General features: G+C 41.7%; 1 protein-coding gene across 1 annotated transcript; it reads right to left on the bottom strand.

Moving 5' to 3' along the window:
- Positions 1–27,063: 27,063 nt before the first annotated feature.
- Positions 27,064–69,466, bottom strand: MSN (moesin). The gene is given in 14 exon segments (XM_037823758.1): positions 27,064–28,898; positions 29,423–29,687; positions 30,255–30,444; positions 30,446–30,474; positions 30,825–30,917; positions 38,647–38,807; positions 39,036–39,166; positions 42,743–42,906; positions 44,576–44,672; positions 45,670–45,816; positions 46,543–46,626; positions 48,584–48,858; positions 50,542–50,637; positions 69,371–69,466. Coding segments are annotated over 13 exon segments (1,728 nt in total). The 3' UTR covers positions 27,064–28,898; positions 29,423–29,522.
- Positions 69,467–72,089: the final 2,623 nt, after the last annotated feature.

Below are 72,089 nucleotides of genomic sequence, written 5' to 3'. Positions count from 1 at the left end.
ACTGTAAATTTGTAACCTCATAAACCCCCTTTAAAAAAGCCAATCAATTTCTGGTGTTTTGCATAATGGCAGCATTAGCAAACCAGAACACCACATTATTACTGTCAAGTGGGGGCTAGAAGTCCAGATTTCCTACTCAGCATCCACTGACATCCAAGATGGAGAGTGACCTGACATGGTGGGGATCCAGGGAAGTGGGTGAGTAGGGGTTGTCATGTTCCTGATGACTTGTTACTGGTAAAAGTCCTGACTCTCCACTAGGCCTCCTCTGACATCACCCCAGCAGGCTGTGGGTGGAAGTCCAGGCTCCCCATGTAGTCTCCACTAACATTGTGAAGAAGGGATTCATTATCACTCAACATGGATGAAAGTCCTTCTCAGACATATTCAGGCAGGTAGGAAAGGAAGGGGTTTAGGCACTTTGTTCCAGCCAAATTTCCCTAATTGGTCTTTGCTGCAATGGGTGTGGGTAGGGCTGCAGTTTGTGTGTGTGTGTGTGTGTGTGTGTGTGTGTGTGTGTGTGTGGTAGTGTCTGGCTGGATTTCTATCTTGCTAGGCTTACCCTTTCCTAGATTTTTGGCTAGAGAGCAGGATTTGGCAGGGGGGCAGTTTTTTGGCCTGCATTCATTACCATTTCCAGGTTGCTGGCTTCTTCAGTTCCAAATCCAGAATATATAGGATAGATAGGGCAAAAAGAAAACCCAGGAGACTCATTGTCACATTGTTCTTCAAGTCACCACATTCCCTAGCCATTCTGCCTTCTTTCCACCTCTCAGGGTTATTCACTGTACTTAGCAGGAGGAATAAGCAAAAGTACCTCTACTGAGGGAGGGCAAGATGGTGAAGTGGTGAGTTGTGGAATCTAGTTACTCCACTAACGCAGCTGATAAATTGCCAGAAACTCTATGGAAAATCACTTCAGGGACTTCTGTGATGAGTCACAGATCATACACCAATGTGGAATGGGTGGAATGGCTGAGATCACAGCAAAAACTAAGTTTCCTCAGCCAGAGCATGCTGCCCCTACCTCCTGCCATGGCAGACTGCCTTGGAGCTGGTTCCCCTAGGGGAAAAAAGAAACAATCTGTACTGGGAGCAAGCAGAGGGGCTCAACCCAGCACCAACTGCAGAATTAATTAACAAATTCAGACTGTGAATAAAACTCCAAGCACACATAAACCGGCAGTGGGCACAAGCCAGGAAGAATCCATTCAGCAGAGAGGAGGCAAGGCTGACATCATCAAAAACAACAAGAAAATGGAGACTTTTGGAGTTGGGGTGTCCAGAATACTGGAAAAGGGCTGTGCTCCAAGAAAAATGGGCACACAGAGACAGTTACCAACTCAGGCTCTAGCTTCCAAACCCCGGGAGCTGGGGTTCTGCTCGGAAAAGGTTTTTTCCTTTCTTTCTCGCCAACTATTTATCTTGTTACTTTCAACTAGCCCACCAGAGCTCCCTCCTCAGCACTGCTGCAGGCAAGTGCAGAATTAAGAATTAAAAGGTCTGAGAATAACTACTCAGGTGAAAAAGATAAGAGCATAAAGGGCTTATCTTCTTTTATTTTAAAATCAATTTCATTCACATTGTTCACATACCATACAAGCATCCAAAGAGAACAATCAACTGCCCATGGTACCATCATACACATGTGCATCCATTATTCCAGAAAAGAAGTAAAAACAAAAAATAAAACTCAAATCCTCCCATACCCCTAACCACTCCCCTCCATTATTGACTCATAATATTGGTATAATACATTTGTTACTGTTCATGAAAGAATGTTAAAATACTAACATATGTTAATATGCTATATCATTTTCTACACCTTTACTTCAATCTATCTGTGTCTCTATATTTATAGTGGGTTTCTTGTAGACACTGTATGATTGACTCTTGCTTTCTCACCTGATCTGAAAATCTTAGCTTTTCAGTTAGTGAATTTAAACAATTTATATTTAGCATAATTATTAATGTGGTGGGTTTAAATCTATTATCTTGATATGTGTTTTCTATTTGGCCCATCTATTCTTAGTTCCCTTTTCCCTTCTTTTCCTGCCTGTTTTTATGATTACTTTTTATGATTCCATTTTTCTTTTTTATTGGCTTATCAACTATACCTCTTTAGTCATGTGTGGTGGTGTTTTAGTGGTTGCACTAGTGTTTATAGTATGTCTCTTTGACTTATCACACTCTCCCTTCAAACTGAATTATATTACATAAGAACTTCACCACAGCTTACTTCCATATCTCCCCATGCTGGACTTTGTGTTATTTTGTCATACAATTTACTTTTACATATAAGCCCCAGAATACATTGTTATTATTTTTGCTTTAAGCAGTTAATCATCTTGAAGAGATTTTTTAAACAACAAAACCTCTTCTATTTACCACAAAAAAATACTACTAACATAATGGTACACAATTGCAATAGGTATATTGTTCCCTATATACCCCTCTATCATTAACTTCTACTTATAGTGTCATACATTTGTTCTAGTTCATGAAAGGGATTTCTAATATTTGTACAGCTAATCACAGAGATTGTTCACTTAAGATTCACTGTTTTATACATTCCCATATTTTAACCTCCAATTTTCCTTCTGGTGATGTATGCGACACTAACCTTCCCCTTTCCACCACATTCACACACCATTCAGCACTGTTACTTATTCTCACAATAACATGCTACCATCACCTCTGACCATTTCCAAACACTTAAGTCCAACCTAGTTAAACACTCTGTTCATAGTAAGCAACCACTCCCCATTCTTTAGCCTCATTCTATATTCTGGTAACTTATATTTCATGTCTATGAGTTTACATATTATAATTACTTCATATCAGCGAGACCATAAAATATTTGTCCTTTTGTGTCTGACTTATTTCACTCAATATAGTGCCCTCAAGGTTTCTTCATCAACCAGTCTTTTGGTTTGGTTTGGTTTTTTTAAGATGATTTTGTTCACCCACCATACATTCCATCCTAAGTAAATAATCGATGGTTCCCTGTATGATCACATACTTATGCATTCACCACCATCACCACTATCTATATAAGGACATCTCCATTTCTTCTACAAAGAAGGAGGAAGAGTCAAAGAAGATAGAGAGACAAAAGAAAAAGATAAAAGAAAAAAATACAGCTAAAAAGCAAGAAAAGGAAAAACAGAATTAAACTCAAGTAAATAAAAGTCAGAAAACATCAACAATGCCAAGAATCCCATATCCCTCCCTTATACTCCCCTCTTATAGGCATTTAGCTTTGGTATATTGCCTTTGTTACATGAAAGGAAGCATAATACAATGTTTCTGTTAACTAAAGTCTCTAGTTTGCATTGTTTGTATTTTTCCCCAATACCACCCCATTTTTAACACCTTGCAAGGGTGACATTCATTTTTTCTCCCGCATGTAAAAACATATTTGTACATTTCATCACAATTGTTGAGCACCCTAGGTTTCACTGTGTTATACAGTCTCCGTATTTATCTTTCTTCTTTCCTTCTGGTGTCCCACATGCTCCTAACCTTCCTCTTTCAACCATCTTCACAGTCCTCTTTGTTCAGTGTACTTACATTGCTGTGCTACCATCAACCAAAACTGTGTTCCAAACCTCTCACTGCTGTCTTTGCCTATCTGTCTGTAGTCCTCCCTTTAGTATTTCCTCTAGAGCCGGTATCTTGTTCACAAACTCTCTCATTGTCTGTTCATCTGAGAATATTTTAAACCCTCCCTCATATTTGAAGGACAGTTTTGCCAGATACAAGATTATTGGTTGGTGGTTTTTCTCTTTCAGTTTAAATATACTACACCACTTCCTTCTTGCCTCCATGGTTTCTACTGAGAAATATGCACATAGACTTATTAAGCTTCATTTTTATGTGATGGATCACTTTTGTCTTGCTGCTTTCCTGATTCTCTGTCTTTGATGTCTGATAATCTGATTATTAAGTGTCTTGGCACAGGTCTATTCAGATCTATTCTGTTTTGGATATGCTGCACTTCTTGGATCTGTAATTTTATGTCTTTCATAAGAGATGGGAAATTTTCCTTATTTCCTTTATTATTGCTTCTGCCCCTCTTCCCTTCTCTTCTCTTTCTGAGACACCCATGACATGTACATTCATGTGCTTCATGTCATCATTCAGTTCCCTGGGATGTTGTTCATATGTTTCCATTCTTTTTCCTATCTGTTCTTTGTGTATAGGATTTCATGTGTCTTGTTCTCCAGTTCCTGAGTGTTTTCTTCTGCCTCTTGAACACTGTTGTTGTATGTCTCCATTGTGTTTTTCATCTCTTGTGTATGCCTTTCATTTCCATAGATTCTACCAGTAGTTTTTTCAAACTTTTCTCATCTACTTTATGTTCACCCAGTGTTTGCTTTATGTCCTTCATCTCTTTTGCCATAACTTCCCTGAACTCATTGACTTGGTTTTTTATATGATTTAGCATATTTCTCTGAAAATGTTTAATTGATTATTCCATTAAAGTGAAACAATATATCAACTGTATCTTAATTGAGGTGTGTAATAGTTAGGGTTCTCCTTGGAAACAGAATCAATGAGAGATGTCTCTGATTATCAAATTGTAAAAGTGACTCACGCAACTGCGGGAGCGCATGAGTCCAAATTCTGCAGAGCCGTCAACAAGCTGTCAACTCCAAGGAAGACATCCGACGAACTCCTCAGGAAACGAACCGACAACTTTGATGAACTCCTCAGGAAACGAACTGGCAACTTTGACGAGCTCCCCAGGAAATGCTTCACTGAGCAGCTGAAGAAGAAGTGAAGGTTCTCTAACCATCCAGCTTATAAGCCTCCAACTGATCACCTGGACCAAATCCAGCCAATTGCATTCTCTCACTGTGGAAGCACGCCCCTTGATGAGTCATCAGTCAGCTGCAATCAATTGACTGATGATCTGACAAACCAGCCCATTGGTTTATTAACCAGCCTCAAATATCCTCACAGCAATCGTCAGGCCAGTACCCGCTTGACCAGACAGCTAGGCCACCTAGCCAAGTTGACACATGAACCTAACCATCACAGTCCACCCCTTGTCAACTTGGCAGTTGTACACATCACCTAAAACCATACCTTCAAAATGAATGTTACAGCTTATGCCTCATGATAAGGGGAAAAGACAGAGAAGAAAGCAAAAATATTTTCTTTACAGACAAATACAAACATAATCATAACAAAATGGGGAGGAAATATTCATGTCATCATAGTCCTCGTTTCTGTAACTGGTCATGTGGCCATAGTTCATATTTATCATGACCTTCTTCCACTGCCCATTCCATGTTCCCTTTACCCTCAGCAAGCATTTCAGCTGGTCGTGGTTCTTTGCCTGGTGGGGTGACCCAAACCTTCATTCCTGAAGTTTCTTGGCCATTGGTAGTCCAGCCTGGATTGGGTTGTTGCAGTTTCCCATTGACTTTAATCACAGGGCATGGTAGTACTAAGAGACACCCTAGGGAATCTCCTGTATTCCAGGAAAACTCTTCTTTACTTCCATTGTGTAGTTGCAGTGCTATTTCCCCTTGATAGTCAGGATCAATCACCCCAGCCAGTACAGTAATCCCCTTACTTGCCTGTTGATTCAGAGGCATAGAAAGCCCAAAGTGGCCAGGTGGCAGCCTTAACTTCCAGTTCAATGGGATTATTGTTGTGTTTCCTGGTGGAAGCACTCCTCCTTTTGGAACCAAGACTTGTAGACCAGCAGAGCTTAAACTTGCAGGGACAGGAAGCAAAAATTTCCCTAGTGGATCACTAGGAGTGATAGTGAGTGGTGCTACTCCTGTTTCCACCCCTTGATTCCTGGACCCACGAATCCTGGCTATGGGAGAAACAGCACCATAGAATGGATGCTGATTCAGAGCATACACAGCCTCCTGGAGAACACTGTCCCAACCCTGCAAGGTATTGCCACCTAGTTGGCACTGTAATTGAATCTTCAATAGGCCATTCCACCGTTCAATCAACCCAGCTGCTTCTGGATGATGGGGAACATGGTAAGACCACAGAATTCCATGAGCATGTGCCGATCCCCTCATTTCATTTGCTGTGAAGTGGGTTCCTTGGTCCAAAGCAATGCTGTGTGGAATACCATGATGGTGGATGAGGCATTCTGTAAGTCCACGTATTGTAGTTTTGGCAGAAGCATGTCATGCAGTGTCCTAGTTTGCTAATGCTGCAGAATGCAAAACACCAGAGATGGATTGGCTTTTATAAAACGGGGATTTATTTCGCTACACAGTTACAGTCTTAAGGCCACAAAGCGTCCAAGGCAACACATCAGCAATCGGGTACCCTCACCAGAGGATGGCCAATGGCCTCCGGAAAACCTCTGTTAGCTAGGAAGGCAGCTGGCATCTGCTCCAAAGCTCCGGTCTCAAAACGGCTTTCTCCCAGGACGTTCCTCTCTAGCAAGCTTGCTCCTCTTCAAAACATCACTCCCAGCTGCACTCTCTTTTTCCCCCCGAGTCAGCTCATTTATGTAGCTCCACCGATCAAGGCCCACCCCGAATGGGTGGGGCCACGCCTCCATGAGAACATCTCATCAGAATCATTGCCCACAGCTGGGTGGGGCACACTCCAAGCAAATCTAACCAGCACCAAAACTTCTGCCCCACACAAGACTACAAAGATAATGGCATTTGGGGGACACAATACACTCAAACCGGCATATGCAGGGAAGGCAAACCCATATCCGGAGTGTGTCTATTCCAGTAAGAACAAATTGCTGCCCTTTCCATGATGGAAGTGGTCCAATGTAATCAACCTGCCACCAGGTAGCAGGCTGATCACCCCGAGGAATGGTGCCATATCGGGGACTGAGTGTGGGTCTCTGCTGCTGGCAAAGTGGACACTCAGCAGTGGCTGTGGCCAGGTCAGCCTTGGTGAGTGGAAGTCCATGTTGCTGAGTTCATGCATAACCTCCATCCCTACCACCATGACCACTTTGTTCATGAGCCCATTGGGCAATGACAGGAGTTGCTGGGGAAAGAGGCTGATTGGTATCCACCAAATGGGTCATTTTATCCACTTGGTTATTAAAACCTTCTGCTGAAGTCACCCTCTGCTGAGCATTCACATGGGACACAAATATCTTCATGTTGTTTGCCCACTCAGAAAGGTCTATCCACATACCCCTTCCCCAGACTTCTTTGTCACCAATCTTCCAATCATGTTCCTTCCAAGTCCCTGACCATCCAGCCAAACCATTAGCAGCAGCCCAGGAATCAGTATACAAACGCACCTCTGGCCAGTTCTCCTTCCAAGCAAAGTGAACAACCAGATGCACTGCTCGAAGTTCTGCCCACTGGTAGGATTTCCCCTCACCACTGTCCTTCAGGGATATCCCAGAAAGGGGCTGCAGTGCTGCAGCTGTCCACTTTCAGGTGGTGCCTGCATATTATGCAGAACTATCTGTAAACCAGGCCCGAGTCTTCTCTTCCTCAGTCACCTGACTGTAAGGAACTCCCCAAGATGCCATAGCTGTGGGCTGGGAAAGAGAAGGTAAGGTGGAAGGAGTGGGGGGGCCATGGGTATTTGGGCCACTTCCTCATGTAACTTACTTGTACCTTCAGGACCTGCTTGAGCTCTATCTTGTATATACCATTTCCATTTTATGATGGAGTGCTGCTGTGCACGCCCAACTTTATGGCTTGGTGGGTCAGACAACACCCAGCTCATGATAGGTAACTCAGGTCTCATGGTAACTTGGTGGCCCATGGTTAAGCATTCTGTCTCTACTAAGGCCCAGTAGCAGGCCAGTAGTTGTTTCTCAAATGGAGAGTAGTTATCTGCAGAGGATGGTAAAGCTTTGCTCCAAAATCCTAAGGGCCTGCATTGTGATTCTCCTATAGGAGCCTGCCAAAGACTCCAAATAGCATCTCTATTTGCCACTGACACTTCCAGCACCATTGGGTCAGCTGGATCATATGGTCCAAGCGGCAGAGCAGCTTGCACAGCAGCCTGGACCTGTTGCAGAGCCTCATCTTGCTCCGGTCCCCACTCAAAACTAGAAGCTTTTCTAGTCACTCGGTAAATGGGCTGGAGTAGCACACCTAAATGAGGAATATGTTGTCTCCAAAACCCAAAGAGGCCAACTAATCATTGTGCCTCTTTTTTGGTTGTAGGAGGGGCCAGATGCAGCAGCTTATCCTTCACCTTAGAAGGAATATCTCGACAGGCCCCACACCACTGGACACCTAGAAATTTTACTGAGGAGGAAGGCCCCTGTATTTTTGTTGGATTTATCTCCCATCCTCTGCCATGCAAATACCTTACCAACAAATCTAGAGTAGTTGCTAATTCTTGCTCACTAGGTCCAATCAACATGATATCATCAATATAATGGACCAGTGTGATGTCTTGTGGGAAGAAGAAATGATCAAGATCCCCGCGGACAATATTATGACATAGGGCTGGAGAGTTGATATAACCCTGAGAAAGCACAGTGAATGTAAACTGCTGGCCCTGCCAGCTGAATGCAAACTGTTTCTGGTGGTCCTTGCTGACAGCAATTGAGAAAAAAGCATTTGCCAGATCAATAGCTGCATACCAGGTACCAGGGGATGTGTTGATTTGCTCAAGCAATGATACCACATCTGGGACAGCAGCTGCAATTGGAGTCACCACCTGGTTAAGCTTATGATAATCCACAGTCATCCTCCAAGACCCATCTGTTTTCTACACAGGCCAAATAGAAGAGTTGAATGGGGATGTGGTGGGAATCACCACCCCTGCATCCTTCAAGTCCTTAAGAGTGGCATTAATCTCTGCAATCCCTCCAGGAATCCGGTATTGCTTCTGGTTCACTATTTTGCTAAGCAGGGGCAGTTCTAGTGGCTTCCACTTGGCCTTTCCCACCATAATAGCCCTTACTCCAGGAGTCAGGGAACCAATGTGAGGATTCTGCCAGTTGCTGAGTATGTCTATTCCAATTATGCATTCTGGCACTGGGGAAATAACCACAGAATGGGTCTGGGGACCCACTGGACCCACTGTGAGAGGGACCTGGGCTAAAACTCCATCAATCATCTGACCTCCATAAGCCCCAACTCTGACTAGTGGACCAGAGTGACGTTTCGGGTCTCTGGGAATTAATGTCACTTCTGACCCAGTGTCTAATAATCCATGAAATATCTGATCAATTCCTTTTCCCCAATGCACAGTCACCCTGGTAAAAGGCCGTAGGTCCCCCCTGGGGAAGGCTGGGAGGAAGATTAACAGTATAAATTTTTGGCAGTGTGACAGGGTCCTTCTCCAAGGGTACCCTGCCTTCCCTTCATTCAAGGGGCTCTGGATCTGTAAACTGTCTCAAGTCTGGGAATTGATTAAGGGGCCGTGACTCTCTGTTTTTGTAATTCAAGGGAGATTTTTGTTCATGTGGCCTAGAATTCTTCTGCTTATATAGTTCAAACAAGAATTTAGTCAATTGCCCATCTATTTTACTACTTGGTACTCCATGATCCACTAGCCAAAGCCATAAGTCTCTGCGAGTCATATTATTTTGATTGCTGCTTTGAGCCTGTTTTCCATTATGGCAGCCATGCCCACCTTGTCTGTGGCGCTTAACTGCAGCCACTTGGCTTCTGCTGACTCAGGACCCGATTATCCCCATTGTGTTTAAGGATTCCAGTTCAGTGACAGCAGTTCCTACAGTAATATGTGACCTACAGAGAAGGGTGACTACAGAGCTCTTCGGGGATGATGGAGCTAGTTTCACAAATTTATTCCTTACAGTCCTGGTAAAAGGTGTGTCCTCTGGACATTCCAGGGCTGTGTGAGCAGGTCTTCCATGATAAATCCACTCTAACATTCCAATCTCTCTAAACCTTTGAATCCCCTCCTCCACATTATACCAGGGCAGTTCTGGCATTTCAACCTCTGGTAATGCCGGCCACCTTTTGATCCATGTTTCAGCCAGCCACCCAAACAAACTGTTAACACCCTTTCTAACCCCTCGAGCTACAACATTGAATGCAGAATCTCTGCTTAGTGGGCCCATATCAGTAAATTCAGCCTGATCTAACCTTATATTACTTCCACCATTGTCCCACACTCTCAATATCCATTCCCACATATATTCCCCTGGTTTCTGTCTGTATAAATTGGAAAACTCATACAGTTCTTTTGGAGTATAGCGTACTTCCTCATGGGTCACACTTTGTACCTCACCCCTTGGGGCTTGTTGGGTCTTGAGCCTAGTTATACGTCTTGAAGCAAAAACTGGTGGTAGGGGTGGGTCATGAAAAGAGTTAGAATTATCTCTCAAGCCATTCACCTCAGGACACTCTGTTGCATTTTCATCTCTTAAGACAGGATTAATCTCTCCAGACAAAAGAGTGAGGGCTGCTTCCTCAGGGCAGGTGATTACAAGATTAGCAGGCATTGAAGGGTTAATCTCCTTAGGTGGGGGTTGGGTGGCAGGCTCCTTAGGGCAGACTGGAGACAGAGAAGCTGTTTCCCCAGGACAGCCCTCTACAGGTAAATCTAACAATGACCCAGCAGAATCCAGGGTTCCAATGTCCTCATTGTCATTATTATCAATCCATATGTCCCCATCCCAAGTTTCCGGATCCCATTCTTTTCCAATCAATGCCTTTACTTTAACAGCAGACACCCTGAGAGGTTGAGATTTTAGTTTACACTGTAAATTTGCTACTCGCACAATATGAGACTGTGTCTGATTTTCAGAAACCTCCAGTCTGTGGGCACAGGAAATAAGATTTTCTTTCAGGGCACAGATGGAACCCTTTACATCTGTCATATGGTGTTCAAGTTTTGAATTTAAGCCTTTAGCTCATCCCTTTCTCTTACAACTGTATCCAAAGTATCTAAGAGCAGCCAGCCAACATCATTATACCTCTTAATACTGCAAAACTCCATGAAAGTGTCGAAAACACTGTCACCCAGAGCCTCGCTTCATACTAGAGCACAATTAGGAGAATCAAATGGTGCTATTTTGCGTATTTCCTTTGCCAACTCCTGCCATGAACTGTTAGTACCCTCTTGATTATTGGAAATAGAGTCATTAGTGCCTCTGAATCTAATCAGAGTAGAAAACAAATTGTAAAAGCCCATTTTAAGATTCTGTTTCTCAAGAACCCCACTTCCGGTACCAAGTTGTATTAGTTAGGGTTCTCCTTGGAAACAGAATCAATGAGAGATGTCTCTGATTATCAAATTGTAAAAGTGACTCACGCAACTGCGGGAGCGCACAAGTCCAAATTCTGCAGAGCCGTCAACAAGCTGTCAACTCCAAGGAAGACGTCCGACGAAGTCCTCGGGAAACAAACCGACAACTTTGACGAACTCCTCAGGAAACTAACCGGCAACTTTGATGAGCTCCTCAGGAAATGAACGGACAACTTTGATGAGCTCCCCAGGAAATGCTTCACTGAGCAGCTGAAGAAGAAGTGAAGTTTCTCTAACTGTCCGACTTATAAGCCTCCAACTGATCACCCAGACCAAATCCAGCCAATTACATTCTCTCACTGTGGAAGCATGCCCCTTGATGAGTCATCAGTCAGCTGCAGTCAATTGACTGATGATCCAACAAACCAGCCCATTGGTTTATTAACCAGCCTCAAATATCCTCACAGCAATCATCAGGCCAGTGCCCGCTTGACCAGACAGCTAGGCCACCTAGCCAAGTTGACACATGAACCCAACCATCACAAGGTATAAGTTTGTTCCTTTGACTGGGCTATATCTTCATTTTTAATAATGTAATTTGTAGTTTTCTGTTGTCTAGGCATCTGGTTTCCTGGGTTACCACAATCAGATTTTCCCAGAGCAGACCAGGTTCAAGTCTCAGAGTGGGGCTATATTCAGAGTCAATTTTCCCTGAGGGTGTGTCTTAGAAGATTGACTGACTTTTCTGTGAGGCCTCCAGCTGCTGTGCTTTTCCTAGCCTGCCCAGCAGGTGGCACCTGTCACCCTGTCACTCCCCACTGGTGTAAGGAGGTGTGGCCCCTTTAGTTCTTAGCTAAGTTTGTTTCTGTTTTGACTGTTTTCCCCCAGGCCCTGGGGTCTGAGTTCTGAAGGGCAGGCCAACCTTAGAGCTTAGCACCACCTCCTTCCTCTTAAGCAAGGTACACCCCCTAGAGAGTTATCTTCTGCATTTGAATAGCTCCTTTTTCTCTCAGATTCTGTAACTCCACCCCTGCCTGGGTCAGAGAACTGTGAACTGAAAATGGCTGAGGCTATCTCCACTGAGCCACTGAGGTTGAGAGAGAGAAAAAGGGAAAGCAAGCCCTTTTCAGAGCCAATCCATGCCCCCCCCCCCCCATTTTCACTCATTGGTCAGATAGAGCACCCAGGCTTCTGGGGTAAGGTGTTTTCTGGCTCTCTAAGGTCAGTCTCTAAAAGCCTCTGTATTTTTACTCCTTTTTCCTTTTTTAATTAATTTTAATTTCCATCAGCCCCACCTCCTCTCCACTGGGCATGACCTCAGGGTACTTTGCTGCTTGTTAGAGGTTTGTCTGTGTTTGTAGCTTGAATTCAGCAGTCCACATTTGTCAATTAAAACCCCAGTTGGAGCTGGGCTGAGCTGTATTTCCTTGCTCCAAGAATGCTGCTCTCTCCCCCAGTGAGGTCCTGCAGCTCAGCCTGCTGTGGAGGGGAAGGGGCTCCTGGCATGGGTCCAGAGTTTTTACTTTCAGATTTAATGCTATGATCTCAGCCTTTCCACCCAATCCAGGTTGGCATACATGTGTGGACAGCCATGGCTGTCCCCCAGGAGTTGTTCCAGATTATTTACTAATTGTTCCTCATTGTTTATTAGCTGCTCCAGGAGACTAACTAAACTCCACACCTCTCTATGCTGCCATCTTGCCCATCCTGGGAGGGCTTATCTTTAAGTTGCTCCAATGGGGACTAAGAAAATTTTGGGACTAGGAAAAGGCTTTGAAAGGGTTTTCTTTCCTTTTTTTCTTTATTTCTTTCATTTTTTGGAAACAACTATTTTAAGATGCTCATTAGAGAAAGCCTCAGATATTTGCTAATGGGCCTCTGGATCCAGGCAAGGGCACAGCTAAGGTAAGTCTGAGAGACAAAGAAGACAAGGGATGCAGGTCCCAGCTCAAGTGAGGGCACTCCCTCAGAGAACTCAGACCACAGGGGCTGGAAAACAGAAACAAGCTTGAATCAGACATGCCCCTGGCATGGACAGGGTCTGTGGAGAATTAAATCCACCTGTGGCACATCTCTACCATAGTGGGGAGCTGCAGGTTGACAAGCATTACCTGCTGGACAGGATAGGAAAAGCACAGAGTCTAGAGGCTTCACAGGAGGGTCTGATAACATGTAAGATGTCATTGTCAGGGAAATCTCATAACCACTTCCTGAGACCTGTGCCTCTCTGGACTGGGAAAATCTGATTGGGGTTGATCATATCTGGGGACACCCTCTAACAAAAAGGTTACATACAGGCAGGGCAAGAAACAGAAAACCAGAGGTGAAAAATTCAGATCAACAAAAGAGAAACTAGGTTAGAAGTCTAGAATAAGTTGAACTGCACAACAAAGAACAGATAGAGACAAAAGCCAACCAGCAAGAAAACCATATGTAAAAGAGGGAAAATTAACTCCAGAATAAACAAATCAAGAAAATCAGATGCCTAGACGGCTAAAAATAATGAGCCATACTAGGAAACATGAAAATATGGACCAGCATAGGAACAGACTAATACTTCAACTGAGATACAGCAATTGAAACAACCAATTAAAAATGTTCAAACAAACATGCTAAATCAATTCAGAAATCAACCCAATGAGCTGCAGGAAAACATGACAAAAGAGACAAAGTATATAAAGAAGAAATTGGGTGAACACAAAGACGGACTCGAAAGTTTGAAACAACAAATAACAGAACTTATGGGAATGAAAGGTACCATGGAAGAGCTGAAAAACACAATGGAGACTTACAAAATCAGATTTGAAGAGGCAGAAGACAGAATAAGTGAACTAGAAGACAGGACATCTAAAATTCTACATGCAGAAGAACAGGGAAAAGAACGGAAAAATATGAACTGTATTTTAAGGAACTGAATGGCAACATGAAGCACATGAATATACAAGTTATGGGGGTCCCAGAAGGAGAAGAGAAGGGAAAATGGGCAGAAAGAATAATAGAAGAAATAACTGAAAATTTCCCATCTCTTATGAAAGACATAAATTTACAGATTCAAGAAGTGCAACATACCCCAAACAGAATAGATCCTGATAGATCTACTCCAAGACACTTACTGATCAGATTGTCCAATGTCAAAGATAAAAAGAGACTTCTGAAAGCAGCAAGAGAAAAGTGAGCCATCACATGCAAGGGAAGCTTTTTACATATTACAACTACATACATATTTCTCTGCAGAGACTATGGAGGTGAAAAGGCAGTGGTATGATATATTTAAGACACTGAAAGAGAAAAACTGCCAACCAAGATTTCTATATCTGGCAAAACTATCTTTCAAAAATGAGGGAGAGATTAAAATATTTTCAGGAAAACAGACAATGAGAGAGTTTGTGAATAAGAGACCTGCAGTCTAAGAAATACTAAAGGGAGTGCTACAGGCTGATAGGAAAAGACAGGAGAGGGGAGTTTGGAGAAGAGTGTAGAAATGAAGACTATCAGGAAGGGTAAATGGAGAGAGAGAGAAAAAAAAATAAGATATGACATATAAAAACCAAAAGACAATATGGTAGAAGAAAGTATTGCCTGTACAGTAATAACACTAAATGTTAATGGACTAAACTCCCCAATAAAAAGACATTAACTGGCAAAAAGGATTAAAAAAACAAGATCCATCTATATGCTGTCTACAAGAAAGAAACTAACTTTAGACAGGAGGACAAAAATAGGCTGAAAGTGAAAGGTTGAAAGAAGATATTTCATGCAAACAGCAACCAGAAAAAGCAGGAGTGGGCTCTATTAATATTGGACAAATTAGAATTCAAGTGTAAAAGAATTAACAGAGACAAAGAAGTACAGTATATATTAATAAAAGGGACAATTCATCAATAAAACATAACAATCAGAAATATTTATGCACCAAGCCAGAGTGCCCCAAAATATATGAGGCAAACACTGATAACACTGAAAGGAGAAGGAAATACCTCTACAATAATATTTTGAGACTTCAATACAACTCTCTCATCAATGGATAAAACATTTAGAAAGAGGATCATAAGGAAACAGAGATGTTGAATTGTATAATAAATGAGTTAGACTTGACAGACTTTTATAGAACACTATATCCCACAACAGCAGGATACATATTCTTCTCAAGTGCTCATGGATCATTCTAGAGGATAGACAACATGTTGGATCACAAAGCAAGTCTAAACAATTTTTTAAATGGTATTACACAAAACACCTTCACAGATGATAATTGAATGAAGTTGGAAGTGAATAACAGACAGAAGGCTGGAAAATTCACAAATATATGGAGGGTAAATAACACAGTCTTAGACAACCAGTGGGTAAAGGAAGAAATTACAAGAGAAATTAGTAAATATCTCAAGGCAAATGAAAATGAAAACACAAGATATCAAACTTTATAGGATGTAGCAAAAGTGGTGCTGATAGGGAAATTTCTTGCCCTAAATGCCTATATTAAAAGAGAAGAGAGAGAAAAATTTGAGGAATTATCTGCTTACCTAGAGGAACTAGAGAAAAAACAGCAAACTAAACCCAAAGCAAACAGAAGGAAAGAAATAACAAAGATTAGAGCAGAAATAAATGAAATTGAGAACAGGAAAATAGAATCAACAAAACCAGAAGTTGATTCTTTGAGAAAATCAATAAAATCAATGGACCCTTAGCTAGTATCACAAAGAGAGAGAAAGAGAGAGATAGAGATGGTAGAAATAGAGATAGAGATAGAGATACAGATACAGATAGAGGTAGAGGTAGAGATAGATTGAGAGAGAGAGAGAGAGAGAGAGAGTGAGCACAGATGCAAATAAACACAAACTAAAAATGGGAAAGGGGACATAACTACTGACTCCACAGAAATGAAGGAGATAATGAGAGGAGTTAATGAGCAATTATTGGCTAATAAACTAGACAACTTAAAAGAAATAGACAACTTCCTAGAAAAGTATGAACAACCAACCGGTACTGGAAAGAAACAGACGACCTCAACAAATCAACCACAAGTAAAGAGATTAAGTCAGTCATCAAACGCTCCCCAAAAAAAGCCCAGGAGCAGATGGCTTAATATGTGAATTCTACCAAGCATTCAGGTAAGAATTAATACCAATCCTGCTCAAGCTGTTCAAAAAAAAATTGAAGAGGAAGGAAAGATACCTAACTCATTCTATGAAGCCAAAATCACCCTACTACCAAAGTCAGACAAAGATACTACAAAAAAAGAAAATTATAGACCAATTTCTTTAATGAATATAGACGCAAAAATCCTCAACAAAATACTTGCAAATCGAATCCAGCAGCACTTTAAAAGAATTATACACCACGACCAGGTGGGATTTATTCCAGGTATGCAAGGCTGGTTCAACACAAGAAAATCAAATAATATAATACACCACATCAATAAATCAAAGCAGAAGAACCACATGATCACCTCGATTGATTCAGAAAAGGCATTTGACAAAATTCAACATCCTTTCCTGATGAAAACACTTCAAAGGATAGGAATAGAAGGGAACTTTTTCAATATGATAAAGGTAATATATGAAAAACCCACAGCTAACATCACACTCAATGGGGAGAGACTGAAAGCTTTTCCTCTAAGATCAGGAACAAGACAGGGATGTCCACTGTCACCATTGTTATTCCACATTGTGCTGGAAGTTCTAGCTAGAGCAATTAGGCAAGACAAAGAAATAAAAGGCATCCAAATTGAAGAAGAAGAAGTAAAACTTTCACCGTTTGCAGATGACATGATCCTCTGTGGAAAATCCACAAAAATCTAGAGCAAAGCCCCTAGAGCTAATCAATAATACAGCAAAGTGGCAGGCTACAGGATCAACTGGTAAAAATCTATAATGTTCTTGTACACAAGTAATGTGCAACAAGAGGAAGAAAGTTTAAAAAATCCATTTACAATAGTAAATGGAGAGGCGGGGCAAGATGGCAGACTGGTGAGCTGTATGTTTTAGTTACTCCTCCAGGAAAGTAGGTAGAAAGCCAGGAACTGCGTGGACTGGACACCACAGAGCAATCTGACTTTGGGCATACTTCATACAACACTCATGGAAAAGTGGAACTGCTGAGATCAGCGAAATCTGTAAGTTTTTGCGGCCAGGGGACCCGCGCCCCTCCCTGCCAGGCTCAGTCCCGGGGGAGGAGGGGCTGTCAGCTCCGGGAAGGAGAAGGGAGAACTGCAGTGGCTGCTCTTATCGGAAACTCATTCTACCAATCCAGACTCCAACCATAGATAGACAGAGACCAGACACCAGAGAATCTGTGAGCAGCCAGCCCAGCAGAGAGGAGACAGGCATAGAAAAAAAACAACACGAAAAACTCCAAAATAAACGCAGAGGATTTTTAGAGTTCTGGTGAACACAGAAAGGGGAAGGGCGGAGCCCAGGCCTTAAGGCGCATATGCAAATCCCGAAGAAAAGCCGATCTCTCTGCCCTGTGACATATAGATCAATGGAATCGAATTGAGAATTCAGAGATAGACCCTAAGATCTATGGCCGACTGATCTTTGATAAGGCCCCCAAAGTCACTGAACTGAGCCATAATGGTCTTTTCAACAAATGGGGCTGGGAGAGTTGGATATCCATATGCAAAAGAATGAAAGAGGACCCCTACCTCACCCCCTACACAAAAATTAACTCAAAATGGACCAAAGATCTCAATATAAAAGAAAGTACCATAAAACTCCTAGAAGATAATGTAGGAAAACATCTTCAAGACCTTGTATTAGGCGGCCACTTCCTAGACTTTACACCAAAAGCACAAGCAACAAAAGAGAAAATAGATAAATGGGAACTCCTCAAGCTTAGAAGTTTCTGCACCTCAAAGGAATTTCTCAAAAAGGTAAAGAGGCAGCCAACTCAATGGGAAAAAATTTTTGGAAACCATGTATCTGACAAAAGACTGATATCTTGCATATACAAAGAAATCCTACAACTCAATGACAATAGTACAGACAGCCCAATTATAAAATGGGCAAAAGATATGAAAAGACAGTTCTCTGAAGAGGAAATACAAATGGCCAAGAAACACATGAAAAAATGTTCAGCTTCACTAGCTATTAGAGAGATGCAAATTAAAACCACAATGAGATACCATCTAACACCGGTTAGAATGGCTGCCATTAAAGAAACAGGAAACTACAAATGCTGGAGGGGATAGGAGAAATTGGAACTCTTATTCACTGTTGGTGGGACTGTATAATGGTTCAGCCACTCTGGAAGTCAGTCTGGCAGTTCCTTAGAAAACTAGATACAGAGCTACCATTCGATCCGGCGATTGCACTTCTCGGTATATACCCGGAAGATCGGAAAGCAGTGACACGAACAGATATCTGCACGCCAATGTTCATAGCAGCATTATTCACAATTGCCAAGAGATGGAAACAACCCAAATGTCCTTCAACAGATGAGTGGATAAATAAAATGTGGTATATACACACGATAGAATACTACGCGTCAGTAAGAAGGAACGATCTCGTGAAACATATGACAACATGGATGAACCTTGAAGAAATAATGCTGAGTGAAATAAGCCAGGAACAAAAAGAGAAATATTATATGCTACCACTAATGTGAACTTTCAAAAATGTAAAACAAATGGTTTATAATGTAGAATGTAGGGGAACTAGCAGTAGAGAGTAATTAAGGAAGGGGGAACAATAATCCAAGAAGAACAGATAAGCTTTTTAACGTACTGGGGATGCCCAGAAATGACTATGGTCTGTTAATTTCTGATGGATATAGTAGGAACAAGTTCACAGAAAGGTTGCTATATTATGTAACTTTCTTGGGGTAAAGTAGGAACATGTTGGAAGTTAAGCAGTTACCTTAGGTTAGTTGTCTTTTTCTTACTCCCTTGTTATGGTCTCTTTGAAATGTTCTTTTATTGTATGTTTGTTTTCTTTTTAACTTTTTTTTTCATACAGTTGATTTAAAAAAGAAGGGAAAGTTAAAAAAAAAAAAAGAAAGAAAAACAAGGAAAAAAAAATGATGTAGTGCCCCCTTGAGGAGCCTGTGGAGAATGCAGGGGTATTCGCCTACCCCACCTCCATGGTTGCTAACATGACCACAGACATAGGGGACTGGTGGTTTGATGGGTTGAGCCCTCTACCATAAGTTTTACCCTTGGGAAGACGGTTGCTGCAAAGGAGAGGCTAGGCCTCCCTATATTTGTGCCTAAGAGTCTCCTCCTGAATGCCTCTTTGTTGCTCAGATGTGGCCCTCTCTCTCTGGCTAAGCCAACTTGAAAGGTGAAATCACTGCCCTCCCCCCTACGTGGGATCAGACACCCAGGGGAGTGAAGCTCCCTGGCAATGTGGAATATGACTCCCGGGGAGGAATGTAGACCCGGCATCGTGGGACGGAGAACATCTTCTTGACCAAAAGGGGGATGTGAAAGGAAATGAAATAAGCTTCAGTGGCAGAGAGATTCCAAAAGGAGCCGAGAGGTCACTCTGGTGGGCACTCTTACGCACACTTTAGACAACCCTTTTTAGGTTCTAAAGAATTGGGGTAGCTGGTGGTGGATACCTGAAACTATCAAACTACAACCCAGAACCCATGAATCTCGAAGACAGATGTATAAAAATGTAGCTTATGAGGGGCGACAATGGGATTGGGAAAGCCATAAGGACCACACTCCACTTTGTCTAGTTTATGGATGGATGAGTAGAAAAATAGGGGAAGGAAACAAACAGACAAAGGTACCCAGTGTTCTTTTTTACTTCAATTGCTCGTTTTCACTCTAATTATTATTCTTGTTATTTTTGTGTGTGTGCTAATGAAGGTGTCAGGGATTGATTTAGGTGATGAATCTACAACTATGTAATGGTACTGTAAACAATCGAAAGTACGATTTGTTTTGTATGACTGCGTTGTATGTGAATATATCTCAATAAAATGATTAAAAAAATAGTAAATGGAATGTGCAACAAGAGGAAGAAATAAAAAAAATTCCATTTACAATAGTAGCCAAAAGAATCGAGTATTTAGGAATAAACTTAACAAAGGACACAAAAGACTTATGCAAGGAAAACTACAAGAAAGTGCTAAAAGAAATTGAACAGGACCTATAAAAATGGAAGAATATACCATGTACTTGGATTGGAAGACTAAATATAGTTAAGATGTCAGTTCTACCTAAACTGTTTTATAGATTCAATGCAATACCAACTGAAATCCCACCAACTTACTTCGCATAAATAGAAAAACCAATGACTGAATTTATTTGGAAGGGCAGGGTGCCCCAAGTAGCCAAAAATCTTAATAAAGAGGAATGAAGTGGGAGGTCTCATGCTACCTGACTTTGAAGCCTACTACAAAGCTATAGTGCTCAAAACAGCATGGTACTAGCACAAGGACACAGGTCCTGACCAATGGAATCAAATTGAGTGTTCAGAAATAGACTCTCACATCTATGGACAATTGATCTTTGATAAGGCAGTCAAGCCAAAATAACTGGGACAGAGCAGCCTCTTCAATAGATGTTTGGAGAACTGGATATCCATATGCAAAAGAATGAAAGAGAACTCCTTTCTCACACCTTATACAAAAATTAACTCAAAATGGATCAAAGACCTAAACATTAGCACTAAGGCCATAAGACTTTTAGAAGAAAATGTAGGGAAATATCTTAAAGATCTTGTATAGGAGTTGGTTTCCTAGACCTTACACCCAAAGCAGGGGCAATGAAAGAAAAAAACAGATAAATGGCAACTCCTTAAAATTAAACATTTTGTATATCAAAGGACTGTCAGACAGGTAAAAAGGCAGCCTACACAATGGGAGGCAATATTTGGAAACCACATATCAGATAAGGGTTTAATATCCAGAATATATGAAGAGATCCAACAATTCAACCACAGAAAGACAAACAACCCAATTTAAAAATGGGCAAAAGACATGGATAGACACATTTCTGAAGAGGAAATACAAATGGCTAGAAAACACATGAAAAGATGCTCAACTTCACTGGCTATAAGGGAAATGCAAATTCAAACCACAATGAGATATCATCTCACACATACTAGAATGGCCATTATCAATAAAACAGAAAATCACAAGTGCTGGATAGGATGTGGAGAAAGGGGCACACTTATTCACTGTTGGTGGGAATGTAGAATGGTGCAGCCACTCTTGAAGGCACTGTGGTGGTTCCTCAGGAAGCTGAGTATAGAATTGCCATATGATCCAGCAATTCCATTACTAGGAATATACGCAGAGAAACTGAAAGCTAAGACATGAATGGACATTTGTAAACCGATGTTTATAGCAGCATTTTTCACAATTTCCAAGAGATGGAAACAGCCCAAATGTCCATCAATGGACGAGTGGATAAACAAATTGTGGTATATACACACACAGTGGAATATTATGCAGCTGTAAGACATAACAAAGTCATGGAACATGTAAGAACGTGGATGAAAATTGAGGCCATTATGTCGAGCAAAGTTAGCCAGAAACAAAAAGACAAATACTGTATGGTCTCACTAATATGAACTAACATTTATGAGCAAACTTTGAGAGTCAAAAGCTGAGAAAACAGTTTATCAGCAGATAGAAAGAAGGTAGAGTTTGGACATTTGATGCCCAAGAATGTAGAGGGTTCAACAGGATTGATTGTATAGATCCAGAAATGGATAACATAATACTCTGTGATGGTGGCACAATATTTTAAGTACACGAATCAAAGACATCTGTGAGTAAAGCTGAAAGAGGGGTGCTAAGGGCATGTATGACACCAGAAGGAAAGAGACAATAAAGATGGGGCTGTATAACTTAGTGAAACCTAGAATGGTCAGTGATGGTGACTAAATGGACAAATATAAAAATTTTGTTACATGTGGGAGAACAAATGAATGTCAGCCTTGCAAGATGTTGAAAAAGGGATGGTATTGGGGAAAAATATAATCAAAGCAAACAGGAGTCTATGGTTAACCAGTATCATTATAATAAATGTAACAAAGGCAATATACCAAAGCTAAATGACTATGAGAGGGGAATATAAGGATGTGGTGTGGGATTCTTGGTAGTGGTGCTGTTGTCTGACATTATTATTATATTGTATTGTATGGTATTTTAATTTTTTATCTTTTTTATTATTCTTTTAAAAAATTTTTGTAGTAATGGATATGTTCAAGTGCTGATTGTGGTGATGAATGCACAACTATATGATGATAGTTGAACAATTCATTGTACACTGTGGATGATTGCATGGTATGTGAATATATCTATAAAATTGCAAGGCAAATATGAACAGAGGGATACAAGTGCTGGAGAAAACATGGAGAGAGTGATGTACCTATTTACTGTTGGTGGGGAAGTAGAATGAAGTAGCATATCTGGAGGACAAGAAGCTAAGTATGTGGGTGCCATAAGGTCCCGCAACCTCATCATGGGGTATTTACTTTGAACACCTGAAAGCAGGGACACAAATGGACATTGGGACATGGGTTTATAGTGGCAGTATACACAATTTGCAACAGATGGAGGTGGCCTAGGGGTACATCTACTATTGACTGTAATGGTGAACTGTGGTGTGTGTATACAAGAGAATATGGAGCAGCTGCAGGAAGCAACAAAGCTGTGAGACACGCAACTAAGTGAATGGATCTTGAGGACAGCATTTTGAGTGAAGTCCACCAGAAACAAAAAGACAAACATTATAATGTCTCACTAATATGGACTAACTATGATGTGTAAACTCTGAGAATTTAATCTTAGAGCACAGAATATCATGGGAATGCTTATTGTAATGGCACCTAGATTGTAAGCTCTTACAGCAGTCACATCTATTCCTGAATTGTAATGGTTATCTCTAAATTTTGAGATGCTGAGCTCTTGTGTATAACCTGGTTGGACTCTGAAACTTTGGGTATCTGTGTGATACCTGAAACTCAGAGCAAGAGCTTTCCAGCTATGAATATCAGCATTACCTTATACAGCAACTGTTGAAAAAAGAGCTGAAAAAGAGTTTACACTTCAATTAGAGATATGAATGAATGAAGCAGATCTGGTCAGGACTAAGGCAAATCAGACCAAAGGGTAAAGGATGATATTGACTGTGTCTTAAAACTTCAACTTCTATGTCAGATCAAGGGAAGAGATGTTTATTTTGTGCAGGATCTATATTTTCTGTAGCACACTAAATAATTTAACTTGTACAGTCAGTTTATTCAAACACCATAATTACATGGAATTTTGAATAGGAAGTGAGATCTGGTAGGCGTGTACAGATTAGTGTGAAATTCAGATACATCTCAAAGTAATTTGGGCAGAGAATGAGGACATACTTGCAGGGACTCCTGGGGAACTAGAGAAAAATGCAGAAATGGACTTCCCCACCTGGGTTGTGACTGGTGTTCTAGCAAAGGTTGAGGACTGACAGTTTGGTAGGATGAGACCCCGATCTTGGGGCATGCCCTTTTGAAGCTTGTTGCTGCAAAGGAGAGGCTGAGCCTACTTATAATTGTGCCTAAGGATCTCCCCCAGAGAACCCTTGTTGCTCAGATGTGGCCCCTCTCTCTCTTAAGTCCACGCAGCAGGTAAAATCCCAGCTCTCCCTCCTAAGTGGGACGTAACTCCCAGGGGTGTAAATCTCCTTGGCAAAGTGGAACATGACTCCTGGGAATGAGCCTGGATCCAGCATAGTGTGATTGAGAGACTTCTTGTCCAAAAAGGGGCAGAGAAATAAAACAAAGTAAGGTTTCAGGTGCTGAGAGATTTCAAACAGAGTTGAGAGGTCACTCTGGTGGGCATTCTTACGCACTATATAGATATCCCTTTTTAGTTCTTAAGTGTATTGGAATAACTACAAGGAAATACCTGAATCTGTTGAACTGCAACCGAGTAGCCTTGATTCTTGAAGATGACTGCATTAACTATGTAGCTTACATGGTGTGACTGTGTGATTATGAAAACCTCATGGTTGACACTCCATTTATCCAGTGTATGGACAGATGAGTAGAAAAATGGGGACAAAAAGTAAATGAAAAATATGGTGGAACGGGGGGTGACGGAATGTTTTGGGTGTTCTTTTTTTACTTTTATTTTTATTTTTAATTGTTTTGGAGTAAGAAAAACGTTCAAAAGTTGATTCTGGTGATGAATGCACAACTATGCGATGGTACTGTGAACAACTGTTTGTACACTGTGGTTGAATGTAGGGTATGTGAATATATCTCAATAAAGTGAGTTTAAAAAAAGTATATCTACTCTACTGCTATAAAAAATTACTATAGTATTATTGACAAAGCAATGCAAATTTGTTATCTCACAGTTCTGGAGGCCAGAAGTCCGACATGTCTCTCACGGGGCTAAAATCAAGGTGTCACAGGTCTGGTTCCTTCTGGAGGCTCTAGAGGAGAATCCATTTTCCTACCTTTCCCAGCTTCTAGAGACCTCCTGCATTCCTTGGCTCATGGCCACTTCCTCCATTTTCAAAGCCAATAGCATACCATTTTCAAATCTCTCTGACTCTGACCCTCTTCCACATTTTAAAGATCCTTGTGATTACATTGGGCCCGCCTGGATAATCCAGCACACTCTCCCCATCTCAAAATTCTTAGTTTAATCACATCTTCAAGGCCCGTTTGCTATGTAAGGTTCGGGCAATTAGGTCATGGACCTCTTTTTGTGGGGAGAGCATTATTCCACCTACTATAGCCATCTTCTTGAAAGCAGAAGTCCACCTCTTCTTCCTTTTTTTAAAAAAACTAATTATTTATGCATATACAGCCCAATATACACAGCATACAAAAGCAGATGTCCTCTGGTTGAGGTTGCAGGAGACCTAGAAACCCTTTACACTCCAAGGCAGCACAAAGATTGAGACAATCATTACCAGAAGAGGGGCCTAAGGCCACCTCTTAGACTAATGTTCTCTGGCCCTACTACCTGATAATTAAGGTTGTACAAGTATCTCCTTTTCCCAGTTTACATTCATCCTCCCCCAAGCTTGGGGTGGGGATGGTACAGAGGAGGTATAGTGTAGTAGTTAAAAGCATAGGCTCATGAACTAGATTGCCTGAGTTCATATCCTTCCTCTCCTATTTCCAAGCCCTGTGACTTTGGGAAAATTAATTACTATCTGTAAAACTGGGATAAAATATTATGTCCCCAAAGCAGTGGTTAACAAATTTGTGTACACATTGGAATCATCAGATATACTAATGCCTGGGTCCCATTACTAGAGATAATTTAATTGATATGAGGGTGTAGTCTGGGCTCTTGAATATTTAAAAGCCCTCTAGGTGATTCTTATGTGAAGACAAGTTTGGGAGCCAGAACCTCAAAGGGTTGTTGTGAGGATTTAAGGCTGGCAGAGTACCTCATAATTTGCTTTTCCTTACAAACATTGGCTCACCAAGATGAGACCTGGTAAGTGACAGCGGCAGATCCATGTCTGCTTGGAAGGCTTATCTGGGCCTCAGTTTTCTCATCTGTAAAATGGTGATAACCATATATGGGCTACAGAATCAACATGTTTTATAAACCATAAAATATTGCCCAACAAACAAAATGTGGTGTATATATATACAATGGAATATTATTGAGAATTAAGAAGGAATGAAGTCCTGAAATATGTGACAACATGGATGAACCCTGAGGACATTATGTTAAGTCAAATAAGTCAGATACAAAAGGACAAATATTTAATGATCTCACTGATACGAACTCATAGGCATAAAATACAGAATATAGGTTACCAGGATATAGAATGAGGCTAAAGAATGGGGAGTGGTTGCTTAATATGTGCAGAATGTTTTAACTAAGGTGAACTTAAACATTTGGAAATGGACAAAGGTGACGGCAGCATGTTATTGTGAGAATAATTAACAGTGAGTGCTGAACGGTGTGTGAACGTGGTGGAAGGGGGACGTTTAGTCATGTATGTAACCAGAATGAAAGCTGGAGGTTAAAACATGGAATGTATAACACAATGAATCTTGTGGTGGATGATGTCCATGATTAACTGCACAAATATTAAAAAATTCTTTCATGAACTAGAGCTATAAGGAGTTAATAATAGAGGGGTATAGGGAAAAACGTACCTATTGTAAACTATGGACTATAGCTAACAGTAATATCTTAATACTCTTTCATCAACAGTAACAAATGTGCCACATCAATACTATGGGTCAATAATAATGGGAGGATAATGAGTACGGGAGGATTAGGGTTTTCTTTATTATTTTTATTTCTTTCCTGGAGCAATGAAAATGTTTTAAATTTGATCATGGGGCTGTATGAACAACTATGTGATAATAGTGTAAACCAGTGATTGTATACTTCAGATGACTTCTATGCTGTGTAAATATCTCTCAGTAAAATTACATTTAAAAAATACTGCTCAACAGCATATGCGCATACGTATACACTCTCCATCCTTACCTCACACTCCACTCCCCACCACCTTTTACAACAGGGCCCAAAGGTAGTTTCTCTGCCTTTATTGGCACTGAAATATATCAAGGTAGTAGGAGATGGGACAAGCCTGGAGGTCTTTCCAACAGGGAGGCAGGAGGGGCATGACCACCCCAGAAGGAGTCCAGAGATACAAACCATCCCTCAGAAGCAGCCCCTAGGTCCCAATGCCAAGCAAGTCCAGAAGCATCACTTGGCCTATGTGGGACCCAGATCCAGATCCACAGTGGAAAAGTCAGCCTGGAGCTGTGGAAAGGGCATAGGCTATTAAGCCAGACAGTCTTGTGACCTTGGGAAGTTACTCCAATACTTTGGAGTCTATTCCCTCCTTTATAAAGTCTGATCCACCCCAAAGGACTGAAGGCAGATGAAATGAGATCAGGGATGGGAAGGTGGTCTATAGAATGGAAATCACAGTGAAGTCTGTCACAGCCACACCCCATGCCACAAAGAAGGATCAGGTCATGGGGAAAGTCTTCCTAAACTTTATTGGCACTGAAACAGACCAAGGGTTGTGCATAAACCCCTCCAAAAACAATTTTTTAAAAACCCCAAAATCACTCACAAAAAACCCTGAATACAAAATATAACCTTTCTCCCCAGCATCCCTGGGGGTGAGTTACTGCTCCTAAGGTAGCTAGGTTGCCCTACAAATTCTGGGTTTGAATTTAGCCAATATAGGGCATATCACCAAAAGAGTGTCAATATAGTTCACAGCAATGCACACAAGATTCCCCAAGGTCAGGCAGGAAGGGATGGTGGAACAGAGCAAGGCCAGTGGGCTCTAGGCTAGGGGACCTGCATGGAGTGACAGAGCAGTCACATGGAGACTGAGCCCTGGGGAGAATGCAGATAGGAACAGGAAAAACAAGTATCAAGAACTTAAGAATGGCATGCATGACCTATAGTGACAAGGGACATCACTAATACTGTAAGCTTCTTGCATTAATATTTCTGGCAAAATATCCTTTTATAATGCAGTATATACTTCCCAAGTGTGGGATTGGTAAGGGAATGAGGCCAAAATGATCCTGCTCCAAGACTAATATCTTCTAATGGTGCATCAGCAAGAAAAGGTAGAAATCAGTATTTTGTTAGATACCACTGAAATATATAATACTGGTAGACAGAAAAAGGGCACACATGAGACACAGAAGAGGAGAAGGCTGCTCCTGGGTTAAGGGCCAGGGTTGGGGGGTTGGAAGGAAGCGACAGAGCCCCTAGCAGCTCTCTGGTTTATAGCTCCAAGGCACAGCACAGCTGGTGGCAAGATCTGGGTTGGAGGTTTATCAAACAGAGGCAGGGCCCAGTCACCACCTTGTGGGATCAGGGACAAGGGCTTCTCTTACCACACTCAGCTTCCTTCCACCTACCCACCAATTAAGCCAATTGCTGTCAAGCTCTAGGACTCACCATACCAAGGCCTGGATGGCATTGACTCAGGGGCTATGGTCCAAGTAGCTCTCACAGGGGAAGTAGCTTGGGACCACTGGCAGGAAATACTGAAGCCAGGTGTGAACACTTCCTCTCATTCGGCAAGAGCCTTGGATGGGACTGGCTGGGCTCTTGAGTACCCATCCCTACTGTTCAAGTTGGATTGGCTTTAAGAATTTGGGCAGATCCAGAGAAGGGAAGAGTCAGCCCAGGGCACTGCGATAAGTTCATGGAGTTCACTGGAGATAGGTTGAGCTCCCACAAGGCACTGGGGCAGGGTCTTCTACCCAGCCTTGCCTGAATAGAAGGGCCAAAGGCCTGGGATGTTGGAGAAGCCCCATGAAAGCACCATCCCCCCCACTCAATATTAGGGAGAAACCAAGTCCCTGAACTCAGGGCCAAGGTTAAATGGGACTGAGTTTGTAACAGGCCCGTTCTAGGGGTTAGAAACTGGAATGACTAAACATCTCGTTACCCTCCAATCATTAAAAAGCCTAAACAGCACTAGGTCAGTAGACACCCTAGAGCACACAGCCAGGGCCATTTCCTTCACTAAACGCTGTCACAGGACTCTAAAGATCAAGGCAGTGGTGGGGCAGGGGAAGGGGTCTTAGCTTCAACCTCCCCTACCCTTGACTCCCTTGGGACAACAGTAAGTGTGGAGGTGTTTCCCAAATCAAGTAGGAAATGCCTGTAAGCTGGGGAAGTGGTCTGTCCTAGCAGATGAAATTAAAGGGGGCAGAAAGGGGAAAGGGGTCCCATCAGCACCACAGTGGACCATTTCTCTGCCCAGGAAGTAGGTGGGGACTGAAGGGCTATGTTTGGTCCCATGGCTGCACTGAATTGCTTGGCATGACTTCAGGGCTTGTCCTAGTTTGCTAATGCTGCAGAATGCAAAACACCAGAGATGGATTGGCTTTTATAAAAAGGGGGTTTATTTGGCTATACAGTTACAGTCTTAAGGCCATAAAGTGTCCAAGGTAACACATCAATAATCGGGTACCTTCACTGGAGGATGGTCAATGGTGTCCGGAAAACCTCTGTTAGCCAGGAAGGCACATGGCTGGCGTCTGCTCCAAAGTTCTGGCTTCCAAATGGCTTCTTCCAGGACATTCCTCTCTAGCAAGCTTGCTCCTCTTCAAAACGTCACTCACAGCTGCACTGAGTTCAGTCTCTTTGAGTCAGCACGTTTATATGGCTCCCCTGATCAAGGTCTGTCCTGAATGGGCAGGGCCATGCCTCCATGGGAGTATCCCACCAGAGTCACCACCCACAGCTGGGTGGGGCACCTTCCAAGCAAATCTAATCAGCACCGAAAGTCTGTCCCAGAAGACTACATCAAAGATAATGGCATTTGGGGGACAAAATGCATTCAAACTGGCACAGGGCTGCTCTAGTTAGTGGCTCCAGCACAGTGTGAGTTAGGCAAGAGTATAGGAGAGTGAGGGGAAGGAAGAAGGGAGGAGGGGTCCCTAGAGGCTGGGTGCCCATTACATTGACTCAAATTCATCAATGCACTGCTTGGTGTTGCCCTGACGGATCTGGCGCAGCGTCTTGTATTTGTCTCGGCCCAGCTGTATGTTCTCAGCATGGAACATGTCATTGGTAGTCTTCTTAGACTCATCACGGGCATTGGCCAGCTCTGAAGTGAGGGCCTGTAAAGGGACAGACGGACACAGAGGTCAATGGCTTCCTCTCATTTTATCTCTCCTTATTTTATTTCAATAAATTCCTCTCTCTCTCTCCTTCCTTCTCCCCACCCCCCACCCCGCGCACTCTCGCTGTCACGCTCTCTCTCTCACTCACTCTCACTCGCTCTCAATTTCCAGCCCTGTTAGTGGGGCAAGAATAAAACACACACACACACACAAAAAAAAAAACTTAGGTGACTACTTGTCAATGCCTTGAGAGCAGAACACTGTACCAAAAATTCAGGCAGGAATTATGTCACTTAGATATTTTCTGAATGTTAAGAGTTGAATGGAGTGGGGGTGGGAGTTGGGTGGGCAGAGGGAAGGTCCCAAGAAGGGAATAAGTGGCCCAGGGCCTGATTAATAAGCAAGGGGGCTTGACTTTAAAGCTCTCACTTGAGAAAGGCTCAGGCTCCCATAGGGTACCAAAGCAGGCTTCTCTACCTATCCTTCTATGATGGTCAAGGGAAGGTCATGGGCCATTAAGCCAAAGCATATGGTCTCCTTGACTCTTTGGCCCTTCCTGCATACCTTCAGGTGCTTCTGTACATGCTCATTCTTCTCTGCCTCAGTGGTACGTTCCTCCTCACTGCGATCCTTGGCTGTGGCATCAGCCCGGAGGTCAGCACTGGCCTCTGCCCCATTCTCATCATGTTCATCCTGCTCATTCTCTGCAGGCTCTGCTACATGAGGTGTACTCATGGCAGTCTTCAGCTCAGCACTTCTCCAAGTCCTCTTGTATCATCTGGGCCTGCCAGTAACAGAGGAAGAGAAGGACTGGTGGTCAGGCTAGACTAACTTGTAGCATCTTCCACATGCCTAGAACGGCCCAGCAGGAGGCAGGCATCAGGCAAGACAAGTCATTTCATCTTCCTGATCCTATTTTCTCAGCTGTAAAATAGGAGCAATTGTACCAACTCCCCAGTAGTACTGGGGAATTCTGAAAAGTATTGAGAAGGCCTTAAGCTCCTTCTCCCATGATGCCAACTGTCAGGGGAGGACTGAAGTGGGGGTTGCCCAAACCTAAGGAATCTGAAGAGCTGGAATCTATACATATGGAACCCTTTCTCACAATGCTCTGCTCTGGGAACTGTGTATTACCTTCTGCTGCCACTCCACAGCCTCACTCTCCTTCTTCTGTTGGGCCATCTCCAGTTGAGAGATCCGAGCTATCAGCTCTGCCATTTCCAAGGCCTGTGAATAAATTGGAAGCATGTGAGAGCTGGGCTTTCTGGATCTCATGTCCCAGCTCCCCTGAGGAACCAGTAGGGAACCTGCCACTCCATTTACTTGCTGCTTGGAGGCTGTTTTTATCAGACCACTGCACTCCAGCTCCATCTTCCCCACCTTTAAGGTCCTAGCACAATCCTCACTTCCCCTAGGAAACCTTGTGGACCACTTCTGTCCTCAGATCAACTATAGCACCATATTTCTTCCAAACCGCTTCCTTATATGCCGTAACTCCCCACCTAAACTGTGGGGTCTCCTAAAGATAAACAATATGCCATCTCTGTCCTTTACACATCTCTCTCTCTCAGTATTATCCTATATGTAATTGGGGCCTCAGTAAAGCTTTGGTGATCCTTGGATCACTGCCTGAAGCAACAGACCCTTCCCTACTACCCTACAATGCTCAGAGATCCACTAAGGCTATCTCTAGGACACGTAGAGAAAAGCCACTGAAGTGTCACAAGATCTGAACAAGAAAAAAAAGCTTATACATGACCTCATATCTTGGGCGAAGCTTCCCTCGAGAGTTAAACCTTAGTTCCCTCCACCCCTACCTCAAATAGTATAGGGGAAGAACAAATACCAAGGGATTGGGGCTAGTGGTTCTTTAGCTTTTGAGTCACAGAGCCCTTGCATATTGTGATGAAAGTATGGCTGCCCACACTCCTTCCTGCAAAAAGTGCACAGACACAGTTTTACATGTGATTTTAGGGAGCAAACCCTCCAAAGGGAGGCAGATATGGGCTTTAATACTTACCAAGCCACAACTGTGTATGCTTTGTCAAGGCTCTTAAACTCCCTGAGCCACATTTTCCTCAACTGAGAATATTATTGTCCACATCACATCATAGGATTATTGGGAGATGGAAATAAGAAAGTAAGTAGGTCCAAGATGGTATAGTGGGAGAAACAGAGCAAAATACTTCTCCACGAAAAACACTAGACAAAAGAAAGAAACTGCTCCAGAATACCAGCTCCAGGGTTATATCGGCTGGACAAGGTCTGCTATGTCCACAGTGACTGTGCACTTGGTGAAACCGAGAGTCTGCTTTCAGAAACAAGTGAGTGAGGTGGCTGGGGAGATAGCAGTCACACCATGGTGGGGAGAAAACTGGGATAGGCTTTTGGAGGCGAGTTAATTTAAAAACCCTAAAAGCGGCTGCAGATACAGCAGCAAGAGCGATGCATCAAGCATGGTGGGGAGTGCTTTCCATGCCCCAGGCACCCGCCTCAGTATCTGGCGTGGATGAGAGCCGTTCACACTCCCACAGCTAATTGCCCTGGAGCTGGGAAGGCAGAGGTCCGAGGAAATGGGTACCATGCCCCATACAGCCATCTTTTCAGTGGGCTGGGAATGACCCTGCACAGCACCACAGTGCAGAGCTATCATTGAGGACTCCGCTGGCCTGTAACATTGTGCAGTCTTCCCTCTGCAGAGGCCAGTGGAGTGCATGGCCTGGAGGCAAGTCCCACACGTAAGTCCCAAGGGCCCTACACCAATCCCAGGGACCTTTGGGCCTGCAGCAGAGAGAGACTGTGGGGGGTCTGAGCTGAAGGGCTGGACCCCTGCAATAGCTTTAAGTTTCCAGGAACAGCTGGGAGAGCTGAGTTTTAAGCCACCTTCCCTCCCAAAGTTCCCACGTGGAGGTCAGGCTTCACCAACTGCACATGGAAATTTGGTGCACGGATTGGACCCCCACTTGCTGCATAGGCGAAGTTGGGGAGAACTGGCTTGAGGGGAATAGGTGGATCGGGAGTGCCATCTGCAGGTAAGGTACAGAAAGTGCATTCCACAAAGCTGTAGCTCTGACAAATTTAGATAATTGTTCAAATAAGCCCGAATACCCGAAAAGAACCCTATCAAGACAAATAAATGCCAAGAGGCCAAAAACAACAGAAAATTTTGAAACAGAAGAAGAAACCAGAAGATAAGGATAACCCAAATCTAAACATCCAAATCAAAAAATCACAGGAGACACAGTACTTGGAGCAATTAATCAAAGAAGTATTCACAAACAATGAGATCATTGCATAGGATATAAAGGACATGAAAAAGACCCTAGAAGAGCATAAAGAAGAATTTGCAAGAGTAAATAAAAAAAACAGATGATGTTACGGAAATAAAAGAAACTGTTGATCAAATGAAAAAGATTCTGGATACACACAGTACTAGATTAGAATAAGCTGAGGAAAGAATAAGCAAACTTGAAGAGTCCAGGCTGGAAAGTGAAAGTACTAAAGAAAGAATAGAGAAAAAAATCAAAAAATTTGAAATGGTTCTCAGGGATATGATGGACAACATTAAGTGCACAAATATAAAAATCATCTGTGTTCCAGAAGAGGAAGAGAAGAGTAAAGGGTTCAGAGAATATTCAAAGATATGGTTCAGGAAAACCTCCCAGACCTTCTAAATAACATAAATACGCAAGTCATACATGCCCAATGAACTCCAAACAGAATAAATCCAAATAAACCCACTACAAGACATATTCTGATCAGATTGTCAAACACTGAAGAGAAGGAACAAGTTCTGAAAGCAGCAAGAGAAAAGCAATTTACCACTTACAAAGGAAACAGCATCAGACTAAGTAGTCACTTCTCAGCAGCCACCATGGAAGCGAGAAGGCAGGGGCATGACATATTTAAAATTCTGAGAGAGAAAAACTGCCAACCAAGAATTCTTTATCCAACAAAGCTCTCCTTCAAATGTGAGGGAGAGCATACAATCTTCACAGACAAGCAAATGCTGAGAGAATTTGCTAATAAGAGACCTGCCCTACTTGAGATACTAAAAGGAGCCCTACTGACAGAGCAATAAAGTAGAGAGAGATATGGAGAAAGGTTCAGTACTAAAGAGAATTAGTAAGGGTACACTAAAGGAAATAAAGAGAGAGGGAAAAAGTATATCTGACAAACAAAAACCAAAGGATAGGATGGCTGAGTCAAGAAATGCCTTCACAGTGATAACATTGAATGTGAATGGATTAAACTCCCCAATTAAAAGATATAGATTGGCAGAATGGATTAAAAAATATAAACAATGAATATGTTGCATACAAGAGATTCATCTTAGATACAGTGACACAAAGAAATTGAAAGTGAAGGGATGGAAAAAAATATTTCATGCAAGCTACAGCCAAAAGAAAACAGGAGCAGCAATATTAATGTCAGATAAAATAGACTTTAATTGCAAGGATGCTACAAGAGACAACGAAGGTCACTATATCCTAATAAAAGGGACAATTTAACAAGAAGAAACAACAATCATAAATGTCTATGCACCCAATCCAGGTGTCCCAAAATACATGAGACAAACATTGGCAAAACTGAAGGAAGCGATAGATGTTTCCAAAATAATTGTGGGAGATATCAATACATCACTCTCTCCTATAGACAGATCCACCAGAGAGAGGACCAATAAGGAAACTGAAAACTTAAACAATCACATAAATGAATTTGAATTAAAAGACATATATAGAACATTACATCCCAAATCACCAGCATACACATTCTTCTCTAGTGCTCACGGAACTTTCTCTAGAACAGATCATATGGTGGGACATAAAACAAGCCTCAATAAATATAAAAGGACTGAAATTATTCAAAGCACATTCTCTGATCACAATGAAATACAATTAGAAGTCAATAACCATCAAGAGACTTACAAAAGTCACAAATATCTGGAGATTAAACAACACACACCTAAACAATCAGTGGGTTAAAGAAGAAATAGCAAGACAAAATGCTCAACATATGGAGATGAATGAAAATGAGAACACAACATACCAAAACCTATGGGATGCAGCAAAAGCGGTACTGAGAGGGAAATTTATAGCACTAAATGCATGTATTAAAAAGGAAGAAAGAGCCAAAATCAAAGAAGTAATGGAACTGAAAACACTAAAAAATGAAGAGCAAACTAATCCTAAGGCAAGTAGAAAAAAAATAACACGGATTAAAGCTGAAATAAATGACACAGAGAACAAAAAAACAATAGAGAGAATAAATAACACCAAAAGTTGGTTCTTTGAGAAGATCAACAAGATGGACAAGCCCCTAGCTAGACTGACAAAATCAAAAAGAGAGAAGACCCATATAAACAAAATAATAAGGGAGGTGATATTACTATGGATGCTGAAGAAATTTAAAAAATTATAAGAGGATACTATGAACAACTGTATGCCAACAAACTAGATAATATAGAGGAAATGGATGATTTCCTGGAAACACATGAACAACCTAGACTGACCAGAGAGAGAACAGAAGACCTCAACCAACCAATCACAAGCAAAGAGATCCAATCAGTCATCAAAAAGCTTCCTGCAAATAAATGCCCAGGGCCAAATGACTTCACAGGGGAATTCTATCAAACTTTCCAAAAAGAACTGACACCAATCTTACTTATACTCTTTCAAAGCATTGAAGAAAATGGGACACTACCTAACTCATTTAATGAAGCTAACATCACTTTAATACCAAAACCAGGCAAAGATGCTACAAAAAAGGAAAACTACCGGCCAATCTCCCTAATGAATATAGATGCAAAAATCCTCAACAAAATACTTGCAAATCGAATCCAAAGACACATTAAAAAAATCATACACCATGACCAAGTGGGGTTCATTCCAGGCATGCAAGGATGGTTCAACATAAGAAAATCAAGTAATGTAATACAATAACAAATCAAAAGGGAAAAATCAAATGATCACCTCAATAGATGCTGAAAAATCATGCAACAAAATCCAGCATCCTTTTTTGATAAAAACACTTCAAAAGGTAAGAATTGAAGGAAACTTCCTCAACATGATAAAGAGCATATATGAAAAACCCACAGCCAGCATAGTACTCAATGGTGAGAGACTGAAAGCCTTCCCTCTAAGATCAGGAACAAGACAAGGATGCCCGCTGTCACCACTGTTATTCAACATTGTGCTGGAAGTGCTAGCCAGGGCAATCCGGCAAGATAAAGAAATAAAAGGCAAGACAAAGAAATTGGAAAGGAAGAAGTAAAACTGTCATTGTTTGCAGATGATATGATCTTATATCTAGAAAACCCTGAGAAATCGACGATACAGCTACTAGAGCTAATAAACAAATTTAGCAAAGTAGCGGGATACAAGATTAATGCACATAAGTCAATAATGTTTCTATATGCTAGAAATGAACAAACTGAAGAGACACTCAAGAAAAAGATACCATTTTCAATAGCAACTAAAAAAAAATCAAGTACCTGGGAATAAACTTAACCAAGGATGTAAAAGACCTATATATAGAAAACTACATAACTTTACTAAAAGAAATAAAAGGGGACCTAAAAAGATGGAAAAATACTATTTGTTCATGGATAGGAAGGCTAAATGTAAAGATGTCAATTCTACCCAAACTCATCTACAGATTGAATGCAATTCCTATCAAAATTCCAACAACCTCCTTCACAGACTTGGAAAAGCTAGCTATCAAATTTATTTGGAAAGGGAAGATGCCTCAAATTGCTAAAGACACTCCAAAAAGAAAAACAAAATGGGAGTTACACTTCCTGACTTTGTAGCTTATTATAAAGCCAAGTAGACAAAACAGCATGGTACTGACACAAAGATAAGACATATTGATCAATGGAATCGAATTGAGAATTCAGAGATAGACCCTCAGATCTATGGCCGACTGATCTTTGATAAGGCCCCCAAAGTCACTGAACTGAGCCATAATGGTCTTTTCAACAAATGGGGCTGGGAAAGTTGGATATCCATATCCAAAAGAATGAAAGAGGACCCCTACCTCACACCCTACACAAAAATTAACTCAAAATGGACCAAAGATCTCAATATAAAAGAAAGTACCATAAAACTCCTAGAAGATAATGTAGGAAAACATCTTCAAGACCTTGTATTAGGCGGCCACTTCCTAGACGTTACACCCAAAGCACAAGCAACAAAAGAAAAAATAGATAAATGGGAACTCCTCAAGCTTAGAAGTTTCTGCACCTCAAAGGAATTTCTCAAAAAGGTAAAGAGGCAGCCAACTCAATGGGAAAAAATTTTTGGAAACCATGTATCGGACAAAAGACTGTTATCTTGCATATACAAAGAAATCCTACAACTCAATGACAATAGTACAGACAGCCCAATTATAAAATGGGCAAAAGATATGAAAAGACAGTTCTCTGAAGAGGAAATACAAATAGCCAAGAAACACATGAAAAAATGTTCAGCTTCACTAGCTATTAGAGAGATGTAAATTAAGACCACAATGAGATATCATCTCACACCAATTAGAATGGCTGCCATTAAACAAACAGGAAACTACAAATGCTGGAGAGGATGTGGAGAAATTGGAGCTCTTATTCATTGCTGGTGGGACTGTATAATGGTACAGCCACTCTGAAAGACAGTCTGGCAGATCCTTAGAAAAGTAGATACAGAGTTACCCTTCGATCCAGCAATTGCACTTCTTGATATATAACTGGAAGATCTGAAAGCAGTGACACATACAGATATCTGCACACCAATGTTCATAGCAACAATATTCACAATTGCCAAGAGATGGAAACAACCCAAATGTCCTTCAACAGACGAGGGGATAAATAAAATGTGGTATAAACACAGATGGAATACTATGCAGCAGTAAGAAGGAACAATGTCATGAAACATATGATAACATGGATGAACCTTGAAGACATAATGCTGAGCGAAATAAGCCAGACACAAAAAGAGAAATATTATATGCTACCACTAACGTGAACACTGTGAAAAATGTAAAATAAATGGTTTATATTGTAGAATGTAGGGGACCTAGCAAAAGACAGCAAATAGTGAAGGGGGAATGATAATCGAATAAGAACAGATAAATTATGGAGGGTAAACTTAATGTTCTGGGAATGCTCAGGAACGACTATGGTTTGTGAATTTCTGGGGGGTATGGTAGGAACAAGTTTGCAGAAATGTAGTTATTTTAGGTTATTTGTTTTTCTTATTCTTTTGTTGGATTATGGTCTATTTCCTTGGCGTAGGGTAGGAACATGTTTGAAGCAATGTAGTTATTTTAGATTCTTGTTTTTTCTTATCCCTTTGTTTTAGTTTTGTTTGAAATGTTTTTTATTGTTTTTTTTTAATTTTTTGATAAAGTTAAAAAAATGAATAAGTGTGAAGAGAAAGTTAATGAACAATGGGGGGAGGAGGTGAATAGAATGTTTTAGATGTTCTTTTTTATTGTAATTTTTATTTAATTTTTTGGAGTAATGAAAATGTGAAAAGATTGATTGTGGTGATCAAGGCACAACTATGAACAACTGATTACATGTTTTGAAAAAAAAAGCTCAAAGGTTCGAAAAAAAATGAAAGTAAGTAAAAGATAAAAGTTGCTAGCATAGCTCTTAACATACAGTAAGTACTCAATTAATTATGAATTCCTTTATTCTATCCTCCCTCCATTTCTTTTGCTATGTCATCAGCTTAGGATCTCCAAGGGCTAAGGAAATAGGATATAACAAAGGGTTAGGGAGGACTGTTTGCAAAGGTTTCTGGGTCACACCAGTGACTTCTCAGCTTGCATCTGAATGAGCTACCTGGCTAAGGCCTGCCGACTGTGATACCCTGGTAGAAAGAGCCAGTCCTACAGGCAGAGGTAGCTATAAATAGGCAGGCAGACAGGGGGAAAAACTCAGGCCCCAAATTCCCAACCCATTCTGTAGCCTTACCAGTTGTTCCTGGGTCTTCTTTTGATCCTGAGAGGCCTGCAGGAGGGCCTCTTTGGCCTCTTCAGCTTCTCGGCATTCCTTGGCCAACTTTTCAGCCTCGCTCTGTGCACGCTTCCACTCCTGCTCAAGTTCGAGGGCCCTGCAGGTCTGTTCTTCCAATTCTGGGCAGAGGAGGGGAAAAGGGGTTGAAGAGCACAGGCATGAAGGGACATGTAACTTCTTTTGTTCCACCCCAGGGCACAGCTGGCAGAAAGCTCTAAGCACTCTTTCTTTTGCCTCATCTTTCCTCTGTTCTGTGGTCAGACCTGGACTATATGGCCTGAATCTGCAGCTAAGGCAGAGGCATATCCAGATCACAGGGCTAGGCTCTGGGGAAACCCATTCTTTACCTTGCTGAGCCTTCTTAGTCTGTTCCTCGATCTGCTTCAACCTCTCCATCGGTTCTTCCTTCTCTCATTCAATCTTTTCCTTATCCTTTTCTGCCATCTCACGCTTCTTCTTCTCATTTTCCAGCAGAGCACTAGGAAAGGAGAAGAAAGGGATGAAATAGGACACGAGGGCTGAAACAAAGCCTTGGGATTTGAAGGCTCACTGGCCCTGGACCCTCAGCTCCCACTCTTCCAACACACACAGGGCTTGTGAGCTTACACCATTCTCCCTTACCTCCACATCCTTGTCCTCACTGGTCATACAGCCCCACACTGGCCAGTAGGCTCAGGGCACTGTCAGTTTGCTCCAGAGTCAAGAAAACCAAACTGGAATCCCAGCTCTGCCACTAACCCACTGGGTTGTCTTAGCTATATTGTAATTTTGTTCTTGTCCTTAGTTTCCCTATCTGTAAAATGGTCTCATAAGTCCAGTCCTGTCTACCTTGTACAGTTATAGAGAGACAAGTTTTGACTTTGTGCTTGGATACTGTGCTCCAAGTCTGGTGATGCCCATGGCTGGGATATCACTCCTTAAGCCAAATTCTGCCTGTTCCCTGAAGCACAGCACTAAACTCCTTCTTCCCCAAATCTGTTTCAAATCTGGGATATTTCTTACCTTACCACCTCTTCCAGGAGGCCTTAGTGTACCCCTTGGCTAGAAATCTTTTCTCCCTCTTAGCCCTCAAAATACCTGGCCTACTCCTCACCCCATCCCTCTTCCATGTTATTTTTCTCCATAGCACTTCTCACCATCTCACATACTATATAATTTACTTATTTAGTATGTCTGTCTCCTCTCACTAGAATGCCAACTCCTTGGGAACTGTGATTTTTGTCTGTTTTGTTCACTGCTCAATAAATTTTATTGAGTGAATAAATGAGACAACATTTGTGGTTTTGAATCGTTATATATGTACTATTTTTTCTCTTTCTCTTCTACTAGAATGCAAGGTTCTAGAGGGCAGGGTTCCTACCAGATTCAGCTTTGTAAACTGCTCCCCAACTATGTAATTTTTTTCTGAATAAAAGTCAACCTTGGTGTGTAACCTCTTGTATAGGGAGTCATTTTCATGCCTATTAGATTAGAAGACTCCTGAAGTTCCAAACTCTTTCTGACGAAGTACCTACTAGAGCATTGCTCCTCAAACCTTGATGGGCATAGGAATCACCTGGGATATTCAGATGCAGGTTCTGGAGGGAGGTGGGGCAAGCTGGCAGCATAAAGAGGTGTGGAATTTATTACTCCTTGAGAGCAACTAGCAAATAGCCAGGAACAACTAGTAAATAGTCTGGAACAACTGTTGGGGGACATCCATGACTGGATACACATCATACAACAGCCTAGAATGGGTGAAATGGCTGAGATCACAGCATAGAACTGTAAATAACTATCCATACAGTGGAGCTGGTGCCCCTCACTGACCAGCACAGCAGGCTGAGTTGGAAAACATCACCATGGGAAAAAGAAGCAGGCTACCTGGAGTGAGGGAAAGTACCTCAATGAAGCTCCAGTTGTGGTTTTAATTTAAAAATTTGGATACAGAACACATGGTACAAGCACAGATAAACCCTGTGCAAGCAGGAAAGGAACCCTGAGGTAGCTCCTGGCAGAGAGGAGGCAGGGCTGATGGAAAAAATAATTAAAATAAAAACAGAAGCTTTGAAGATGGCTGAGCTCAGAATATGGGAAAATGGCTGTGCCCAAAGAAAAGAGGCACAGAGAACTGGGTACCAACACCGATCGACTGGCAAAACCGGGGGCATGGGAACTTGCTCTGAAAAGGGGCTTTCTCTTTTTTCCTTTTCTTCTCATTCTAAGTAGCTCATTAGAGAAAGCCTCAGGCATTTTCAATTGTCAGCCTTGATCCAGGCAAGGGTGGAGTTAAGAGAGTTAGAGAGACAAAGGAGAAATTCAATGTAGGGGATAGCTCCCTAAAGGGTGTATCTTCCCCAAGAAAGTAAGGTGGAGCACAGCTCAAGTAGCTACCCTCTCTCAGAGAATTCAGACCCCAGGGCCTGGGGTTGAGGGGGACGAGAAACAACTTAAGTTTGGCTTCTGACACTCTTCAGCCCCTGGCCAGGACAGGATCACCCGAGAATTAAAGGGACTGCACCTCTTTAAAGCAGTGGGGAGCTGTGGGCTGACAAGTGCCACCTGCTGGACAGGATAGGAAAAACACAGTCTAGAGACCTCACAGGAAAGTCTAACAACCAGCTGAGTCTCACTCTCAGAGAAACGTGATACAGATTACACCCTCCTGAGAACAGGGCCCCTTGGTCTGGGAAAATCTGACTGGGGTAATCAAGGAAACTAGATGCCTTTGATCTTGGGGCTTGCCCTTATGAAGTTTGTTACTGCAGAGGAGAGGCTATGCCCACTTAAAATTGTATCAAAGAGTCACTCCAGAGAACCTCCTTTGTTGCTCAGATGTGGTCTCTCTCTCTAAGCCAATTTTGCAGGTAAACTCACTACCCTCCCCGCTACGTGGGACATGACTTCCAGGAGTGTAAATCTCCCTGGCATCATGGGACATGACTCCCAGGAATGAGCTTGGTCCTGGCATAGTGGGACTGAGAAAGCCTTCTTGACAAAAAGGGGAAAGCAAAATGAAACAAAATAAATCTCAGTGGCTGAGAGATGCCAAATGGACTCAAAAGATCATTCTGGAAGTTATTCTTATGCATTATATAGATATCCCTTTTTAGTTTTTAGTGTATTATAATAGCTAGAAGGAAATACCTGAAGCTGTTGAACTGCAATTCAATGCCCTGGATTCTTGAAGATGATTGTATAACTATAAGCTTACACTGTGTGACCATGTGAATATGAAAACTTTGTGGCTACCACTCCCTTTATCCACTGTATGGGTAGATGAACAGAAAAATGAGGACAAAAGGTAAATGAATAATAGGGAGGGATGGGGAGTATGGGATATTTTGGGTGTTCGTTTTTACTTTAACTTTTGTTCTTATTCTTTTTCGCATGTGGTAATGAAAATGTTCAAAAATTGATTGTGGTGATGAATGCACAAGTATTTAATGGTACTGTGAACAACTGATTGTACACTGTGGATGACTGTATGGTATATGAATATATCTCAAAAAAATTGAATTTAAAAAAAAAGATGCAGGTCCTGATTCAGTAGGTCTGGGGTATGACCTCAGATCCTGCCTTTCTAAAAACTTCCCAGGTTAAGCAGGCTTAGCCTCTCCTTTGAAGTAGCTGATGCTACTGGACCTCAGATTATACTTTAAGTAGCAAGGGGCTACAATGCAATGACATAGAAGCTTCTTAGGAGGTATTCTGTTAGCTCTGTCCAATTCTGCTTGCAAAACCTGGGTTTTCCAGGTTTAAATGTGCATGGAGCCCTCTGTTACCTCAACCCAGAGCCCACGCAACATAGAAAGGGATGAGGTCCACAGACAATGGGGAACTAAGAAATGGCCCTCCCTCCTATGAGCCTCTGGAAGCCTAGGTTCCTGATGTCTGCTTCCCATGAAGAGGGATGCCTTAAGAATTCATGGGCTTGGGTGGGGTGGGGCATCCCTGAGCAGCTCTCTTCCTCCTAGTCTTAGGATGACTTCATGTCCTGCCTTAGCAGGCTTGGATCCTTTGAGAAGCTTCTTTGCCCCAGCCATGGGCCCCACTCCAGCTCCTCAGCACCCACCACTCCATCTGCTTCTGGTGCTTTTCCTCCCGGGCTTGTGCCTTCATCTGCTGCACCTCAATGGTGTCAGGCTTGCAGCGGTGCATGTATAGCTCATGGTTCCCCATGCACAGGGCCAAGATCTGTTTGTTAATCCTCAGCCAGGGTGCATAGAAGACGAAGTCCTTGTAGGAAACCAGAAATCAAAAAGAGTTTGGAGGGATGGGTGAAGGTTGACTTTCTGCCTTCTGAAAAGGTAAGTCCACAAACACTGGAAAGCTTACTAGCCAAATGACCTAGGTTTGAATCCCTTGTGTTACAGATGAGAAGACTAAAGATCAGAGAGGTGAAGTGATTTGCCCCAGGTCAAAAGGCAGGTTAGTGGTAGACCAGGACTTAAACCCAGCTTTTTGACTCTGAAACCAGTGCTCTTTCCACCAAACCACAATTTCTTTCATCCTTTGCTTACGAAAAGCATCCTAAAATATTCCCAATCCAGTTGAAGTACCACAACTTTCTCTAATAAAAGATCCTGCAGACTTTCAGGGGCCTTACGCAGAGACCCAATAAGCCCTGCATAACACTCCTGATGGGTGAAGTGTAGGTGACTGGACTGTCTCTATGGTGTCCTAGACCGAGCCCCTTAAATCCGTTTTGGAACAAGTCAGGTCAAAAAAACATACATAAATCTCCTGAACATTGGTTGCACTGACTATTGTTGTTTTTAATAAGCCTTTGATTTCAGCTGGCTTTTTTACTTACCTTTTTCTGATGAAAAGTTGAGCACAGCAGCAATAAAAAGAAACACAAGAAAATCCAGTGAGTTTGCATTTGTTACTACAAATACCACTGGACCAAGGTCACAAAGCCCACAAGCTTCTGGTTTAACTACCACCCCTCTTTGCCACTGAACCCAAATTACTACTGTGTACATAGCTTGGGGTACAGTAGAAGGAACACAGGCTCTAGAAGCCAAATGACCTAGGTTTGAATTCCAGCTCTACCATTTACAGCTTTGTGATCTTGGGCAAATCATTCTACCTCTTTTAGCCGCAGTTTCATCAGATATAAAATGGATATGCTACTACTTACCTGACAGTTGGGGGTTTAAGGAAATAACTTGTATAAAGGGCCTAGCAGGGGAAGTTCAGAAAACTCAGATCTGGAGAAGAGTAGATGAGCCCTCATGTCAAGGGTCAGGCTCAGCATGGCCTTGCTGGACATAAGTTATACCACAGTAGTAGACTCTCATCTAAAGTTTTCTATCTCACCCTCAATCACTAGCTTTGCTGTCTTATGAGTCACAGGCAACTGAGTGGATGAGAAGTGTGGCAAGTGTGTTAGAGTAATGACTGGACCCAAAGCACTTTTCTGTTCTCGGGTTGCTCTGAGAAGAAATCTGAAAGGGCAACAGTGAAAATATAGCAAAAAAGCAAGCTTGGAGGATCATCTTTGGACTGCTCCTGGCTCTGTGCTTTCTCCATGATTAGAGATAAATCATATGTATTTATTCTGGGACTCAAAGGCTTGGAAAGGTGAGATACACTCTCTGTTTCTACCCCATAGCCTCAGGGCAGCAGTAGGCAGTGTCTAAGAGGCAGCACTTAAAAATGCCTTTGGTCCTCCCTTGTCTATTCTTCTCCGGAGATACAAGTGGCAAGAAATACAGGGTTCCTCCTGGTCATTTCTTGGCACAGACACCCCCATGCATCCCCAATATCCTTTTGTGCCTCCTGTTCCCATCCACAAAGAATGCCGGAAAAAAAAAGAAGAAAAATACAACCAGATGATTGTTCTGAGCATTATCTAGGCCTTGGCAAGTATCTGTCTTGGCCAGAGGAAGGGGTCACTTACCGGGGCTTTTTTGTCGATGGGCTTAATGACAAATTTCTTGTCATTGAAAGAGATGTTTCTGATTTCACTCCAGGGGAAACCTATCTTGGGAGTCAATCTGTAGAAATGGAGACCAAGAACATCATGACAAGGGCAAGACAAGAAGGATATAGAAGATTGGTGCCTCACCCTCCCTCCCTCCAATGTCTCCCTCAATTGAGGGGGTAGGCAAATTGCCAGCTTAGCCAATGCCATTACATACCACCAAGTCAGCTGCCAGTACTGAAGGTGCACCTCTCAATACCACAACCAACAAATCATCCTTTGCCCCAATCCCTGAGGTCTGTCTTATATTTTTGGCTGAGACATAGACCTTATAATATCCGATTAAGAGAAGCCCTAGCTCTATTTAACTGTAACTCTTCCACCAAAGGTTATAAAAGTCAGGGGAAATAAATAACAAACTCCAAGATTCAGGAGTTACATGTAACAAACTAATCTATTGATCTCCATCCTCACCAAGGGCAGACCAAGAAAAAAATAATAAGCAAGTAAAATAAGGCTGCAGCCAGAGGTATCATAGGCCAAAATGCACTTAATCATCACCTCAGACTTGGGATTACTTAAAAATCCTGACAAGGTAGGTTCTAGACCAGCACTGTCCAATAGAAATATAGAGAGCCACATACATAATTTTAAATTTCTAGTAGCCTCACTAAAATAAGTTTTAAAAAAGGTAGAATTAAACTAAAACAGTTTATTTAAATCCATTTCATCCAAAATACCATCATTTCAACATGTAATCAACATTTTAGAAAATATTAGTGAGATATTTTACATTCTGCTTTTCACACTAAGTCTCCAAAATCTGGTACAAATATTACACTTATAAAACATCTCAATTCAGATTTGCCACATTTCAGGTGCTCAATAGACACATATGGCTAGTGGCTACCATATTGGACAGGGCTAGTCTAGTCAATGTAGTGCAATCACCTGGGCTGGATTGATCTAGGTAGAAAAAGAACTGAGGTGGATCTCAGGAGGTGTAGAGGTGAGGATAAGCCCTAGGTGTCAGAGTGGCCCAAATAAACTAAGAGAAGTTTGAGGTATACCTATCATTCTGCTCATAGATGTTGAGACCCAGGGCATCTACCCCAAGCCACAGCTCTGAGCCTTTCTTGTTCTTGATGCTGAAGTAGTTTACACCATACATCTTCAAGTCCTTGGCAATCTTCAGATACTCCAGAACAGTATCCTCCCTAAAGGACACAGAGTAGAAGGTCACAGAGGGGAAACTGGGAATCAGACTCAGGGAGAAAGAAAGTCTGTCTGATATGCACTTCTGATAAGGACATTGCCATCGGGGGTGGCTAAGGGGTAGGAAAGAGGATGGAAAGTGATTAGATGATGGGGAACAGAGCATAACATGACTTTTGCTAAGCAAAACCAGCTGACAGGAGCCTAAGGTCTGAGGCTCCGTAGAGGAATGAGGGTATGCTGACATGTTAGCTGCCACAGAAGCAATTTTTTTCCTCTTGTTCATTGCAATAGCCTCTTACACAGGCACGGTCTTTCTTTGCAGAACACAGATAGGGTGGTGAAGATAAATGATAAGATATATTCTGTAACTAGATGACAGCCAAAAAATGGTTTGCCATGTTTATAGCGCTTCTTTCCCCATTTCTTACTTTGGAAGGAGCCCCTGGTGCCCAGCAGCTCCAGGGACCCTGAGGTCCTCTCCATTTCTTTATGGTCAAAATTTTATGGCTACCAGTTGCTGCCATTCATACACAAAAAAGGCCTTATAATGGTCCTGATTTGCTTTCCAATCTTTACTTTTTCTTATTAACTGCAAAAGTACTAGTATCATTCTTGTCCTCCTCTAACATTCTCCAGTGTCCCTAGTCATCTGCATCTTCTCCCTAGAACCACTTTCATTCTCCTTACAAGGACAGTGGGGCCTGCATCTGCTAGGGTGGGCTTACCTGAGCATACCCCGGTGCTCCTCGTGCCACACCTGGATGCGCTTCTCCCACTGGTCCTTGCTGAGTTTGTGTTGCTCCAGGACCCTGGAAAGACAAAGGGTAGTGAGCAGTTTAAAACACAAAGCCCGTGAGTGTGTGCACAATGGGGCGAAGCCCACTTAGCTCTCTAAGGGGTTGACGCAAAGAGGATACGGAGTCAGCCCTCTGAAATCACACTGGAAGCAGACTGAATTTATAGTATGAAGGTGTTAACTTAGACATAAAAAACTGCCTGCAAGGTAGGAGAGATACCGGAATGGGTAACCAAAAAAGACAATGAGAGCACCTTCCTTTGACCTTTAACCAGAAAATCCAGTAATATACTATGGTCTTCAAAGCAAAGCAGTAATGTATCAGGGGTCTGTGCTGACTTGGAGGTCCAAGAGTAGGAATCAGTCTCATAGAGCCATGCACATTCTTTTCTAGATCTTGGGACAAATAGTTGTTGTTTGTGAGAATATTGCTCAGGGATGGGAGGACAGCCTGTGACTACATATCATAAAATTGAGCCCAAATGGTTTTGGGAGAAGCCAACAGGCCCAACCTCCCAGATCTACTAGATTATAATAAGGTTTGCTTTAAACAGCCCATCTCAAACATTACAGCAATGACTCAGGTAGAGTTTCAGGGCATAACCACTATCCCTAATACCTTTAGATGAGCTGTGCATATGCCACAGCCCAATGGGACTGGGGTTCCCAAAATGAGGCAGAACTTTTCCTTCCAATCCAAAAGCGTAGGGAAATGACCTCTGTATACAGTGGGGATAAAAGCCAGGGTTAAAAATCAATCAGGTCTGGCCCTGCTGTAGGAGATTGGCAAGTAAGGCTGTGCCAGTTTAGATATATTATGTCCCCCAGAAAAAGCCATGTTCTTAAATGCAATCTTGTGGGGGCAGATATATTAGTCTTGGTTAGGTTGTTTCTATGGGGATGTGACCCACCCAACTGTAGGTGGTAACTCTGATTGAATTATTTCCATGGAGGTGTGGCCCTACACATTCAGCATGGGTCTTAATTAAATCACTGGAGTCCTATAAGACAGACTTCTGGAGAGACACTTGCTGACTTGCTGATGCTGACACTTAGAGATGCTTGGAGATGCGGACAGAAGAATGTTTGGAGATGTTAAGCTAAGAGATGAAACCCAGAGTTTGTCCTGGGATATGCTAAGACAGGACTCCAGGGTGATTAGAGAGAAATGCCCCAAGAGAAAGAACCAAGAATGCACAGGAGCTGAGAGAGAAGCTGAAACACAACCTGGGATCAGAAGATGCCAGCCACATGCCTTTCCAGCTAACAGAGGTTTCCGGATGCCATTGGCCATACTTCAGTGAAGGTATTATCTTGTTGATGCCTTACTTTAGACACTTTTATGGCCTTTGGACTGTAAACTTGTAACCAAAAAACCCCCTTTATAAAAGCCAACACATTTCTGGTATTTTGCATAATGGCAGCATTAGCAAACCGGAACACAGGCTGAACACCTCTGGACTTATATTTCCTTAGCCAAGAAATACGGGTAATGCCTGCCTTACTCATTTTGTGTGTTTTCATGATGCTAAAGCAAAATAATGAATGTTTAAGAGCTTTGAAGTTTGAAGTTCACAAAAGCAGAAAGTTCTGTACACTGGTTAGAAATATTAAAAGGCTGTTTGAGTGACTCATGTCTCTGGCTTGTGTATTTCTCCCTCTCCCCTGTCAACCTCTGATATAAGAGGTCTAAATCAGTGAAAAGGATTGAGAAAGACAGAAAATGGAACCAGGGAGAGGGAAAAGAATCTATCTCTCATTCTCTACATAAGCCCCCTTCTCCAGGGTAATGAAGTTTTATAATTAGGCAGAGGGGAAAAAAAAGCTTTTTCTCTAACAGACCTAACATGGGCCTCAGACAGACCCCAGCAGACAGGAGCAGATCTGGCAGCCCGGCATTACAGGGATTGGCTAGCCTTGGGCTGTGGCCCTCACTGGCCAAAGTAAAAACAGACAGGGCACTACCTTACCTCTGTGGAAGCAACTTGTCCCCAGCCAAGTAGCCAGACTTGTGAACCTCCTTATTGAAGTCACCGTACTTGGACTGGACAGCATAGGAGGCCAGCAGCACAGCAGTCTCAGGTGGGCAGTATATATCATCATTGAGAATGCCCTCCTTCACTTGCAGGAAGAAGAGACGCTGGGTGATGTCCTAGATCAATTCCTCAGATACATCCTCAGGGTAGAACTTGGCCCAGAACTTGAAGAGCAGGGTGCTTTCTTTCCATACATTCTGGGCTGTAACCTGGAAGCAGCAAGGGATTATGGCTCTTAAAAATCAAGCTTTGACTTTTATTGTGTGGCAATGAGATTGTGTAAACCTTGTGACTGATACCCGCTGGATCCAGTATATGGGCAGACTGGTAATAAAATAACCATAAAAATATATATAAATAATAGGGGGGATAAGGGGTATGGAATGTTTTGGGTGTTCTTTTTTATTTATTGTTTTGGAGTAATGAAAATGTTCTAAAATTGACTGTGGTGATGAATGCACAAATACATGATACTGTGAGCCACTGATTGTATACTTTGGATGGATTATATGGTGTGTGCAGATATCTCAATAAAATTGCATTTTAAAAAGTCAATTCATGTGGACCCTCTAGTAATTGTAATTATTTCAACTTATTATTTTCCATTATTAAAAAAAAGCATGAATCACATAATCTAAGGTGGCAGTGCCCAAATGCCAGCCCATAAAATAGCTATATCAGAATTACCAAAGGAGCATTATAAAAATACAGATTCTCAAGCTTCATTCCCCCCAGAGGGGGGAAAACATCAAGCTTTGGGGTGGGGAGGTGACAGTAAGATGGGGAGAAGACCCTGAAAGGTCATCGATTTGGGTAATGCCAGAGAGGTTGGTGGCAACTCTCCTGATAATTCAGGAAGGGGACACATAACTTTCATTGGGGACCCAATCTCATGTCTGTAATCACTTCCCAATGGGAATTTCTTGAAATTACTTAACAACCACTGATGGTCATAAGTCCTTAAACTACTGGCATCTGACAATATATCCAACTGCCCCAAAATTCTGAGGGTAGGCTTAAGAAAGTTTTTCCTTTAAGGCTTCCCCCGACTCCACAGATTAGCAAAGACTAAGATGTACGACTGAGGCCTACGAATTGGCTAGGCAAGAATATAAACTATTTTTTAAAACCTGAAGTTGGCTCCTGATGGCTCCACATTTGTTCAGCAAAAGTTTCTAATCTTTGGAAAACAAGAGTCTACTAGCAGAAGGTGGGGCACCCATCCCCTAGACAAAATCATGGAAACAAGTCATAGGTCAATATGGAGATCTCCAAGGACAATGTCAGCCAGTTTGAGGATACTGAGACAGAGGATTGCCAGGTTCCTGCAGAGATGCTATTTAGGGCAGAGAACCTGAATGGACATATACTCAAAACATTCCATTTGGAGTTCAATTGAGGAAGAAAACCAAGAAGGAGGGAAGCATGTGTATAGGGGGTTCAGGCATCAGTTGGCAGACAGGGGAGGGGCTATAAGATTATGAGACCTTTAAGATTCTTTCTAGCGCAAGAGTCTGTGTCTTTCACAGATCTCCTAAAGCCTTTGAGTTTGGAATGAGGAAAGGGATACCAACTCCCTCTTGATAAACTGCTAATGGCTTTAATCCCAAACAAGTCAAAGTTCAAGACAGAGTTCCCAGTGGGAAATGAAGGTTCCCTTCCCCTTTGGAGACTGGTCATTCTCACTGTTGGAAGTCTAAGTGGAGACAGAGCAAGAGCTTTGCCTTGACTGAACCCCGTGTTCTTCGAAGCTGGGTGGTTAACAGACCACTCAGTGAAAAACATAACCCTAGATGCCCTGGGTTTGTCAGCTAGTACATGTAATCCCCACCCCCTGAGCAAGTTTTGGTGGAAGAATGAATTCTAAACACAACAGAGGGATGAACAGTTACCTTTTTATTGAGTTTTAGCCAGGTGGAGAAACCCTTAGTGTCCTGGTACTGTAGACCAAAGAACCAAACTTCCCTCAGGCCAATAGTTTTCACCACCTAGAAGACAAAATACAAAACAACCATTGAATGCTTATCCTATGCCAGGCACAGAGGACACAAAGGTGGGGCCAACATGGTCCTTGCCCTCAAAGAACTTAAGGTGATCAGGATCTGGCAAGCAAATACACTTGGGCAGCAGCCAAGAACTGATGTCAGCATCTCTCTTTACAAAGTACTTCTGCTGATACAGGGCAGGAATCTATTACTTATGAGCACTACACCAAGAATTTCACATCCATTATCTCCTTGAATTTTCCCATTAGCCCTATGATATAATTACAATTAGGCCCCTTTTCAGATGGGGAAAGTAAGGTTCAGAGAAGTGAAGTGATTTGCCCAAGATGACACTGCTAGTGAGCAGCAGTCAGGATTCAAACCAAGGCTGTCTGACTCCAAATCTATCCAAATCCCATCTCCCTCCCTCTACTATGCCATGCAGCTTCCCACTCCCAGGATGGATTAGAAGCTAAAGTTAGAGATTGTTGGTTTAACTCCTGCCTTATTCCCATATATTGCCCTCTACCTTTAGGATCTGGGAGTAATGTCCACATCCTTCAGACTGGGTCACACTTGCAATACCCCAAGTGTGTTTGGGGAGACAGAGTAGGGATGGTTGTATCTATTCACTCCAAAGTGGTAGTGTTCCTTGGAGCTGAAATGCTTCTTTCCAGCCCTGAGCAGAGTATGGTTATGATTCTCCTTACCATTCACATAGGTTGAGGGTGGGATTGGAAAGAGGATGGATACCTCATCATAGTTGCTGAGAGGCCCCAACTTCCTCACCTCCTCCACCCCCACCCCCTGGTGTTCTGAGCCTTCTAGCTGGTCAATGGGTAGGAAAGGGGGGCCTGCCAGGAGAAGACAGATGGGGTCTGCTCTCCAGCCCTTGATATTATCACTTTAGTAGTCTGGCTGGCAGTTCAGCCCCAGTATGTCCCCAACTGGGGATGGTGGCAGTGGAGCGGAGTCATATCCTAATGAGGACATGCTAGCATCAATCAGTCTTTAACTTTTCTTTTCTTTTTTTGGGGCGGGTGGTGGTAAGGAGGTGGGTAGAGAATCTAAGAAATTTACCTGGAGCTAAGAGCAGGAAACCAGGACCCAGTGTTGCTGATATCCTCCCATATGAACAAATCAACACACATGCATGCTCATGCATGCATGCACACACACACACACACACCTCCATTTCATCCACAAAGTTTTTACTATGCATACAAAGCCAGGCCACACAGTCACCCCCAGAACTCAATAATCTAGATCTTCAGAGGCCCCAAGGGAAAAGCAGCTCATATTTATTAAATATATATTATGTGCCAGGAACTGAACACTGAACAATACTGTGAAATAGCTATCATCCCCATTTTATAGATGAGGAAACTATGACTTAAAGAGGAAATTGTCCAAAACCACAGAGCCTAGACTGGAAACCTGAATGTGTTTGATTCCAAAGCCTGTACCCTTTCTTCTCTAGCAGGTTGGTTCCCAATGCCAAGGGCTCGTAGGAGCTTAAAAACTCCAGGGCTCTAAATTGACTATCTTGACTCTCTTTTAGCCCAGATTTCCCAGTCAGATAATGAACTTTGATCACTTACGTACCTAGATATATTTTCTGGCTTTTCCATGGGGACCAGTCAATACTCACCTCAGGAAAAGCTATGTCCCCAAATCATCAGCTTTCACTGCTCCCTGGGGTAAATGGTGGTCATCCTTCCGCCATGGTGGTCACCAGTTTGAATCAGGTATCAAAAAACTTGAGCATAAGTCTTACTTCTATCTTGAACTCCCAGTGTGATCTTGAGGAAGTAAATTTTCCTCTCTGGGCCTCAGATTTCCCTCTATCCAAAGGGGGTATGGCTTATATGGTCTCTTTCTTTTCTCAAATTCTATCATTCTACTAATTTGTTTACATGGCTATTTAGCAAGCCGCTAAGAGAATACAATCCCTTTTTCCACCCACCTCTTGCTGACTTGGGTAATTAGGAACATGTTTAGAAAAAACAGATGGCAGGAGGAGGGAGGGAGAGGTGAGGAAAGCTCAGAAGACTTCCTGGATTCAAAAGCCAAGTGAGGGAGGCAGGGCAAGATGGCGGAGTGGTGAGGAGCAGAATTTCGTCTCTCCCCTAGAGCAGCTGGCAATTACCCAAGAACTATATGAAACAGTGTTTTCCGGGTCTCCAGTAACCAGTCACACATTGGACACAAGTTTGGAATTGGAGGAAAAGCTGAGATCACAGTGAACATTGTAAGTTCCCCAAACCAGGGTTCTGGCACCCCTCCCCAACCAGACCTCACAGACTGTCTTGCTGCCGGCTCCCTGAAAGGGGGGAAAAAAAAACCAAAAAACAGCAATCTGCTGAGGGCAAGAAGGGAGGCTCAACCCAGCCTCAACTGCACAATTAATTAACAAATTAATTAACTAACTTTTGGAGCTGGGGTGCTAAAGAAGGGCTGGGCTCCGAGAAGTGGGGGCACGTAAAAGCGGGCACCCATTCCCAGACTCCAAAAAAGCCATTTTTTTTTCCCTTACATTTTGTCCCTTCTGGCTTCTCACTGATCCCTTATCTTTTTGCATTTCAATAGCCCACGGCAGGGGTGGAACTGAAGGGGTTGGAGAGTAATTATCAGACAATAGCCCAAAGCATATCTTTAAATGCTCTATTCTGACACTGACAAAACTTCCAGGCTGGGGAAAGACCTTTCTTTAAAAGAGACTCTTTTTTTTTTTTTCCTTTTTTCTTTTTCTTGATTTCTTTCCTACTTTTTTTTTTTTATATCTAAAAGTAATATATGTGGTTATTTTCTATCGGAAAGCCCAGGTTGAGGGACTAGGCTGGGCTTGGGGGAGACAGAGTACCCACAGTGTCTTTGAATTCTGTATTCACTACTGAAGGCCTCCAGCCCTGTCTTTAACTGGCAACTCAGGCTGACCAAGGAATCTACCTGGAGAGGCCCCAAAGAGGAGAGGGGAGAAGGGAATAGTGCCCCTGAGAGACAACTGGAATTCTGAGGATTGGGAGAGCGGAGGGAGGCCCAGCTCAACTGGCAGTCCTCCTTCCGGGAATTCAGACCCCAGGGGCTGGAATTCAGATTCCACCTTCAGTCAGCCATGCCCCCAACAGGATCAGAGTCACCAGGAGAACTAAAGGCTCCACACCTCCTTACACTGATGGGGGAGCTGAGGGCTGGCCAGCACCACCTGCTGGACAGGAGAGGAAAAGCACCAATTCTAAAGGCCTCATACGAGGGTCTCATTCTCAGGAAAACTCCATACCCTCCCAATGAGACCTGGGCCTCACTAGACTGGGAAAATCTGACTAGGGTCGACCATATCTGAGGAGACCCACTCACAAAAAGGTTACACAGAGGCAGAGCAAGAAACAGAAAAAACAAGAGGGGAAAAATTCTGATCAACTAAATAGAACCTAAGTTAGAGGTCTAGAATAAGCTGAACTGAATAACAGAGGCCAGAGAACAAAGTCAAGCAACAAGAAAACCACTAGGTAAAAGACAGAAAACAAGCTCCAAAATAAACTAATCAAGAAAATCAGATGCCTAGACAACTTAAGATAACAAGCCATACCAGGAAACACGAAAACATGGACCAGCCAAAGGAACAAACTAATAGCTCAGCTGAGACACAGGAGTGGAGGCAACTAATGCTAAATAAATTTGATGAAATGAAGGAAGATATACCAAAAGAGCTGAAGGATATAAAGAAGACACTGGCTGACCATAAAGAAGAATTCATAAACTTAAAAAAACAAATGGCAGAACTCATGGGAATGAAGGCCACAATGAAAGAGATGAAAAACACAATGGAGGGACACAACAGTAGATTTGAACAGGCAGAAGAAAGGATCAGTGAACTGGAAGACAGGTCATTCGAATTCATACACACAAAAGAAGAGATGGTGAAAAAAATGGAAAAATATGAGCAGGGTCTTGGGGAGCTGAGCATGAAACGCACAAATATACGTGTTATGGGTATCCCAGAAGGAGAAGAGAGGGGAAAACGGGCAGAAAGAGTAATAGAAGACATATTCACTGAAAATTTCCCAACTCTTATAAAAGACAGAAAATTAGAGATTCAAGAAGTACAACGTACCCCAAATAGAATAGATTCCAATAGACCTACTCCAAGACACTTACTGGTCAGATTGTCCAATGTCAAAGACAAAGAGAGGATTCTGAAAGCACCAAGAGAAAAGCAATCCATCACATACAAGGGAAAGTCAATAAGACTATGTACAGATTTCTCTGCAGAAACCATGGAGGCAAGAAGACAGTGGCATGATATATTTAAGATACTGAAAGAGAAAAACTGCCAACCAAGAATTCTATACCCAGCAAAACTTTCCGTCAAAAATGAGGGAGAGATTAAAACATTTTCAGACAACCAGACACTGAGAGAGTTTGTGAATAAGAGACTGGCACTACAAGAAATACTAAAGGGAGTACTACAGGCTGATAGGAAAAGACAGGAGAGAGAGAGTTGGAGAAGAGTGCAGAAATGAAGATTATCAGGAAAGGTAACAGGAGAGAAAAAAATAAAATATGACATATAAATTCCAAAAACAAAATGGTAGTAGAAAGTACTGCCCTTACAGTAATAACACTAAATGTAAATGGATTAAACTCCCCAATAAAAAGACACAGACTGGCAGAATGGATTAAAAAACAGGACCCATCTATATGCTGTCTACAAGAAACTCACTTTAGACACAAGGACAAACATAGACTGAAAGTGAAAGGTTGGAAAAAGATATTTCATGCAAACAACAACCAGAAAAAAGCGGGAGTAGCTATATTAATATCAGACAAGTGAGACTTCAAAAGTGCAACAATTAAAAGAGACAAAGAAGGACACTATATATTAATAAAAGGGTCAATTCAACAAGAAAACATAACAGTCATAAATATTTATGCACCAAACCAGAATGCCCCAAAATTCATGAGGCAAACACTGCGATCACTGAAAGGAGAAATAGATACCTCTACAATAATAGTTGGAGACTTCAATAGACCACTCTCATCAATGGATAGAACATCTAGACAGAGGATCACTAAAGAAACAGAGATGTTGAATTGTATGATAAATGAACTAGACTTGACAGACATTTATAGAACACTACATCCAACAACAGCAGGATACACTTTTTTCTCAAGTGCTCGTGGAACATTCTCTAGGATAGACCACATGTTGGGTAACAAAGCAAGTCTCAACAAATTTAAAAATATTGATATTACACAAAACACTTTCTCAGACCACAATGGAATGAAGCTGGAAATAAATAAAAGGCAGAAGGTCATAAAATTCACAAACATATGGAGACTAAACAACACCCTCTTAGAAAACCAGTGGGTAAAGGAAGAAATTACAAGCGAAATTAGTAAATACCTCGAGGCAAATGACAATGAAAACACAACTTCTCAAAACTTATGGGATGCAGCAAAGGCAGTGCTGAGACAGAAATTTATTGCCCTAAATGCCTATATTAAAAGAGAAGAGAGAGCAAAAATTGAAGAGTTAACTGCTCACCTGGAGGAATTAGAGAAAGAACAGCAAAACTAACCCCAAAGCAAGCAGAAGGGAAGAAATAACAAAGATTAGACCAAAAATAAATGCAATTGAGAACAGGAAAACAATAGCAAGAATCAACAAAACCAGAAGTTGGTTCTTTGAGAAAATCAATAAAATCGATGGACCACTGGCTAGGCTAACAAAAAAAAAGAGAGAGCAGATGCAAATAAATGCAATCAGAAATGGGAAAGGAAATATAACTACCGACCCTGCAGAAATTAAGGAGATAATGAGAAGATACTATGAGCAACTATATGCTAATAAACTAGACAACTTAGATGAAATGGACAACTTCCTAGAAAAGCATAAACAACCAACATTAACCAAGAAGGAATAGATGACCTCAACAAACCAATCACAAGTAAAGAGATTGAGTCAGTCATCAAAAAACTCCCAAAAAGGAAAAGCCCAGGACCAGATGGCTTCACATGTGAATTCTACCAAGCATTCAAGAACGAATTAGTACCAATCCTGCTCAATCTCTTCAAAAAAACTGAAGAAGAGGGAAAGCTACCTAACTCTTTCTATGAAGTCATCATCACCCTAATACAAAAACCAGGCAAAGATACTACAAAAAAAGAATATTATAGACCAATTTCTTTAATGAATATAGACGCAAAAATCCTCAACAAAATACTTGCAAATCGAATCCAGCAGCACATTAAAAGAATTATACACCACGACCAGGTGGGATTTATTCCAGGTATGCAAGGCTGGTTCAACACAAGAAGATCAATTAATGTAATACACCACATCAATAAATCAAAGCAGAAGAACCACATGATCATCTCGATTGATGCAGAAAAGGCATTTGACAAAATTCAACATCCTTTCCTGATGAAAACACTTCAAAGGATAGGAATAGAAGGGAACTTTTTCAATATGATAAAGGCAATATATGAAAAACCCACCGCTAACATCACACTCAATGGGGAGAGACTGAAAGCTTTTCCTCTAACATCAGGAACAAGACAGGGATGCCCACTATCACCATTGTTATTCCACATTGTGCTGGAAGTTCTAGCTAGAGCAATTAGGCAAGAAAAAGAAATAAAAGGCATCCAAATTGGAGAGGAACAAGTAAAACTTTCACTATTTGCAGATGACATGGTTCTATATGTAGGAAATCCAGAAAAATCTACAGCAAAGCTACTAGAACTAGTCAATGAATACAGCAAAGTAGCAGGCTACAAGGTCAACATGCAAAAATCTGTAGTGTTCCTATACACAAGTAATGTGCAACAAGAGGAGGAAATCAAGAAAAAAATCCCATTTACAATAGCAACCAAAAGAATCAAGTATTTAGGAATAAACTTAACCAAGGGCACAAAAGACCTTTACATAGAAAACTATAAGAAATTGCTAAAAGAAATTGAAGAAGACCTGAAAAAAATGGAAGCACACACCATGTTCATGGATTGGAAGACTAAATATAGTTAAGATGGCAATTTTACCTAAACTGATTTACATATTCAATGCAATACCAATTCAAATCCCAACAACTTACTTTACAGAAATAGAAAAACCAATAACTAAATTTATTTGGAAGGGTAAGGTGCCCCAAATAGCCAAAAATGTCTTGAGAAAGAGGAGCAAAGTGGGAGGTCTCACACTACCTGACTTTGAAGCATATTACAAAGCTACAGTGCTCAAAACAGCATGGTACTGGCATAAGGACAGATATACTGATCAATGGAATCGAATTGAGTGTTCAGAAGTAGACCCTTACATCTATGGACAACTGATCTTTGATAAGGCAGTGAAGCTGAAGCAACTGGGAAAGAGCAGCCTGTTCAATAAATGGTGTTTGGAGAACTGGATATCCATTTCCAAAAGAATGAAAGAGGATGTCCATCTCACACCTTATACCAAAATTAACTCAAAGTGGATCAAAGACCCAAACATTAGCACCAAGACCATAAAACTCTTAGAAGAAAATGTAGGGCAATATCTTAAAGATCTTGTGAAAGGAGGTGGTTTCTTAGACCTCACACCCAAGGCATGAGCAACCAAAGAACAAATAGACAAATGGGATCTCCTCAAAATTAAACACTTTTGTATATCAAAGGACTTTGTCAGAAAAGTCAAAAGGCAACCTACACAATGGGACATGATATTTGGAAACCACATATCAGATAAGGGTTTAATATCCCGAATATATAAAGGAATCCTGCATCTCAATAACAGAAAGACAAACAATCCAATTAAAAAATGGGCAAAAGACATGAACAGACATTTTTCCGAAGAGGAAATACAAATGGCTCAAAAGCATATGAAAAAATGCTCAACTTCACTGGCTATTAAGGAAATGCAAATCAAAACCACAATGAGATATCATCTCACACCTACCAGAATGGCCATTATCCAAAAAACAGAAAATGACAAGTGCTGGAGAGGATGTGGAGAAAGAGGCACACTTATTCATTGTTGGTGGGAATGTAGAACGGTGCAACCACTCTGGAAGACAGTATGGAGGTTCCTCAGGAAGCTAAATATAGATTTGCCATATGACCCAGCTATTCCATTGCTGGGTATATACTCAGAGGAACTGAAACTTAAGACACAAACAGACATTTGTAAACCAATGTTTATTGCAGCATTATTCACAATTGCCAAGAGATGGAAACAGCCCAAATGTCCATCAAAGGATGAGTGGATAAACAAACTGTGGTATACACACATGATGGAATATTATGCAGCTGTAAGACAGAACAAAGACATGGATCATGTAATATTGTGGATGAACCTTGAGGACATTATGTTGAGTGAAGTTAGCCAGAAACAAAAGGACAGATTCTGTATGGTCTCACTAATATGAACAGACATTAATGAACAAACTTTGGGAATTAAAAGCTGACAACACAGGTGACCATGAGATAGAAAGACGGCAGAGATCAGCCATTTGATGCTGAAGGACTACAGAATGTTTAGGATTGATTGCATAGATCCAGAAATAGATAGCATAATACTGTGTGATGGTAGCACGGTATTGTAAGTACACTGAACAAAGATGTCTGTGAGCAAAGCTGAAAGAGGTGGGATAGGAGAATGTATGACACCAGAGGTAAAGATAGATGATAAAGACTGAGACTGTATAATGTGGCAAAAACTGGAGTGGCCAATGACTGTTACTAAATATACAAATATAAAAATGTTTTTGCATGTGGGAAAGCAAATGAATGTCAACCATGTAGAAATTTGAAAAAGGGATGGTATTCAGGAAAAAACATAATCAAAGCAAACTGGAGTCTATGGTCAACAGTAACGTTGTAATATACCTCCATTAAATGTAACAAAGGCAATATGTCAATGCTAAATGTATATGAGAAGGGAATACAGGGGAGTAATATTGGATTCTTGGTAGTGGTGTTATTTGCTGTCCTTAGTAGTATATTGTATTGTATGACATGTTATTTTTCTTTTTATCATTTTTTCTTATTGCTAAAAAAAAAAAACATAAAAAAAATTTTTTTCTTGTAGTAATCAGTATGTGCAAATGCTGATTGTGGTGATAAATGTACAACTTTATGATGATACCATGAACAACTGATTGTACACTGTGGATAAATGTATGGTATGTGAGTATAACGCTATAAAATTGTAGGAAAATATATATATAGGAGTAAAAGTGTTGGAGAAAACATGGTGAGAGGGATGATGGCTCACCAATATGGACTAACTACAATGTGTAAACTCAGAATTGAATCTTAGAACATAGCCTAACGTGGACACAATAATTGTAATAGTCCCTAGATTGTAAGCTCTTACAGCAGTTAACTCTATCCCTGAAGTGTAAGGCCTATCTCTAAACTTTGAGATGCTGATCCCCTAGCATATGTCGTCACAAACATTGGGACTGGCGGTTTGATGTGCTGAGCCCTCGAGCATGGGACTTGCCGTTATGAAGCTCATTACCACAAAGGAGAGTCTAAGGTTGTATGTAATGGTGCCTAAGAGTCTCCCCCTGAGTACCTCTTTGTTGCTCAGATGTGGCCCTCTCTCTCTCTAAATGAGCCATCTCGACAGGTGAACTCGCTGCCCTCCCCTCTATGTGGGACCCGACTCCCAGGGCTGTAAATCTCCCTGGCAACGCAGAGTATGACTCCCGGGGATGAATGCGGACCCAGCATCGTGAGACTGAGAGTATCTTCTTGACCAAAAGGGGGATGCAAAATGAGACGAAATAGTTTCAGTGGCTGAGAGATTCCAAATGGAGTTGAGAGGTCACTCTGGTGGACATTCTTATGCACTATATAGATAACACCTCTTAGGCTTTAATGTATTGGAACAGCTATAAGTAAATACCTGAAACTACCAAACTCCAACCAAGCAGTCTGGACTCCTGAAGACAATTATATAATAATGTAGATTACAAGGGGTGACAGTGTGATTGTGAAGACCTTGTGGATCACACCCCCTTTATCTAGTGTATGGATGAGTGGAGGAATGGGGATAAAAACTAAAGGACAAATGGGGTGGGATGGGGGGATGATTTGGGTGTTTTTTTTTCACTTTTATTTTTTATTTTTGTTCTGGTTCTTTCTGATGTAAGGAAAATGTTCAGAGATAGATTGTGGTGATGAACGCATAACTATGTTATCATACTGTGGACAGTGGATTGTATATCATGGATGATTGTATGGTGTGTGAATGTATTTCAATAAAACTGAATTTAATAAAAAATAAAAAAAAATAAAAATAAAAAAGCCAAGTGAGTTCTGGCTCCAATAGGCAGCAGGAGATTCCAGAAGGTGTTAGATGGAGAATTCAAAGTGTTTATGTTTAAAATGTGATAGTAGCTTTTTGCAGAAGATGGGGGCAGGGCAGGGAAGTGTGTGGACAGGAAAGATTTTTTAAAGCACCTATTATCCCATCCGAGATCCAAGATAGGAACTAATTAACAGTTCTAATGGTTTTCCACAGGGTTGCAAAACAGTGTGTCACATGCAACTGATGGGAAGAAGCAAGTTCCAAGGAACACTTCAGCCCTAGGAAGGACCCACTGAGGATGCTGAAGATGGACCATTAAGGCCAAGTATTAGATCATGGGGGAGGGTGAACTGGGAACTGAACTGAACTGATAAGAGTAGCAACTGACCTTTGCCTATGCCTACAGCCAAACTGTAGGGGAGTAAGGCAGTCCTAGGAGTTAGTTCCTTAGTTGCTTTTTGTGCCCAGTTGTCTTTTTCACTAGTGGAATGAGTGGGGGGGTTGATGAGAGGAGGGAGATCATGGGGATCAAAGTAGTTCTGGGCCCTGTGGTAGCTCTGAAAAGTTGAACAAGGTAATAGCTGAAGCAATGCCAAAAGATTTCAGGATCAGTGGGGTATTCTAACCTCTCTGAGCACTGCCTCTTCCTTTGTGATCATAAAGAAATCAGGTACATTTAAACTTTCCACTTCCTCAAGTTTGGAGAGATGAGCAACATCTCCCTGCTACCACTGAAATCCTTAAGTGAGGAAAGGAGGGTATGGGGGAAATATGGTCTGAAGTAAGCAGTGATACTGAAAAAGAACAAAGGACAAACAGATGATCCCCGATCCCAGACTATAAAGAAATCTCCAATTAAAATCCACAGGGGATTAGGAACCATTTGATCAGGCAATACTTGGTCCCAATTCTAAGCCCCAGGTGCTCTGGCTTTGCTTCCAGCTGAGACATCCACTCCAAATGAAGAAGAACCCTCATTTTCAAGTGGAAGAGAACATCTAGCTCCCTGATTCTGGGAACAAGTTCTGTGGCTCCAGTGGCAAGGTACTTTATCATTCCACTCTGAGAAACGTCCTCATCCCTGAGAAAAACTTTTTCTTGGCTCCCTTTAACCTCAACCAGTCAGCTCATCCGGCCTGAGCCAGTATTTCTCAAAGCTGCCCATAGAAGATATCCTTATGTAACAGAAAATAATGAATGCATATACCCAGGGAGAAGAGAAGGGAAGGGGAAGGATAATTAGATGGCTGCAAGCCAGAATTTCTTAGAAGCCTCAGGTTTAACCCCAATCATTTGTGCAAATTTTGTACTTTACTCCCTAAATATTTGTTTTAATAACATCTACATGCAAAATTGAAGGTCCAAGATACTGACTCACATTTATCCCACATCTTTGTGTGTATACTTCCTAGGACTTGCCACATAAACACCTAGAGGGACTCAGACTTCAGTTTCTAAGACACTAGCTTAAGAAACTGGAGGCTGTGGATTCTACTCAACCCCATAACACCAAAATCAGATTGTGAAGTTATAAGAGTCTGGGATGCATAATCTGGAAAACTGAGGTGCAATGAGAGTAAGAGATTTGCCTCTGAGACATCCTCACTAATTATCAGGAGCTTCTGAAAATAAAGAAAACCCCCTTTATTTTTCTCTTTTGCATGGCAGGCTGCCGGTCTGGGGTCTGTGGAGGGGAGATCAGGTCAGTTCTGGAGCCCAGAGCGCCCCTCCCTACATCTATCAGAGTAAACAACTAGTGACATCATCTGCCACTCTAGAAGCCCAGAGCAGGATCCAGAAGCAAGGCTGAGATCTTAAAAGGAGAACTGCGTGAGAAATTATGTACAAAACTGCATCAATGGGAATGTATAAAACTGAATCCTGTGGTGGGCAATGTCCATGATCAACTATACAAATACTAGAAATCACTTCCATGAACCAGAACAAATGTATGACAATACAATTAGAAGCTAATAATAGAGGGGCATATAGGGAAGAACTATATACCTATTACAAACCATATACTACAGTTAGTAGTATTTCAACATTTTTTCATAAACAGTAACAAATGTATTATATCAATACTACAACTGAGGGGGGTTGGTTAGGGATAGGGGAGGATTAGAGTTCCCTTTTCTTTTTTTCTTTTTTCATCTTTCACTTTATTTCTTGTCTGGAGTAATGAAAAGCTTCTAAAAATTGAACAAAAATTAAGTGTGATGGATGCACAGCTGTATGAGGGTACCCAGGGGCAAGTGATTGTACACTTTGGATCTTCGGATAATTGTATGGTATCTGAACAATCTCAATAAAAATGAAAAAAAAAAACTGCATGAATACCCAAACACCTGAGGTCCACTGAGATCCCATTGCAGGCTTGGCAGCAGCTGCGTCTCCCACCCACCTGAAAGTAAATCAATAGAATATGCAACCAGAAATGAAGCTCTAGGAGGGGCTACAACCATTGCTGCTTCTGCTACTTCACTCTGCCAGTGCTCAAGTGGCTACCTGCTATTATAGCACAGAATGAGCCCAGTTGGGGTTCTAAGTTTAGGGACCAAACCTTCCTCCACTCAGAAAGGGAACAAGCAAAGTTGGGTCACAGACAGCATAACTGACAAAAGGCACTTGGAAAATCAAAGGCCCTGGTTCAAGAACCTGCTATACCACTTCCTAGCTGTGTAACCTTAAACAGGTCTTTTCCCCTCTCTAAGCCTCACTTCCTCATCTGTAAGATAGAGATATTGCTATTATAACAAATGTTAGTTATTTAAAAACTAAAAAAGGAAGAAAGAAAGAAATAAAAGAAAGGTTTGCTGTCCCCAATGCAGTGACCACAGTCCTGAGTAATTTGCTGAGCCAACAAGGGTCTTTGATTTCATGGCTCCCTCATCTGAACACGTAGGGCAATTTCCACATACTTATTTACAAACAATCAACATTTAAATGCCAGCTACACACCAGGCATTTTATTTATTTGAGGATTAAATAAAATCACAAAATCTCTCTGAGATTAGTGTGACCATCATTTTAAGGATGAGGAAAGGAAATTCCTGAGAGGCTAAATGAACCATCAAGGACACACAGCTAAGCAGCAGGTCAGAATCTAAACTCAGAGCTGATTCCAAATTCTGTGCTCTGTACACTGCCCCAGGCAACTTGTGCATCAAGGGCATTTCTTTCATTCTTTATGGGATAAGAGTTGTAACTACTTACCTATGCTTCCATAGGTAAGGAAACTCCAAGTTCCTTAAAGGCACTGATGGTATCTGATAGATCTAGGGATTCTCCTCCAGACACAGTAGGCCTTCAGTTAATATTGAATGAAGCAATGAATAGATGAATGAACGAATGCTTTGAAATTTTAACTCTCTTCTAGAACCCAACAACCTTGTGGGGAAAGGACAGGGAGAGTTATACTAGAGCTAGAGACCCTCACAGGGAAGAAGACAGGCAGAGGGTTCTCAAAGTAGAACTGAAGGTGGCAGCACTGCACCCCTCATGGCACCTAGGTGATTCAAGATCAAAAGCCCTCTGAAGAATCTTGGACTTTAGAGGTGGGGACAAGGGGTGGAACGGCTGTAACAAAGAGAAGTTCTCTCCCCTCCCTAACTGTGGGTGCACTGACAAGAAGAAATGGGGGTAAACTGAAGGAACTGCGGGCTCCACTTCCCTTTTTCCCCAGGCTCTGGGCTTCCCTGAAGCTACAGCTTCCCATTGTTGCCTGTTATTTATTGCTGGTGCCACGGAGGGTACTTCCTTTCCAGTCAGTTTCCTCTCTGGTCATCGGCCAGATGACTGCTGCATTCCAGGATGGCCCCAAAGCTTTTGTCAATGCCTTCCAAGGAGTCCAGCTCCTTCTTCCAGGCCCCGGTTCCACCAGAATTATGGTTCTCAAATTTTCTCCCACAGAACTATAACCACACATTCCCAGACAGTATAAATATATGGTTACATTAACATTAATACACATCACCATTTTATCAATTACATAATAAAAGGACAGAAAGGACTTCCTCCCGCATGCCTCATCAAGTTAGAGAGAGGGAAAAGCTCCAGACCTGCTTTGGCCACAAGAGGGCAAGATGCTCAATTCCTTGTCTTGAACTGAAATCTATTTCCCTGCAGTTTTTACCTATGGGATTCCAGCTCTGTCCTTTCTGCCCCTCTCTTTCCTGTAGCAGGCCCTCAGAGGTGTGAAGACAAGAGAACACATTTTCCTTTGAGTTTTCTCCAAGCCAAACAGCTTCATTCACCCCAAGCAGAGTACTGCAGTGGGGAAAAGCACAGTTTTACAGTCAAATCTGTATTTGAAACCCTATACCACAACTTACTAACTAACCTAAGGTATGTCCTTTCATCTCTTGGAGACAGGATTATTGTGAAGATTAAAGAACCTAGCCAGAGCAATCCATAGTAGTTGCTCAATAAATGATATGTCTCAGAACATCACTGATTTTCCAAAAGGGGAGTCATGAACTTCCTGGTTTTCTTGCTCTTTTTCTTTTCCCCAACCAATGTGAAAGACTCAAGACTCAAGGGCTTTGTTTTGGGAATCAGCAATTTTTAGAACTTGCACACCAATCTGGTTAGGACTCCCTACCAGCTGGGCTTCCCTCAGAACCACACCCACAGTACATACACTAAACCAACACTAATAAAGAATTACCAGGCCTTAAGGCTTTTTGAAGTTAATAAACCTCTTTGTTCAAGGATTTTTTTTCTGCCCAGACTCTAACTCATGCCTTCCTCTCCCTCCACAGTCAGCCTCCTCCAACGCAAACGGACAAAGCCCCCAGTGTTGAGGGCAGGGGATGGCGTCATTTGGTTGAGGCGGGGAGGAGGAATAGAATCAAGGCTCCAGGAAGGAGTCTGGGCAGAGGTTGAAGAAGCCTCAGGCTCCCCAACCAGGCCATAAAATCTACACTGGTTGATAGCATCCTCTATATATCTGCTGTCTACAATGCCACTGCTATCTGAAGCAGAGGGCCCTACAGCCTGAGTACCGTTTGGACACCTTCTCCCTTTAGTCCCAGAGACAGCAAGAAACCTGTCCAGGAGATGTCCCCACCACCAGGCAGCCCTCCCCCTGACATATGCCAATAGCTGATCGTACTCAAGTGAGGCATTTCCCTCCTCTTTACAGAAAGGAGTCATCTGAAATCCAAATAATCAGGGTAGAAATGAGAAAGAAAGAGACATGAAATGCAGAAATAAATACCTGAGATAAATTTTCGAGAAGACCAGATTTGAGAGATCAGTTAAACATTGTACAGGTGGAGAAACTGAGGCCCAAAAAGGGGAAAGATTGAGTAAGGTCTCATGGGGAGTTACTGATGGAGCGAGACCTAGGGCCCAAGATTTCTGACATTCTATCCAGTGCCCTTTTGACTTCAGGCTATCCCTTTACAAGCTCTCCAATATAAAACCTGCATGCAAAGGAAGAATGCAAAACCTTACCATAATCAAAATGCATTCAGTCATTCTAGATTAGCACTGTAACCATTTGTGAGCTATGGCAGCACATTACCTTTTTTTTTTTTTCCATTTCATTATTTATTTAGATGTTTAAGCTCTTGCACTACGTTTTTACGAGCTGGTGAATACTGACAAATTTTCTCCCACAGAACTATAACCACACATTCTTGGACAGTATAAATATACGGTCAAACTAACATTAATACACATCATTTTATCATTACATAATAAAACAAATTATCAAGTATCCAAATATTAAGTTACACAGCTCAAAAGACATAAAATATGAGCTGTCTGTTGAATCATTAGCAGAAATCTACTCTTTTTTTGCAAGAGAGGTTGGGAAGAGAAGGAAAGAAATCACACTTCAAACAAAAAAATAGTTGGTAAGCAACTTCCATTAGATATGGAAAAAATCATAAGAATTTCAGAAATTTTGATTAAGAATTATATCCTAACAAAGCATCTCTACCTTTAAAAACAATATTTACTAAATTAAAGACTATATTCTACATTCTACATGTTCTGCACAAGACAGAAGCCACATTTCACTAAAAATATTTAATAGCCCCCTCTCATTCGTCAGGCCCTCCCTGTTAAGTTGCACCCCAAAGTGAAAACATTAAATTAACTGTAAGGCTTTTTTGTCTGGAGACATTAAAGACATGTGCTTCTGTACAATGTAGATTTTAAAAATGGAGGTTTTCTCTAAAATCACAAAATTAAATTTATTGATAGACATTAAATAATCACTGTAAGATTCAGTAAAAATCCAACAAAATTCAATGGCTGAGCAAACTTGATGTATACTGGTACGAATGTGGGAGATGTAAACAAAGCGAACAGACAAATAACTACATAGGCCCTACTTTCAATGTTTGAAATGACTGAAGTAATAACCCACATAAGGTCTAACACGTTTATAGTTCCTGGGATTTTAAGTTCTGTATGATACTAAAAATATAATACAAGTACTGTGCTGGGTATTTTGGTATTTAATCTCTCGAAATTTCTTATATATTGATAAGATTCTGGCATGGAAGAGATTTAAAGAAGACTTATCTCAATACTGCATGATTTCAAGGAAAGGTCAATTGTAGCACAATTCTTTTAAGTAACTATGTTCAAATGTTCCTCAAACTAATTTGTATTTTCACAAATTAAATATCAATGATTCCTCTTTGGCTTTCAAAACAAAACAAATCCAAAACAAACTCCAGAAAAGAAGCAAGTTCCAGCTAAGTCCAAATTTAGATACTCTGAAGATCAAGCCCATCTCCTGACTAGCTCATGAGACAAGAAGCAACATGGGACTGGAAAAGGAGCTATCATTCATGACATCTCTATTATATGCTGGAGGCGTTACATACCACCATCTCTTCCCTATTTGTATTTTCTTATTTTCTTTCTCACGTATTTCTAATTCATCTTTTTGGATGATTTTATGCATCTTTATAAACCATCTTAACTGCATTTTTTGGGAAACAGGCAAGATTTAAGTAAAGTAACCCCACTAAAATTTTGTGAGGTAGTTATTAGAACCATTTTGGGGATGAGAATACCAACTCAAAAAGGTTCAATAATTTTTCCAAGGGTTAGCTAGGGAAGTGAGGATTTCGTTTTCCTCATCTGTAAACTGGAGCCAGTACTAATTATTATACTCACGGGGTTTTGTGATAGTCAAATGAGATGGTACACAGAATGCTTGTCACAGTGCTTAGCATGCAGTAGTAGCATGCTAACTCTCATCTGTATTAGCCACAGACAACAATTTTCCCACTCTACCATCTGACATCTGGGACTAGGGGTGTGCCCAAACTGTACTCAGATTTCTAGCCAACTCTTCCTTCTGCCATGCAGACCTGAATGGAAAACAGTACTCCCTCTTATAAATCAGGATTATTCACAGGAAAAGAATTAGCCCACTAGCACATAGAATTAGCAACCTCCTTCTCCCTTCTTCCTTTCCCTCCCTAACCCTGGGAAACTTCTCAGATAGTGAATGGGCCAAGTAGGCAAGGGAAAAATGGAAGCAAGAGGGGGCCTGAAGAATCCATCAAGGTGGCAAGTGACCCTAACATCCTAGACAATAGGTCAGACCCTGCCTCATCAGTGGCTGGTGGGGAAATGAGATAATGGCCTATCTACAGGGATCCCAGACTCTGGAAATGGGAGTCCCATTTTTGTTCTGGAAGTGTGGCCACTGACGGTGCATTCCCTTAGCCCCTGGGGACTCTTTCGAAGCTGAAAAATTCTGTGGCCCCCACCTGGCTATTATATTACACAGTACATCCCTTCTGACAAAGGTGATTTGGGGGGGATATGGGAATGAGCACTACAATAAGGAATAAGCAATCATCTCCACATAATGCCTACAGTAGCTGAGTATCCTCCCATTGAATCCATCAGCCCGAGTCCGTCCTAAGTTCCAACATTCCTTTTTGGGAAATGCACTTAGAACTTACTACTTCAAGGAGAATGAATTAGCTTCTTTCTAGTAGGAAGCAAAAAATGTGACAGAGAGGTCATGTGATGTAGTGGCAAGAATGCGGGTGTCAAATCCTAGCCAGATACCACCTTGGTGCAATTAAATTATTTAACTTCTAAGCTTCATCATTAAAATGGAGAGAAGATCACTTACATCTCTCAGTGTTGTGAGGAAGGCACTGTGTGCTAACATTTTTAAAACATCTAGAATATAGTCACACCCCTCCTTCTCTTTTTTTCCACGTTCAGGACTAAGGATAGGGCTAATTGCGGCCCTTGGAGGCAAAGACTGCTAAAATTAAACTTTGCCTCCTTTGCTATTAAGGCTGGGGCCAGCCTTTGTTTTGACTCATCTTGGATGGGTGAGTAGGAGAGATTCCCTGACAAGAGAGAGAAGGCATAGATGGTTGACGCTGTGGTAGAAGTTACTGTGAAAAGAGAAGAAGGAAGGAGCATAACTCCCTCCCTTACCTGGTCAAACAGCTACTTGCCAGTGGTGTTGGGCTGGATGGCAAACTCCAGCTCTGCATCCATGATGGTCACACGGACACTGATCTAGGACAACATCAAAGGAGACAGGTTAGTCGTCTGGCTCTATACTCAGCAGAGACTGGGACAAAAGTCTCTGTTCAACTATAAAGGAGGGAAATAGGATGCTAAGAACCTGAGAAACTTAGATATTGGTGGGGAGGAAGAAGGAATGTTGAAATAAACAGATAATAACCCAGCCCCTGCTCCAAATACACTTATTGAAAACAAAAAACATAGCCATAGAGCAATGCTTACCAAGGGGCAAACAAATGAATGCAAATCAGCCCAGTACCAAGAGGAAATGTGCTGACTGTATTTCTACTTCCAGGAAGCCTTCTCCACCTGCTCCAGCCAGATCCAGTCCACAGCATTCTGTCCTCACCTCTGATCTAAAGCCTGGATTATCTACAGCAAGTTTTTGCAGAGGCAAGTAAGTTAAGGGCAAGATAAAGAACACTGGGTTCCAAGACTGGGACTGTCACTGCCTCAGTCCACAACTTTGGATATGTCCTGTCTCCTACCTGGGCCTCAGTTAAGGGCAGGAATGGGAGAAGGTGCATTAGTCAATTAGATGAGACAATCTTTATTTCAGTGCTGACATTGTGTTTCTATATACTGCTTTGTATTGTTTACACTTCCTGTATTTATTTCTCATTAGCCTCCCTAAGCACAAGAGAGGAAGGGGGCCTCAGCAGAGCTGGGTGTGGGCACCACAGAGGTGCTACCTAAGCCAAGTCAGCAGAGGAACAAAGGGACAGGCCCAGACCAAAATAATAGGTAGCCACATACATGAATTCATAGGCACTATAAAAAGTACCCTCCACATTTATGAATATCATTGACCGAGCCCTGGTCAATGATAGCTGAAATTCCATTATTAGAGATTTGTTCTTTTGGCTGATAACTTGGTAGTGGTGGTACTAGCAGTAATAGCAACAATAAGCAGCAGGTTTCATGTATTGAGATTTACTACTCGCAAGGCACTTTACCAGGTACTTCATATATGTTAACCCATTTAATACCAACAATAACCCTGTAAAGTAGAAAGCACTATCTCCACATTAGGGATGAAGCTACAGATATGTGTCTAAAGTCACATCACTAATTAGTGGGAGAGTCAAGGTTTGAATCCAGGTCCAAGGCCAAACCCCACACTTTAAACCATTATGCTAAATTCCTCTAATATGGAAAATGCAAAACCCATTAAAAGAAATCAAAGACTAATCTTTTAAATTGTTGGATATTTTGCTTAAGTTATATGCTACAGCCCTAGGATGGCTTGTTATATAATATAAAATAATTATGAAGACTATTTCATGTCAAGGGAAAATATTTGAGTAATATTAAGTGAGGAAGAGCAAGCAATAAGATCGTACATAGGGCATGAGTTCAACTTTGTAATAAGTATGCACAGATAATTGGAAGATCCCAGAACACAGATGTGAATGGACATTTGCACACTGGTGCTTATGGAGGCAGTATTCATGATTTCCAAAGGGTGGAAGTAGTCTAAGGGTACAAAGACTGAGGAACAGAACAGTGAACTGTGGTGCATGCATACAATGGAATACTGAGCAACTACCAGAAGTGAAGCTGTGAGACGCGCAACAAGGTAAATGGATCCTGTAGACATCATTTTGAGTGAAGTATGCCAGAAAGAAAGGCAAACACTATAATGCCTCACCAATATGGACTAACTACAATGTGTAAACTCAGAATTGAATCTTAGAGCACAGCCTAACAGGCAAACAATTATTGTAATTGTCCCTAGACCATAAGTTCTTACAGCAGTCAAATCTATTCCTGAATTGTAATGGCTATCTCCAAACTCTGAGATGCTGATCCCTTTGTGTATAACCTGATTGCTGGGTATCTGTGGGACACCTGAAACTCAGAGCTAGAGCTCGGCAGATATGAATGTCACTATTAACACATACAGCAACTAATAACAAAAAAAAAAAAAAGCTGAAATAGAACCCAGGCTTCAATTACAGATATGAATAAAGCAGATCTGGTTAAGACTAGAGCAAATTGGGTCAAAGGGTAAAGGGTGAAACTGACTGTGTGTTAAAACTTCAACTTCTATGTGACACCAAGGAAAGAGATTTATTTGTTATAGGCTCTATATTTTCTAAACTATTTAACTTGTACAGTCAGTTTGCTCAAACACATAATTACACAGAACTTTGAATAGGAAGTGAAATACAGGAGGTTTGTATAGGTTGGTGTGAAATAGTGACACATCCCAAAGTAATTTGGGCAGAGAATAAAAATATATATGCAGGGCCCCCCTGAGGAGCTGGGGAAAAATGTGGAAGCGTTGGACATCCTCACCTGGACTGATGCTGATGTTCTCACCAACACTGAGGACTGGCGGTTTGATGTGTTGAGCCCTCTATCATGGGACTTGCCCTTATGAAGCTTGTTGCTGCAAGGAGAGGCTAAACCTGCATATAATTGTGCCTGAGAGTCTCCCCCTGAGTACCTCTGTTGCTCAGATGTGGCCCTCTCTCCGCCTAACTGAGCCAACTCAGCAGGTGAACTCACTGCCCTACCTCCTACATGGGATCTGACTCCCAGAGGTGTAAATCTCCCTGGCAATGCAGGATATGACTCCCAGGGATGAATCTGGACCCAGCATTGTGGGATTGAGAACATT

The sequence above is a fragment of the Choloepus didactylus genome, assembly GCF_015220235.1.
Source record: "Choloepus didactylus isolate mChoDid1 chromosome 24 unlocalized genomic scaffold, mChoDid1.pri SUPER_24_unloc1, whole genome shotgun sequence".
In the NCBI taxonomy this organism is placed as follows: Eukaryota; Metazoa; Chordata; class Mammalia; order Pilosa; family Megalonychidae; genus Choloepus; species Choloepus didactylus.
Note: the sequence above shows the minus strand (reverse complement) of the source record. Positions and strands in the feature narration are given on the sequence as shown.